This window comes from Numida meleagris, chromosome 7 (assembly GCF_002078875.1).
Source record: "Numida meleagris isolate 19003 breed g44 Domestic line chromosome 7, NumMel1.0, whole genome shotgun sequence".
Lineage (NCBI taxonomy): Eukaryota > Metazoa > Chordata > Aves > Galliformes > Numididae > Numida > Numida meleagris.
Genome location: NC_034415.1, coordinates 5,387,419 through 5,458,268, shown reverse-complemented (window position 1 = coordinate 5,458,268; position 70,850 = coordinate 5,387,419). Strand labels below are relative to the sequence as shown.

General features: G+C 46.9%; 2 protein-coding genes and 1 long non-coding RNA gene across 12 annotated transcripts in view; all 3 read left to right on the top strand.

The window, feature by feature from the left end:
- Positions 1 to 3,004, top strand: part of METTL11B (methyltransferase like 11B) — a 31,771-nt gene extending 28,767 nt beyond the window's left edge. For all 7 annotated transcript variants that reach the window (XM_021404338.1, XM_021404336.1, XM_021404342.1 and 4 more), the window contains one exon: positions 1,586 to 3,004. In XM_021404338.1, the coding sequence (XP_021260013.1) occupies positions 1,586 to 1,860 (275 nt within the window). In that variant the 3' untranslated portion in view covers positions 1,861 to 3,004. The remainder of the gene's footprint in view (positions 1 to 1,585) is intronic.
- LOC110402823 lies at positions 25,569 to 63,434 on the top strand. Its single transcript, XR_002441329.1, has 3 exons — positions 25,569 to 25,725; positions 58,341 to 58,454; positions 60,665 to 63,434. It is a non-coding gene; the product is annotated as an uncharacterized LOC110402823 (long non-coding RNA).
- GORAB (golgin, RAB6 interacting) overlaps positions 67,352 to 70,850 on the top strand; it is an 8,934-nt gene continuing 5,435 nt past the window's right edge. The window contains exons 1-3 of one of the 4 annotated variants that reach the window (XM_021405108.1): positions 67,352 to 67,530; positions 68,085 to 68,434; positions 70,206 to 70,312. In XM_021405108.1, the coding sequence (XP_021260783.1) occupies positions 67,470 to 67,530; positions 68,085 to 68,434; positions 70,206 to 70,312 (518 nt within the window). In that variant the 5' untranslated portion in view covers positions 67,352 to 67,469. The remainder of the gene's footprint in view (positions 67,531 to 68,084; positions 68,435 to 70,205; positions 70,313 to 70,850) is intronic. The other 3 variants (XM_021405109.1, XM_021405106.1, XM_021405107.1) reach the window with 3 other exon arrangements.

The following is a 70,850-nucleotide window of genomic DNA, read 5'->3' as shown; positions in this document are numbered from 1 at the left end:
TACTTTTGTTCTTTTTGAATAGCCAGTCATTGCTCTCATCTCATGAACAAACCCATGTCAACGTGATACAGAGTAAGCAAAGACTTGTCTGGAGCTATGCTTATTAGCGGTGGTATTGATGAGAAAAGCAGCATATGCCTTTTGTTTAGCACATCTGAATCTCCTTCCGCCTTTCCTCCGCCATCAATTGCCATGACCTAGATAGTGATCTTAAGCATTAACCAAGCTTCTACCACTACTTTGAATTTGGATGAAAAATGCCAACAAGCTCAACGCTTTTCAGTGGAATGGCGCAGGACTAACTGGCAGTTAGCAGCACAAGGAAGATCTCATTTTTGGTGAGGGAAACTGGGCTAAAAACTGGGTTAAGGGCAGCCAAATGCTTCAAAGAATCTAGCCTATGCAATCTTGATTTGTCTTAAATATACATAATTAAATCAGCACAGGCTCTTTCTTTATGAAGAAGTAAAAATGAAAGTTTAAATTTCAAGCTGGAATTACAATTTTCCTACAGTTTGGAAGGTATTCAGTTTTGGGTTCTGAGTCTTTTTTTTTTCTTTTCTAGTGAGAGGGAAGTAGTTTTAAAAAAAAAAAAACTGACAAGCTATATCAAAATGTGGTTTTGAAATGACAGCTTGCATTTATAAAAGTTTAGATCTACCATGAAGAAAACTAAATATTTTGACTAGAAATTACAAGCAACTTTTTCAAGTTCTTCATTCAGTTTCTGACCACCTGCCCTTGTTGATTCATTTTAAATAGGTTTCACATGTGGGAGTTCTCATTTTGCTCTTCTCTGAGCCCCACTCTCCTGATGACAACAGAATTATTGATCTTTGAGAAGGAGGGATACAAAACACAATCTCAATAATATATTTAAAATTACTGTATTTAAATATATGTGGTATATAGAAATCAGAACAGTATGGAGTAATATAAAGTTTATTTGGCAGTCTGGTTGTAATCCAGAGCTGCTTTGCTGGATGCATATAGAAATTTGTAGCATAAAAAGCCAGAAGTGACTGTTAGATAGTCTAATTTGACCCACTCTGTATCACACGCTGATACATTCTATTGTTTTACCCTTGTACTGAGTGATGAGTGGCTTGTGTTCAAGGAAAAAGTATCTTGAGAAAGTCAGCCACGCTAGATTTGAGGACTTCAAGAGGTGGTAAATCCACCACTTCTGTTGGTAGTTTCCAATTGGTAATTGCTTACACTGTTAAAACAGTTGTTGCTTATTTCCAGTTTGAATTTGTTTGGCTACAGCTTCCTGCCAGTGATTCTTATTATGACTTTAACCACCAGATTAAAGAACCCTTCAGCACCCACTGGTTTCTCCACTATTCCTATTGACTTCTGTCCACGGCTGTTGCTGCTACTAATATGGATCATAAATATTGATTTGAGTTTGTAACTGTTGATCTTATTGATTTGCCCTGGTTTTCATACTGAAACCTGGCAGATCTAGAGCATTCAAGCAATAAGTAGGATATGGAGAATCAAATCAAGGCACCGTTATATGTTCAGAGAGAGTCTGTGTGAATGGTTAATAGTGATCTATTTTCCATCTTTTCATCTGTAGGATATCTGACAGATAAAGATCTCCTGAAGTTTCTCATCCGGTGCCAGAAAGGCTTGAAGGATAACGGTGTTATCATTCTCAAGGACAATGTAGCCAGGGAGGGCTGTATCCTGGATTGTCTGGACAGTAGCGTGATCCGAGACCTGAACATCCTCCGCAGCCTCATTGAAATGAGTGGACTCATCATCCTGCAAGAGGAGAGGCAGGAGGGATTCCCTGAGCAGTGCGTCCCTGTCTGGATGTTGGCCATGCAGAAAGGCCCTGCCCATTCCTGATTGTGTAATGTGGCGGCAGAGACTGGACTATGGATGAATGACAGGGCTGGGGAGGGCAAGGGGGAAGAAAAGCACCTGCTAGAATACTACTAGCTGTGTACTGCTACCGCTGTAATTCTAAGGCAGCAACTTTTGAAGGATCAAGAGAGAATTACAACTGAGCCAGCTTCTCCAGGCAATAGTCTGCTTCTATATCCTGCCTGCTTCACCATTTTTAAAAGGCTTTCTAACAGCTCCTTGTCAGATTTCTCTTTCATTCAAGAGCCGATACTACAGCAAAACTCAACTAGTAGAAAATAATTAGGACTGAAGTTTCTGTAGTGGCTAATACGTTTTAGAGCGGTTTGTATGAGGGGTTAACTAAGAAGACTGTTTTTTGTTGTTTTTACTGTGGCATCTAAATTTTCCTGGAAGTTGAGAAGAATCTGTCAGATCGCTGAAGCAGAACATTCAAATAACTTCTGGAAAACCTAACCTACCTTGCTTATATTTCTGCTGTATAACAGTAGTGGTGCATGAGGGTATTCACACTCCAGGGAAAAAATGATGTGACATATAAGCATGTTTGCACTGAAAATGTGTGAAAAGATTGCCCCACAATCCGCTTTCTGGAAAATGTTTTTTCAAAATGTTCACAGTGGAAACCACTTGAAAGCATCTCTTTATTATTCATACAACTGTAAATTTCTTGCTTTCCCACATTCAGAACCAGTCTGGCACCATATGCAGAGCTAACGGGATTTCATGGGGTGTTAATAGTAAGACTGCAAGAAGAACTAATACAGTATTGTATTAATTAACAACTGTACTAAATTGCAGAGGGTGCTGGTGTAACCCAAAAGCATCTATGATTTATATTGAAACAGCAGCTGTGTAAGCCTGGATTTGACAATACTAACACACGTACAGTCTCCTTCTGCTTCATTCTGAACGAGTACAAAAAGAGACAATTTTGAAATTCTCTGTAAACAAAAAACACCTGATCACAGTCCAAATGAGAAATATGGACAAAATCAAATGTTTCTTCTGAATTCAACTTCTAAAATAATTTGCATTGTAAGTATTTGTTATAATGCAGCAAAAAATGTAAATGAGATAAGGCTTGTCCAAAATATAAGAATGGGCTGTTCTGACTCTTTCTGAATTGATCTTGTTTTATTCGCCTCCGATCCTAGAACAACTTACCAGACTTCTTTGAAAGCTGCATTATTACAGACCTCCCTGTTCTGATGGAAAGGGTTCAGTAAAACATCCTCCACGTGGCTCTGTGCACAGCTGTCTTTGTCAAATATTGTCATCTGTGTTAAATTAACTCACGTAGAAGCCCAAAGACAACAAGATGAGGGAACTTCTCAGTTGGATTTCAGTACTCTTTGCCATCCTTTGATGACAAATCTCCAGTTTTGTTTTAATTGTGTAACTCCTCTAGCAATACGGTTGCATATGTTGAGAATTTCCAATTCATGGCATAGGGCTTCCTGCAGTCAAATCTTATCCGGTAATTGTTCTTTTAATGTGCCATTACTAATTGTAGCATTAAGGAAAACAGCTCTGATTTGGTGAGTATTCTGGCATGTCATGTAACATAGGAACCTATGGTTCCCATGACGCAGATGCGTCTGGAATGTCTTGGCTAATTCTTCCATTTGAATCAACTGGTAATGATTGCAAATTTAGCATACAACGCTGAAAACCCAGGTGATAATTCTTGTTCTGGAATTGTCCCTTGGACTAAGGGCTTTTAATTCCCATTAAACCTCTACGATTCTTACATTCCCCCACGACTGCTAAAAGCTGGTGCAGTGATTGGGTGAATATGTGCAGAAATCTGAAGGAAAGCCAGTCATTTGTTTTACAGGAAAGAAGCATCAGTCCTATAGTTAGCTACACTCATTAGCAATAACAGACAAATAGTTAAAAGATCAAGGTGTGCATTACAAATTAATTTGTTCTGCATCATTTTTTCTTCCAGCCAGAAACTTCTGCCACAGTGCAGAATACCTGAGGACTACTGGAAATCCTCATGTCTGTGCCAGGCATTTCTGAATGATGTTGGTCACTTCAATGACAAGAGAACAGCACTGTGGAAATAGGGAGGTAAATAATTTTATACGATTCTAAGTAGTTGCCAGCTGTTATTGTGTGGAATACATCAGCTGTTCACTTACACACCAGAGAGATGCAGTCCCAAGGTGGATACCAGATAAAAAGTGATTGGAATAAAAATGTCTGGTTTCATTATCAGTGAAATAGATTTTTCAAAGTATAAAAGTTCTTTCCGTATTTTATACATCTCTCCTATTTTAATTTCTAGACTGTATATGCATAAGCATTTAATGAGAATTGGTTCTTCTAACTGTGTTAATAGAGAACAGAGCCAAGTAAAGTCTTAATTTAGTAGAAAAAAGCATATTTCATGGTTTCCACATTCCTGAAAATTAATGTTTCATGGCTATGTTGCTTCCACAGTAAAATATTAAAGCTTTTCTTGTGACATAATGAACCTCAAGAGTAAAGAAACACAAGCCCCCCAGGGGCACAGATGCATGGGATTGCTTATGACAGAATAATATTTTGTTTTCCTCCTTTTCCAAGCATATTTTAATTCAAAAACTCACAGTTAACCACCGTAGGCCACTCTTAGAAGTTCATGAATTTGGGTAAGGCCATTCTTGGTTTAAAAGTTCTGGTCTCTCTGGACTTTGCTGTAGAATGTAATAATAATAATAATGAATCACAAATTTCAAACAGAAGAGCTTGCTTAGAAACCGTCCACGCATCAGTTGCTCTTTGGTGTTCAAAGACTGGATAATAATTCAGTTGCTCTGCCTCAACTTCCAGATTATTTAAAACATGCATTTAAATCTTCAGCTGATCAGTGGGAGTTTGAATCCCGTTTGTTTGGTGTTAAGTACTTGCTCCTGATCTTGACATGAAGAAGAATTTAATCCTATATCAGTACCCTAGCTGAAGCGAGTTTCACAGAACATTCAGGATCCTGCAAGCTCAAACCATCATTTGTCACTGACGGGTAATTAATGAATTAACAAATCAGTTTTTCAATCAGATACTACTCCCAGGCAAACAGTGCTTAAGCAGTCGCTTAGCCAAAGCACACTAAAGCTCACTTGTGCCATGTCACCACCAAAGCTCTTCATCATGTCTGTTCGTCCCATATCAGGTCTGATGCTTACTTTCTGCGTGACTGAAAGCCAGTGTCACTGAAGGTATGAATGAGGAATGTAATGTAAGGAATTAGAGACTGCTTGCCAAAGAGATCCTTTAGCCCTGGCAGTAGCCCCTGTGTGCTACCGGAACCAAAACAAAATGTACAGAATCAATTGTTACAGCAGTCTAAACAGCAATCCCAACTGTGCAGCTCCTGCAACCATTGCAGCTCAAGCTATTCATGTTCGGAAAGCAACTCAGACGTTACAAATGTTTTCATTTCTAATTGGAAGAGAGAGCCATCATTTTGAAACGTGTCACCGCATGGATATTCTAAAATACTTGGTTTCAGAAATATTGAAATGATCATATCAAAATTTTGAGTTTGACTTTCTCGTTTGGATATTTATGTAATTTAATCTAAACCTAGAGGTTATGTGAGATGATATTTTAAATAGTACATGATATAGTGTTATAATAGCTGAAGGAAAGCATTTGTTTCCTACAAAATAATAAATTCCATACATCCGCTGGCCCCAAATTTAGTGAAATGAGTCAGCAATTTTCAGAGGAAAGTAATTTCAAGAACCATCTCGTCAAGAGGCATTTGCCCAAGCTGTTTTTCTCCAGATGTATTGCATCAGTTCAGGCATCTTCCCTCTGCTTGGCCCAGGGAATAGCCACCTTGGCCTCTTTGACAGGCAGGAGGGAAAAATTGGCATCTCCAGAGCAATTCAGACCACCTCAGAGCTGAACTGGCTTGAAGTAAGAGAGCATCCTCTCCTCAGTGGCTGTAAGAATGCAAGCACACTCATCCTTATGATGGATTTAGTATCCTTGTTACTAATGGTAAATGGGAGTGCAGTGTGATCTGAGGAGCTGTGACTGCTGAAACCAGCAAAGGGCATGGACGTGGATATTGAAACACCCATTAAAAATCAAAGTTATGGTACTGGGGCACGACATTAATGTGAGGAATATTATCATAGTACTGTAATCAGTTGACACAGAGCCAACCGATAAAAGATTTATCAGTTACGCCTCTAAGTGCCCTGAGCACCTTTATACCATTCTCTTGTTTGTTTTCTATTCTCTTAATCCAGGTCCCTAATGTATTTACGATGGTCTATCAGACAGTAGGCCTCTCTAGAGGAACTTGACTGTTACACCTGATTAAATTCAGTTGTGTTGCGTCCCATTCTTCTCTTCCTTTGATGCTTCTTCTGACTGGCCAAGACATCCCACTTGCCAGAAGTGATTTGTTCTCCATGGTCGTCACTGAAATAAAATGGATTACCTTAGATTTTACGGAGAAGTAATTCTGTTTATCTGAGAGCAATAACAGCACGCCGTATTTCAGACATGGGAGTTAATACCCATCTTTTTCAGTTGATGTCAAATAGGCAATTGCAGACCTTTGTACCAAACAAAGCTCACATTCTCATCGTCACCCTAAATAATAATATTTGAATGACACTGTACATCCCTAGACCTTGAAACGTGTGTTATTATTGTGTCTTGGATGAGGAAACTGAGGCACAGAAGAGTGATCTGGGCTGCATTACAGTTTTCTGTAACTGGGAGCTGTGAGTGATTAACACCTCCATGAATTAGGCCACTACAGAAACTACAGAGTGTTAGGCAGGCAGACATAAACTTATTCTGCTTGCAATCAGACTAGATTGAAGCAGTGTGGCTGTGGTTAGCCTGCTTACTAGACCAACCTGATACGTCCTGCAAAAAGAGGACTCAGGCTGAACATTGTGCTCCTGAACATATACAGCTTCTCTTTGTGTTGAAGCATTAGTACAACCTGGTGTACATTGGCAGCAAAAATAAAGACGGAAAATTGGTGGAACGTCTCTCTTCCATGCCTCTCCTTTCAAAAAATGTTGAATTTACAGGCATTTTAACCTGGTCTATTTTCAAGCTCCTTAGACAAAGGTTTTTAGTGACATTTGAAGAAATCCTACAAGTGCACTTAATGGACACTTGTTGGTCGGTGGATTCCTATATGTCTCTGGAGATCTGGCTTCTAGGAACCTAAACTTCACACAAGACCAAGCTTACAGAATTATCTGGGAGATCAGATTTGAAAGCCCTTAAGTACTTGTGGGTGGAGTTAGGAAGATATGTATGTGTTCACACACAGTGAACAGTTTTACAGATGTGTTGCGTATACGTTGAATAGACACAGCTTGTATTTGCCAAGGTGACCTGTGGTCCTTGAAATATATGTGGCTTGTCAGCTTTTAATGGATCATCAGCTGCAGAGGAATGATGACTGTTGTGTAATCTGGATCCTCCACCACACAAATAAATAGTCCGGCAGGGTTTGCCAAGAACATTTCCAGATCAGCATTGGATGTCATCTGCTGAACTTGGCTCTGTCCCAGCACTCTGTGGCAGGATCTTCTGAGGGACACCTGGCAAGTCTTACTTCCATGCAGAGCTACCCTAGTCTCTGTGAAGTACACTGCATGTATCTTATGCCTCTCAGTCTTAGGGATTTTGTGATGTGGTACATAGGATCAGCTAAAATGGCCTAATGGTCTTGTGACTCCCTTCTCCATGGCTGCAAGTAATCACAGGCAAGGGCGAGAGGCTTCCCACCTAATTTGGACATCTAAGAGACAGTTTAAGGTAATTGTCAAAACTTCCCATTATAGTCACTGAGGAGAGATCAGCTCTTGCCAGAAACCTCTTACATGGTTATCCCATGTATTCATCTTTACTAGGAGCCTGCAGGCTCCTTAGGTTCAGACAAGTCGATCTTAGATGCTTAAATGAAGTTAGATAAATTCTAGCTCAAGTGCAAATCTGTCAGTCCACTGTGAGACCAGTTGTCAGCACATTCTGGTCTGCCCTTTCTGTAGCCTCAGCAGTATAAATCTTAAAAATCTCCACTGAGGACCAAAGCAAAGATTCTAGATAGCACATTGGTTTTATGTATGGATCAGTGAATGTGCGCATTGCTAAATAAATGAGTGGCTTCTCCTAAAATTAGGGTACCATTGCCAAACTCTTAAAAACAGAACCCATAAAATAAACAGACTCCAGGAGTTACCTGTGATTCTTGCCACTGCAGTAACTTCAAGGTAACAAGAAGTCAATAAACCCCCATCAACAAAATCCCCACTGGGATCCGGTAGCAGAGAGTCTGAAGCAGCAGTCATCAAGAGGAACTAAGTGATTCAGTAAAACATTAATGTTCCCAGAGGAACCATTTTGGGGCTGCCTTGATTTGGTGAGAGAGGCAGCTCCAACCAGTTACCAAAGGCAAAACATAGGCCATTGAAGGGGTTTCTGTTGGGTGCTATCAAACTTGCTCCCTACCCTGGGATTATGCTATAGAACCTCCCTACCTTGCTGGATGCCAAGGCAGAGGGACTCTGAAGCACTTTCGCACCCTCCAATAAGTTTTTTCATTGCTCAGGTAGGATTCGGTCGCTGTCTTTCTGCTCTTCTTAATCTTTGCAGATCCCCCAAATGATGTCTGATACAACCTTCAGTTTGCAGCGTGCAATAATTATGATGCAGTGGGCAGAGCAAACCCTGCCTGTTCCCTAATGTAATTGAGATTAGTAATTAATTCTCTCTTCTGGACTCTTTCTACACATACAGCTTTGTCGTGTCTTCCCCAGCAGACTTCATTCTCTACACAAAAGAGAAATACTGTCTCACAAAAGATGCGTGTACGCATCATTTTGGTGATCGGAACCAGCCGTGTCACTGAGAGGACAGGTACATGTACCAAACCATAAGGGTGTAGGAGTCAGTGGACTCATTTCCTTGGTTGCCTTCTCGAGTAGACGGAGCTGCTAACAGTCAGGATTGTATGGCCTTCAGCATCAGAGCATGCTAATAATTAGCACATGAATCCTTCCAACCCCCACGGACAGATAGGGAAGGACTAGTTAGCTTCATTGCATGTAAAGGAAGTCCAGAAAGCAGACTTACATTCATCTCGTTTTACTTCAGCTGCTAAGTCCAACTGGTTCTTTACAGCTGCCTAGCATTCAGGGAAGCAAGGCCAGAACTTCTTGCAAGGTTTTTCAGTCTATCTGATGATGATGGACAAATCTGGCATTCTGTTAACTAGTGATTTGGCATACATCTTATGTTAACAAGTCGAATCTCACATTGAGGGGAGGGGAGCCCTGGAGAGTTCTGCACTTTAGAGTGGAGAACAGAACCCAGCTCTTCTTAGTCACAGCCATGTGCTCATACCACTAAGCCATTTTCTCTCTTATTTATGTAAACTGAGGGAGTTTTGGTTTCCAGCGTGGTAAACAAGGATTTAACTACTTCCTCTCTCCTCCCATATAACTTTCCCCAAATGAACATGGTAAATAGAACCCTGCTTTAGAAAAGCCTTTTTGCTCGGTGTTGTTTTTGTAACCGATTCTCTTCTGGAAAACAAACACATTTCTACTAAAAGCAACCCAAGGGAACCTCTTAACAAAAACATTACAAGCTGTCTCACATACCCCTCTCCACTAGGTCTTGTGCCAGACAAGAATACAACCACCTGAGGATGGGTTAATTATCCTGTGTGATACAGAAAACAGCTGGCAACATTGAGAGAGTGTGGAGTACCTACTTGGCTCCAGCTTCATGCCATTTGTCAGACAAAAGCAGGCAGTGCAGTGCTTAGCGCCCAGCACTGGGAACTAGAAAGAAACTGTGACCTTATGGTGGGCACGTGTGAATTGCAAAGGTGGTAGCTGGAGAGGAGAGAGATGTTTGGCATAGAAAGCGGGAAAGCTGGCAGGCTGGAGTGTTTTCATCTTCAATGTCCCCACTGGGAGAATGACTTTCAGATAATGACATTTTAGGGAAAAAAAATCTTGTGTTTGTAGTTAACACCCATTAAGACTTCTCTCACTGAGTCGTGAGAGGTTAGAAAGTTGTTTTTTCAAAATGAAAATTTTCACATCAATAGAGTATATAGAAGTGGGTTTAACCTGGCTTTGCAGATTGTGTCTTTCATCTCTGTCCCATAATGAGTGCGCACAAACACTCTGATGTAATTGCTGTTACCTTCAATCCATGGAATCACAGTGGCAGAAATGTGAGATCAGGACAGAGATGAGGACTAAGGAGGCACTGTAATAGAAAGGAGAAAAAAGAGAGAATGTGCTGCCACTCCTTTTGAATGGGGAACGGCAAGAAACTTGCTGCTTAGTGCATAGTCTAGCAGGATGTGTTGGGACTGCTCCTTCTAAATGCCTTTACTCACGATTAGGCCTAAATGTAGAAACCAGTTTACAGCACTTTCATTCCTAGATCACAAAGGATTTGCTGTTCAGAGGGAAGCATATGATAATCCCTGCTGTAGAAGGGAAGCAGCGGCCCAGAGCGTTGTACCACTGAGTAGCCAAGTTGGGAAGCACACTTGTATCAGTCCTGTTTCTGGACAAAGTTGTCACTTCCCTGCAAGTACAACAGGTACATTCTTTGCAGGCTGGATCTTGATTTTCTTTGGCACGCCATATACCTTTGTTAGCAAGGGAGCTGGGAATTACAGTGCAACCAGTCCTCAGCCAGGGCCTCACTGCTAGAGGCAGAGCAGGGTCTGCAAGTGGAGTGTCTCAGTACGGTAGGACAGAAGTTCCAGCCAGGACAGCTGAGGTGAAAATCCAGCCACAAATCCGTATGAGACACCCTTGCAGCTCAAGACATCCATCAGCTAATCCTGCCTTTGGCAATTTCCCCACTTACTCCTTCCATCAAAGGAGCTTGGATTACAACGGCTGCTGACTTAATGAGCGAGACTTCGAAGGAAGCTGGTTTTTACACTACAAAAATAAAGTACTTTGCACTCTCTGGATCACCTTGCCTCTTAGGAGAACCAGGCATTTAACAAACTGTTACTGAGCCTCAGGAGGGAGACAAGAACTAACCCAGAGAGCTGTGCACACAGAGGAGTTGGGGCTGAGGGAAGCTAAGTGCTGTGCTCCATGCTACAAAGCAGTCCTGACCAGAACTGGGCACAGAATCTGCATGTCCCACCTTGCAATTTTTTGGAGCAGATTGCGATGCCAAGGCCCTGGCCATTAGTTGTCATTACTGGCCAAGAGGTGTTTTTTGGCAGAGGAAAGGTGTTAACTCTCCTTTCCTGGCCGCACTACAATTTGGCTGACTATATTGTTGCTTGCTTAAACTCCTGTCCAACCCAACCAACCACGTTTGACTTTTTCTGATTCCCAGAACCACTTGTTGCCGTTGGTTATGACATGGCCCCTTTTTCATGCTGGAGCGCCGTGTGTTGCGTTGCTTAAATGATCTCAGGTTGTAAGGTTATCTACCATGGCGTGTGCTGTTGTGGAGAAGCACGTTTGCAAGATGGGCTTTTCTCCCCCTTCCTTTCCAACCCAGGGAAGTGTGGCTGTCACGGGAGAGGTGGTGGAATAGGGTGGTCCTTTGTGCAGTTGCAGAGCTGTTGTGCTTAGAGAGGGTTTTCCAGTTTCTCAGTTCCTCTGACTGCTGTTTCCCCTGTAACTATCGGAACAAACTGACTGTGCCCCTCTAATCAAAGAAATGTGAAGTTAGCAAGGGGCCCCAAATACATTTCCTGGCAACAAGACAAAAGTAAGTCTACTGAGAAGTTTATGCAAAGAGAATATTTCTAGCATATACAGTTCTGTCTTGTACTCAGATGCCCATACCAAAGCAATTACTGTATGGGAGATGCCGACTGGCTGGAAGAACCTGTTCATTTTGGATCTGTAATAGAGTCTGTGAGGAGCTCAGCTTCCTAGTGTGGAAGAAGGTAAGTGTGTGTAAGGAAGGGAGGCTGGGACATGTTTTCTTGGGAGGGTAACCTTCCTGGGCTGAAAGCCTGCTTTTTAATTTATTTGGTGGTCCAGGGAAATTCGTCACATCACATTCTCCAGCTCCTATTTCCAGAGGCGATTACATCACCCCAGAGTCTTAGCTAGCCAACAGGGAGGCAGCTGTGTATGAAGCGCGGGCTGGCCGTTTCGTGATGGCAGTAATGCAGATTGTCCCTAAGACAAACAAAGATCCACAGGAGAGGTAGAAGTCTGGGTCCAGCCAAAGAAATGCAAATCCGTGGCCAACTTGGAACTTTGAGCCAGCTCACGGATCCTTTTTTCCATGTCTGCTCCTACCCCACCCTTGAGCTCCTCGCATCAGATCCAGAGACACACGTGGCCTGTGTGTTCCCCTAAGCACAAGGGCTGCTGTTTCTGGGTTCCTCGGAGAAATGCCCAGGGCTGGTGCCGGGGCTTTCTGAGGGATAAATGGTCTGAGCAGCATTTTAATGGGCTGGAGTTGCAGGGCATCTCAGCCACTTGACAACAATAAGTTTTGCAGAACAGGGATAAGAGGTCAAGGGCTGGAGGAGATGAGGCAAGGACTGGGACTCAGGGTTGTGGCAAAGCGAAGTGCTGAGAGCTAAGGAGGGTGGAAGAGCAGAGTCCTAGAGTGCGAGGCTTCGACGGTAGAAAATCCATGGCTCTGCTACTCACATACTCATTTTTGGTGTCATCTCCCACCCAGGCATGAATGGAGAGGAAAGCTCAGCATCTGCTGGGTCACAGCAACTTGCTATGGATAGCCTGGGTTTAAACTCAGCATTCAAAGTGTCGTGGGGGTATTTACTCATAGAGTCTCACAGCACCTCTGAGAGGTGTCCAGGTACACCAACGCTCCTTCACTGGCAGCAGCATTAATGCAGTGAGGGGCACTGCCTTTCACAGCCAGACAGTGAGACAGCGTCAAAGCCAGCAGACAGCTGGGGACTGCCTGGTGCTCAATGCATTGTATTTTCCTCCAGAAGCCTCTGCCTCCTCTGGAGAATTCTGGGTTGACTTCTGAGCCCCATGTCTCATGTTTCCAGTCCATCTTTGCATCAAAATCTTAACAGTAATTTAAAACTGGCATGATTTATTTTGGTCAAACACATCTCTAAGCTCTTGTGGGCAGGGATTCTGTTTTCAAGAGCTGAACTGTTCCTCCTGCAACGCAACGCAGCCACACTCTCAGGGAGTTAATAAATCCATGCGTGCCCTTTAAAAGAAGAAATCAGGAGGATTTTTTAGACATTTTTAGGCAAAGGTTCTTTTTTTCTTCTTTTTTTTTTTTTCTCTTTTTATGAAGCCTCCTTGGTAACCATTTAAAACAAATTCCTCCAGACTGTAAACTAGAGATAATGGAGTTCGCCTTTAATCTCGGTCTGCTGCAGATCAAGTTACCTCTTAGAAATTACTTATCCTGGCCAAGCAAATGAATTGGAATTGATGTTCTTAATTGTTTTCTAAATTGCTGTTCCCCACTCCCTTCCTCCCCTTCTCTGCACACAGCTGTTTTGCATCAGAGTCTTGTCTAATGGGTACTGTCACTCACACGAGGGGGTGAAGTCATGTGGTCATAAAAGAGAAAGATTGGGGGAAGAGAGGGAAATACCACCCAGTGCATTATCTGGCTGTGACACACAAATTGAATAGAAATAATTCCTCCTAGGGGGCTAGTCCCAACAATGGACACAGTTCTGTCTCGGGCTAGAAAAATGTGGAGGCTCACTTCGTTCTCTGATAGTCGTTTCTCCCTTACAGAGAAAGAAGATGATTAAAGCGCTAGTTTGGGACACAAGAAACCTGGGTTGAAACTGACTCTGCTGCAGCCTCCTTTGTCTGCTTTTGTGCAAGCTGCTTTGTTTATGCCGCTTTAATGCCTCATTTGTAATGCATAAATAATGCAACTCCCCTCCTTTCTCCTTGGGGCACCAATGGCATTTCATAGGAGTTGGACTAGGTGGCCTTCAGAGGTCCTTTCCAACACTAAGGATTCTATGATCAACTGTATCTTGAAAAAAGCTTAGCCTGCTCTCCATCTCCAAGAAAGTGCTTCAGCACTGCCTGTTTATATATATTAGTCTCTAGCTCACATGGAACTTGAGTTCCAGAGCCTTTGGGCTTTGGGAACATCAGGCCAGGCTGTAACACCATAATCTCTTCCCTCTGCGTCTTCTTCAGTAGAGGTGGATCTCAAGTCTTAAGCAGGAACCATCTCCTGAGGATATTTTGCCCGTATAAAAATCATTTCTGCGTGTGAAACGTAGACAAACAATTGCACCAATGTCTGTGTCCTGCTTCTATGTTCCCTCCTACCCTATAAATGATCCATAATCCCAATTTCGCTGCCAGCAGTTTTCTGGATCTCAGCTACTCCCGTTCAGACCCTATACTTTCACGGACTGGCAACAGCTTTCTGCTTGTCTGTCCATTCAGGGTAACTGAAAAGAGCAGAGGTTATCCTCATCCTAACCTCGCCCAGAAGGTCTTTCTTGACAAACGACAGTCTGTGCCACTTACTCTCGTTTCACTGCTGTGAGAGACGAGGGAAACAGAGAATTTGCTACCCACATAAAATCCTGAAGTGCCTGCTGGAAAAGCAGCAGACTCTTTGATACCTGTTTGTAATATCTGAGAATGCCATAAAGAACTGAGTCCAAGAAAGAATGGGAGGAAAGAAGGAACATTATGCAAAACGAGGTAAAAAATCGTGCTAGCTGCTGGAAGTGGTGAGGGAAGCCAACAATATCATAAGAGCGGAGACTTTTTTTCTCCTTTTCAGTAAGGAGAAAATGGACTGTTTGGGCTTACTGCAGCACGGCACGCAACTGTCATGTACCAGATCATCGCTGGCACTAGCAAAATCATGTGCACGTATTCTGCAATCATCCGTCCTGGGGGAGCTACACAGTTGGTGTTCTTCAAAACTGGAAGGAGGCTGACGTTGGCCGGCCTGTCCTTGCAGACGCAGCTATTCTGGTTAAGCAGCCTTGTTTATTAGGAAGCGTAGTGCAAATAGTTCTGATGGTTAATAAAAACATCGCAGTGCAAATATCCTTGTCTTCCTGGATAAAGGAGAAGGAAAAGAAAATCTACCTGAGAAATATAGTTATGTGGCAGAGTGGTGGTTGTGATGTAGTTACGACTTCCAAGTCGTGTCAGTCAGGTACTCCTACTTATCCAAATTTGGGATTCATTTTGCTGTGTTTCTGCTGATAGACAGCAAAGTTTCAGATAGTTTTCAGAGATCTCTCACAAGTCATTGTGGCAAGATAGGCAGTTCGTGAGTATGACAGCCTGCCCATCACAGGCACTGCGTTAGGAGGCTTGTTGCCTCCTAATCAATCACAGGAGCAGTCCTTTATCTCAGTGAAACTGATTCAGAACAGCAAATAGTTAGTATTTCAGTGACTAAGTGTGACAGTGGCTCACAGGAGGATGACTTCTAGGACATGGCTACAAAAAGGTGCGGTAGGCAGTAACGCCTTTCTTCTGCTTTCACATGTGGGCACTATTTTTTGGTCTGGGAGGGAAAGCAGACAGAAAGTGATTAAAACAGCGCTCAGGAAGGAGCTCTGACTTTCTCACCGTAGCTTTCTTTTATCACCGAAGGATTTTTCTAGCTGTCAGGGCTATAAGCTGAGCTCCTGCTCTTTTTGCTTCTTACCTTGTTACCAGTAAGGATCTGCAACCAACATTTTGCTGAAGAGATGCCAGGAAGAAGGGAACCCAATGTGCTTTTGCTGTATCTGTGTGTACTAATAGCAGAAAGGAGAAAAAAATAATTTGTGTCAATGAAGCAAACAGATGTGACCCTTAGATGGTGCTACCCTTGCTGACATGAGGCTGACTCCCTGAATAGCCCCATTCAAATCAGTGTAACTGCTCTTGGAGCAGGTTCTGCTCAGTGTTAATGAAGATGTCAGAATCTGGTCCACGGGGAATAAATGTGTTGAGCAAGAAGGGGCTCTTTTATAACCTCTTTCCTAGAACATGTTTGGAGGCCTGCATTTGCAGCTGGTTCCTATCTCATAGCTGGGCCAAACCAATCTCCCCTCACCAGAAGATGCAAACGTGCCCAGACTTTTGGAAGCTCAGCTCCAGATCCAAACTTTAGGTCTGATCTGAAGCTGATAGACCCCCACTGACCTAAACAGAAATTTGGATCAAGCCTTTGTGACTTGGACGAGTCCTGACACAAAGCAAAACCAATACTTCTGGGATGTCTGGGCCCATGCTTGTCAGAATATGGTTGCTTTTCTTTTTCTTCTTTTTTTTTTTTTCCCCCTCTTGTTTTTTAAAGTTTTTTAGGGGAGGGATTGGTCTCAAGGAGGCATAAACTCCCTTCTTTTCCATCCCTGATTGAGTATCAAACTCCTCCGCTGAGATTTCTCCATGGAGACATTGGGTTTTCCTGGCAGGCAGGGTTGCAAACTACTCAGCGGAATGTCTACAGCTCTGCAGCTCCGGAGGAGCCAGGAGGCTGGGCATCCCAGCCAAGGGAAATACTGCTCTCGTCCCAAGAACACTTTCATGGAGACTGAGGTGCATACTGGATTAGCGACGGCTACGCTGGGTTCTTGGGGTTTTTTGGTTGGTTTCTTTTTCCCTCCGAAAATCTAAAGCACGGGGAAGAGAAATCCACAGACGAGAAATCTGGGGATCCTTATGGCTGTTGCAAAATGTGGTTTGTTAATGGATCTTTTTACTTCTGGTACTTCTGGCTTGTTCAACACACGCGCACATACACACATACAGAAAATAACTTGGCAAGCTCATGTTTTCGTGGCACAGCACCAGGAAATGGGAGTTCCCCTCCCAACAGAGAAGATCAGGGCAATGAGGCAAAGGTGGGGAATCAGACCCAGCCTGAGTCTCAGTGGAGCGCTGGCCCGAACAACTGTTACACAAATAATCTCCGGGAGCTCTGAACCCGTACTTCATTGTGGACACAGACAGTGCTATAGAAAAAACAGACTGAAATTGCTTCTCTTTCATGGCATCTGTAGTGTAAAAACGGTTTTCGTCCAAGACATTTGTGGTCGGAAAATCCTGACACCTCATAAATTATCTTAGAGGCGCAACAAAGCTTCAAAAAGATGAAACTCAATGCTGAGGTCAGCAGGAATTTTTTTGCATCTTCTGCAGTGGAGGAACGTTTTCAGTCTCAGGAAACCACCACAAAAAGAGGCAGCAAGAAGAGAGAATATTTCTTGGCATGAGAACCTCAGTGCTCAGGGCAGCGAGGAGTCTTATGTATTTATTTTTGACCACCTCTGTGTTCGCACATCATCAGAACGCGATCCAAATGACCAGAGGCAGCCTGATGGTGAGGTGGCTGCTGCAGTTGGGTGACACTTCAGGTCCACCCAAACACTCAGGGCAATTGCTCCTGCATAGCGCTGGGGGCTACATGGGCTGCGAACTTCCCAGGATTGGTCTGACAGTACTTTATAGGGAAGCCGGGCTTGGGGTAGGGGTGAAGTTTGCAAAACCATAGCAACCCTTGCTCTCTTCTTGGACATTTCTTCTTTACTGTATAGAAGGCAGTTTCCCTTCTTCTAGACAAGAAGAAAGTGGGGAAGAGGACCCTAAGGTGGATCCCACGCAGAGGTTGTTATAACACAAGAACCTCTGCAGGTGCCCAGTCATGGTCCTATGCAGCAGATTAAGTCCTGTGTTGGTCAAACCAGAGAGACACTGAGATGATGCTTGAAAGGAGAAGAGACACCTGGTATCCAGGATGACCTGCAGTCCCTGTGTTGTGATGTGGGGCAGGAAGGACCCAGCCAGGGCTGGTTAGTTCAGGAAGGGAGTTTTTTTCAGGGGATGAAAAGTCAAAGAGATGTTTCTGAGAAGGCAGAGACAGAACTCATCCGCCCCGTATCAGGCCCCGTTGCTAATCCTGGCAGCCTGCAGCCATAGGTAAGCCCTGCCATCCTGAGCTGTGCCGGCCCTTGCCCTGCAGCACTGGTAGCAGGAGGGCTCCGTGCCGTATGTGTGCTGGAGCTGTGCCTGCAGCCTGGCGAGGGCTGCCTGGGGAGGTGATGGCCGTGCTGCGGCAGCCAGCCCGGCTGCAGGCTCCTCGTGCAAGCAGGGTGCTCTCGAAGCCAATTTCGCAGAGACCCTTGGGACAGGCTGTGGGTTTCAGGGTTGTTATTTATTCTCTTTACTGAGCGATCACCAAAAGGGTTCTGTTTTAATCTGTAGCGTTGCCCGTTGCTTTTATGCGTCTTTCTTTGGAGAGTGAAGTTACAGGGTAAGATGTGAGCTGCTTTCTGTTCCTGGGGGTGGACAAAACTTTCAGGTTTGAAACTTCTCTCCATATGTTCAGCCCTCTCAGTCCCTAGCAGGATCTGACCTCCCTGCCCACTTAGTAAATCAATGGCTTCTAAGGCATGTAGAACTGATTTTATGGCAGCAAGATGCATTTCACTAGATTTATGTTATTAAACTGGAGGGGGGGAAGCCTCCTTTTATTTGGGGCAGTCCTTGAGTTTTACAGGCTTGTTTAAGTAAGTAATTATTTTGGTAATGCTTAGGCCTCCTTTATTGAATCGTAAATGCATCCTGAACAGCTCTCTGAATAACAAGAAGACCTTTCCCCTAAGTCTACGCGTTGCTCTGATTAGCAAATCTGAACATTAGCAGTTTACTCTGCAATTAGCTTTGCTGCTGAGAGCTGCCTTGGTTCACTTGTCTGGGGCTACTCATAAGATTAAGCCTGTATGTAAATGTTTGCAGGATCAGTGCCACAAAGGGAAAAAAACAACTCCAAAGCCCTGTCTTTGGAAACATCCTCTCTGACCATGTTAGGGAAAAGGATCAGATAATTGGGATCTTTATGATGCTTATTATAAAAAATGTTCTGGAACTAGTTCAAGCACCAATCAGAAACCACATTGTTCCACTAAATCACTTTCAGATGCCATTTCAGATACAGAATACAATTACTCCTCGTTTAAAAATATAAATGTTCCCTTCATAAAACACACACACACACAAAACTATTTTAATTTATTTTATTTTTATCTGTCTTGGCTGGAGTTCAGGCCTTCCACAGATAATCTATCATCAGATTTTGTACTGTTTCTTTCTGTCCGGTGTTGTGCAGAGCCCACAGTACGGTGCAAAAGAGCTCTAGGACACGGACGCTGGGACTTCACATGCAAAAGAGCTCTTGCACAAGCCAAGAGGCTGGAGGCCCCGGCTCGGATGTGTGTGTGCTTAAGAAATCAGCTCAAAGCAAAACCTGGAACAAAGATTCTGCCCGCGTGTTGCGTTAAAAAGCCACCCGAAATGCCTGGAGGGGTTCTTGGCCTGTCTTTTTTTGTTGTTGGACAGCTATGGGTTTGGGGAAGCAAGCTCCCTTCCCTGTGTGCCGCCCGCGTGCTCCCCTTGTTGTTAGGAGGGAGAACATGGAGACCATCTGCGAGCTCAAGCTGCGAGCCTGGCCCTGCTGGTAGTGGGGGACCCTCCTCTTCGGGGAGGCCCCTCTTAGCTCCACAGGCACAGGCCCACTGGTTGAGGCACTTGGCGCTGGGAGAACCTTCTTGTACAGTTTTGAGTGCCACAATACAAAAAGGACATAAAACTATTAGAGGGTGTCCAAAGAAGGGCTGCAAAGATGGGGAAGGGTCTGGAGGGGAAGGCCGTTAGGGGCGGCTGAGCGACGTGGGTTTGATCAGCCCAGAGCAGAAGCTGAGGGGAGGCCTCATGGCGGCTGAAGCTCCTCACAGTGAGCGCAGGGACAGCGCGGAGCTCTGCTCTCTGGTCTGATTTTTGGGTGGTCTTGTGAGGAGCCAAGAGTTGATCCTCATCGGTCCCTTCCAACTCAGGATATACTATGATTCTATGATAGCTAACCCCTGGGCTTCAGGGGGCAGTCGGATGGTTGGAAGGGGTCCCAGTGTGCCCCATGGACAGGCTGAGGGCTGATTCCCAAGCCTTGTGCTTTCACCGTATCACCGCTGGACTTTTCCACCTCGCTGGAGAACCATGCTGCCTCCAGGTTGGGACTTTCTGGGACATTTCTAATGGAAAGCTTTCCTCATCGTCAGGAAATCATCCTTCGTCATTGCTGAGATCCTTCTCAGAGTGGTTCTGTTTTGATGAGCTGCCGCCCGGCCCCAGCCACAAGTCTGCGGGAGCGCAGCCTGCTCTCCTGCCAGCGACTGCCTTGTTTGGGGCCTCTGTGCTCTGCTCAGTCCTGCTGCGGGACGGGAAGCCCACAGACACCCAGAGTGTTGCCCCAGAATCCGTACAACCCCCCCGGAGATGCCAGACCCCCGACAAGCTGGCACAAAGCCCTGGGAACCTGGATCAGAACAGGGCTAACAAGAATTAGCTTTCTGCCCCAAGGCTAGGGATGCTTGAGGATGCTGCCATCTTTCAGGCGCTCTGTGGGTCGTCTTTTTTTTTCTTCTTTTTCTGGGGCGAGCAGAGGGATTTCTCAGCATCAGGGCAACGTGAGAATTCTGAGGGCTGCATTTTGGAAAAAAATTATATGGAAACATTTTCATGTTTTCCAAAACAAAAGATGCTAAGGGGTTTGTTACTAAGGGAACATTCCTGCACCAGTTTCGCAAAGGCTGGGATTTCTGAGTTTCCTTAGCGCAGCTCATGGCTTCTTTAGGAGGGCTGTAGTCATGACACTGAGAAGAATGGCCTTTGAACTCAGTGGTAGCTTAAAAATTTGTGAAATCCTGGCCCCAAGGAAAGCAGTGGGCTCCCAATGGCTTGTTCCAGCAACCTTGGTGAAATCAGGAACTTGGACATGGTCTGTTAGCTGGCATTGCTTGGGCCTCATGGTGAAGTAAGGAATCTGCTCTGATCCAAGCTCTTGGCTGGATGGGCAAAACTCGCTTTGCTCTTCTGTCTCAGATTGCTAGGGATCAAAGTTTGAATGGAGAACAGGGCCATTTCTGAAGAATTGTCAGAATAATTGTTCTTTATTCTGAAGAATAAATGTTGAGGCTGATGTGCAAATTGAAGCGTTTTATAGCAGTCCGAACTAAATCCGAGACAGGGGATTATCAGAAGCACAGGATGTTCTTCGCACCACCAGTGACTGATCGTGCTGTGGGAGCAAAGTCAGGCTGATGCAAGGTGTCTTGTGGAAACTGGACCCTCGGCGCTCAGGATTTTTAGTGTTTCTGGCCAGAAGACTGGAGCCCTCGCTGAGCGTGATTACTTCTGTGATGTTTTGTTGTTACAATACAGTCACAGAGACTTGGTCAAAGGCCAGGACCCCCTGTGCTTTGCCGCATCCCTAAAGATCGTCCCAGGGATTTCCAGTCCAACTGGGCAATGCTCAACCGAAGTCAAGAACGATTCACAATCACCAGCAATGAGTATTTTTTAACTATTTTGTATTGATGTCATTAATCACTTTGGTTTCAAGCCAGATGGCCATGGCCTTTGTTACAACATGCTGATTCCTATTTAGAAGAGAAGTTGCTAACAAATATTTTGCTGCCCTTTCATTACAGTGTGCTTCCTACCTTAGAGATGCAAGTTTGCTTGCAAACAGGAAACATGTTTCACTGATGAGGTGGGGAAATGTTACAGATCTTGGTGTTGCTAACTGGAGGTTCATTATCAGGTTTGGGGCTATTCCTGAGGCACTAGTCATTGGTGGTATCTGATTTTTCAAACCTCTCAGGTTTTCTGTTTTTCAAGATTATGTTTTTAGCCGTTATGATTATAGAAAAAATTCTAGCTCAATAAGACAACTCCACCTGAAAGCCTAAAGAAACTTAGAAAACCGTTAGAATTGTGTTGCATTTCTTGTCTATTTCTCTTTCTTTCTTCTCTTCATCTTTGTGCCTGCCTCCTGACTTTTCATACTGAGATTTGGCAGCATAGAAAACTACAGTGAGAAGAGATCCAAGATCGTTTGTGCAGATGGATTTAAGCTGCAATATCAAAGGTGCAGCTCCAGCGTCAGACCTAAATTTCATCAGAATCTGTTTTCCGTTCACTCTGCTGGTTGGGTTTGAGCTCTGCACAACAAAGAAAGCTTAATTTACCTATATGGAGGTGTGGAAAACCAAGTGTCAGTCGTTATTAGCAGCAGCAGGACAAGTGTCATGTTTATAGGTATGCACCTCTTCTGGGGCTCACTCCTCATTCCATGGTAACATTGAAAATGGCAGAGGAAGCAGAAGCAGCAGGAGCAGAGGTAATGGGCTCAGGATGGTGCCAGAATGCCACGGGTGAGTTTCCTTGCAAGCTGCCCATGGAGAGGGCCTGTCAGCATGCACGAACAGAGCCATATTTCATCTGTGCATAAGAACCCAGGATTGTCCTGGGAGGCTGCGTAAGAAATGAGGCTCCATGGTTGGTGCTAAACCAATAACAAATACTGCGTTCCCCCCTGCCAAGAGATCAGAGCACAGCGGGCTGCCTGCGACAGAGGAAAGCTGGGACAAGCGCAGAACAGCAAGGATGTTTGTTAGTTCTTCACTGTATCTCTTACCAAGCGTAACTAATCTCACCACCATCAATAGGGATTGTGACCATGGAATGAACCCAACTCTGGGACCTACTGGACATTTTTCATCAGAGCATTTTTAAACAAGACACGGTATTTTTCAGGCAAACGTTAGAAATTACCTGTCTTGAATGTTTTTTGGAGAAAAGAAAAGCGAAGAAAACCCAGCTTTTTACAAAGTGAAAGATTTTTGTAGCGCCAAAATGTTCTGTTTCTACAGTTGCTGAGTGTTCTGCAACTTTGTATTTTCCTATATGAAATGTACATGGTTTATTTATTTATTTTTTTGGAATGTTTCAGAAAATCAGCGTCCAAATAGAAGGCATGTGTGCTCGTGTATCAGAATAGTTTGGCTGACTGTTAGGAGCTTATTTTCAAAGTATTGCCTTATCACCAACATCAAATGTTTTTATCCACATTGCAAGAGCGTGACATGGAGAGGAAGAATGTGGCTGGCAGGTGACAGTGAAGAGAACACAAGGAAAAGACCTTTGCAAGAAAACAGGAGGATTTCAGTGAAGAACCACCAAGGTTAAAAGTGAGGAAAATGCAGAATGAAGCAGCTTGCAGGGTACATTGCTAGGTAGGGGGATGGCCTGCACAGGGGGAATGGAGCATGGATTATCCACTGGACGTGACCCAAGCTCGAGAAATTGTGCAGCAGTGGTGACAGAAAGGAGGACAGTGGTGCACTGAATGTTGCGTGGCTTTGTTTGGATCCATCTGTAAGTTTTACACAGCCTACCAAAATCTTACCGTAAAAAGTATCGATGCTAAATCACTTTGCAAAGCCCTCACGTCAGGGGCTTTGAGTGTCAGGTGGCACTGAGGAGATGACCCCTAACTTTGAGCTCTGTGGCTGCAGAGTGGAGACGTGTGCTTTGATTACTGGGGTGAACGGAGCAGAGAGGCCTGGAGGCCTGGTTTCTGCAGGGTGGTGACAGGATGTGCGGGGAAGGCCACCAAAGGCGGCAGTGCTGTAGGCTTAGGAAACCTAAAGAGCACTGTGTCTGCGTGCTGCTGGGAGCCTGGAGATGATCCAGAAGATGGGCAGAGCCTGGCTCGCAGTGCAGCTTCTTCTCCACGGTCAAAAAGGAGCAGGATGAAGATGGAGGTGCCTTACTCCCAGCACCTCTCTGGCTAACAGGCAAACCTGTCCCCAAGGGCAAGTTCTGCCGGGCCAGCTGCAGCCATCCCCTCAGCAAAACAAGCACACAGTGTGGGGGTTCAGAGGCTTTCAGGGGCCTTCAGGACCACCTCTTGGGTGTGCTCCATTCCTGAGTAAACACTCCAAGGACACCACCAAGGTCCCCTGCCTCTCAGGCAGCACAAACCAAAGCGATAAAAATTGAAAGAAAACCCCGAAACAAAGACAGAGGAAAGAGGGAGAAGACGCTGTGAGGCCCAACGGGCGAAGGATGTGGGTACTGCTGGGCTTAATTGTCTTCTTCCTTGCTCTGTGCGGAGGAATGCTGCTGGGACTGTTGCTGCCTTTTGGATTGTTATTGACTTTTTATTTTTAATATATTTTTTTTTTCCCCAAAGCAAACAGGCAAGTGACGTAAAGCGAGTGGAATTGTGGTTCTCGAGCCGGGAAACTCAGAGATGATCCCAGGCTGCAAAATCCAGACCTGGATGTTGAGCTCCCTGTTGCACAAGGCCTGCAGGTCTTCAGCTAGTTTAGGTCTGCAGCCTGGAAGGGGGGCAAGGTGCCAACTTCAGCATCAGCTTCAGGCTTGAGTTCTGAAACAAACCTCCCTCACTGAAAGTTCAGGGTTGTTCATGGAGGCTCAGAGGGGGGAAGCACTGATTCCAGCTCTTCTCCTCTAACAAGGTCTGGAACTTACTGTAACAATTCATCTGGGCCTCTAATGAGGAAAGCTGTCTTTTTTTGTGATGACAGTTGAACATGTGCTCAGGCTCTATTCTCAATCAAAGGTTTGTATTATAGAGTAAGTTACAATTATTTCTGTGCCGTGGGAGGACCGTTGAGTTAAAGCAGGTAGATGTCCTCTCACAACCTGCGACCTTGTTTCTATTATCAGCCTCAAGTCTATTGCCCTTGATTTGCTCTACGGGCCTGTGAGGTGCTGGAAACATCTGGGAATGAAACATAAAACAAAGGCTTTGAGCTCCAATAATCACTGCAAATCTGTGATTGCTCCTTGAATTGGAAGCTGTAATTCTCCCCGGATTCATGGGCTGATGGTGCTGTCCATTGGACGGGAGAGCAAATGGCTTCAATTTGATAAATATTTCAAACAAACAAGTTAATTAAAAGTGAAGTCTGATTGCATACTCACATTGCGGGGCAGGTTAGCCACAAAACAGTTTGCTTTGAGCTCTTAAGCCAGGAAAAAGCTTGACAAGTCAATCATGCCTGCTCGTCCTCGTGGCCTTTGTGGGCAAGAAGTTGAAGGGCAATTCAGGGAGATGGAGCTGGCACTCACAAAGCAACCCCAGAGTTCGTGATTGACTCAGGATGGTGAAAGAGGACTAAAGGGAGTGCAGTTACTGCATAGGAAATAGGGTCTGTGAAGCTTGCAGGGATTTCAGACACCAGGATTTTTTGCAACATTGATTGGAACAGACAGGCTAAGAGCGCTAAGGGATAAAGGATCCCAAATCAAACAGCCTAATTGGTCTCAAATGGAGTGACTAAGGAACTCTCTCCCTTCCAAAATGGGTCAAATTGCATTTTAGAAGGGGATCTCTGAAATTTGAGTGGGAGGCCTGGATAGAAAAACGAATGGATGAACTCATAATTGACATGGATTCCATTATGGCTAATACCAGTGTCAGAGCTGCCACCGAATATGTCCTGCAAATCCAGTCTGGGGGAATTCCCTTCAGAGATGTGACCCAGGTGAAGCAAACTATTTGCCATGAGCCTGTGAGGAACTGAGACTTTAATTGCAAACATATGGCTGCGTAGCTTTCCAGCAAGTGAAAACTAGGGGATAGATAGAGACCTGCTCTGAAACTGATGATCCAGAGGAGCTTTCACTACCTCTGATCCTCACAGTCCTGAAAAGGGAATAGGTTGCTGTGCTCTCATATCACTCTATGCTAACCATAAAACAGCAAAGAAAGGTAAGATGATGTCAAAATATAATGTTGGCATAGAGAGACCACTGATTTTAGGAAAGATGAGGGTGAAATGAAGTTCCCTATAACTTTATTTGGAGATGGTTGATGCCTTGTTTGTGTTTTTTTAAAGGCAGTGGTCTGATCTTCAGCATCCTCCTGTCCTGCTGGATTATGTCATGAACAGCTCTGCCTGGGGTCATTTCTGAGGAGATGTCTTGGGGGATAGGATCATCACCTGTTGTGGACCAGCGTGGCTGCTTCAGTTGTCTATCCTCGTGTTTGTCAAGAAGGGTAAGTGCATTGCAGAAAGGAGAGCTTGGGTACCAGCTCCCCGATCTGATTGCTGAGGCAAAGACCAAAGGCAAGGGCCTGAGTTTAAAGGCAGCTCCCAAGTGAAGTGGGTGAAGAATCCTGCAGAAGCTTCTCATAGCTTTTTCACACCGTTTCTCACTGCAATCTGTTTCTGGCTTTCAGTTGTACCAGCTGGTCTCTATGACAGGCAGCTAAACACCAAGGAAGGGGCCCTGACAATTCCAGCCCCTTGTTTTATCTTGTCTGTCATGGTCTCTTCTAACTCTCCTGAAGATTGATGGAGAAGAGTTTTCCATGAACTGCAGAATACCTTGAATACTAGGAGGTCAATATGCATTTGTGCTTTCCTCTGGGACCTGGAAACACATCCCTGTGCGTAATGAGGAGTTACAGCTATTGTCCTGGGTGACTGGGAAAGAGGAAAGGGGAATGTGGAGTGGCAACATGATGTGGTGAGCTCAGGGGAATTTTCTTCTCAGATGGAAAGTATTTTTATTTGTCGGGTGGCCTTGACGGGACAAGAACTTAACATTTCTAGGCAGGAATGTATCTGAGTCAGTTGAGTTTTGTTAGGGTGCACAGCAGCTTCTAGGTACTGGTGTGTGTGCGAGAGGCCACTGGCTGGTCCGTGGGGAACCTGGGCTTTCCCAGCACTGGAGTTGTGGTGACTCCTGAATGTGAGAGGCTCAAGATCTGGAGTGAATTGACCAAGGTCTGTACTTAAGGCGGAGAAAAAAATTTCCCTTTCTTGAGCAGTCATGCAGGTAAGGCAAACAGCACATCAAATGTCAGCTGGGTATTTTGCTTTTGGAGAACCAAAGATGAGCTGGAACAAATGTGAGAGCCTGTGGGTACCACTTTTGTGTCCTACACTCATCCACGTGACCTAAATATTAAGGTTTCAAGAGGCGAAGATTGTAAGGAACTTACAGCATAATTGCTGCTTTGTGATGATATTTAGCAGTTCACACAGGCCAAAGCACCAATTTTGGTCTGGATTATTTCTTCAAGAGCAGTGTCTGGGACATCTGCGGCAAAGGCTCTTGTTATACTGAGTAGTCTTGAGAACGAAACCAAGAAAAGTTGGGTCTGCAAAAACTGAGGCATTTAACAGTAAATATTCCCTAAACCAGTGACCACATGTCTGAAAAGGGAGATTTATGTGAAATGGGAAGTTTCATAACAGCACTCTTTCATAAAATAACAACAGTGACGTATGCACACATGTACGCACACACTCGTTCCAGATAAGATCAAATATCTGACACTCCAGAGATGAAACACTTCTCTATTTACTTTTCTCCTTCTGATTTTGAAATATAATTTCTCTGGGACTGACAGTTACAGGTGGAAATGCTGCAGAGAAGTTTTTCAGCCACTGTTGGAAGTGAACTCTCTCCCTTGCATGTAACGGGGCATGTACGCCAGGCCACTGCTGCCCATAATACTTCTTGTGTATTCCAGTACTCCAGCCCCTCCAGTCCTGCTCTCTTTGCTCCATACATCCCTTTCCATGACTCTGTAATGCATCTCTGCTAGATGTTCTGTTGTTGGTGATTTTAGCAGATAAGGTAGCGGTAGGGATGGGAGCAGAGCCTTCAGAAAAATAGTGGGATCTGTTGGAAGGGATGAGATGCAGAAAAGAGAGAGAAAATGAGGTAAAAAGATAGAAGGGTGGAAGATGGAAGATGCAGGAATGAAGAGGTGGAGGTGGAAGAGAAAGAAAGAATAGAAAAAGCAAAGATCCCAGAGGACAGATTCTTCTGCTGAAGAACATTATATACTGCATAAATTACAGTAAATTGAAATATTGTTAATCTATAAAGGCTGTATTGTTCTCTTTTTCTCTTGGCCAACTACTGCTGACGTAAGCAGGAGCTCTTCTCTAGGCTGAAGAAGCCTAGAGCCTAGCAAGCAAGCCTGGCACCCAGACTGGGGCTGGAAGTGGGATTTGGCCTCTGCTATACAGAAAGGCTTTGAGGATTCAGACTTAGAGGAACGCAGTCAATGTGAGGCTGCTGGGCAAGCTTCAGATAGGAGCATTTAGTCAGTGTTTCTTCTACAAAAACTAATAAAAATACATCTTTCAGTCGTTTCCAGGAAGATGCCAGAGCTCTTCTGCGGAGTTAGCATGCTCGACACGGACACCAGCTTAGTCATTAGAGAATAAGACAAAGGGGTTTAAGTCCTGCTAGAAATTCATATATCCTGCAAGGCTTCTAGGGAGACACCACTGACTCCATGATATGTATAAATGTATGTGCGTATCACTGTGTATAAGCACATGCCGCTATCTGTTTTCTCCTAATAATTCTGTAATTCTGCCTTCAGCTTTTCAGACTCCAGGATCTTGGCTAGCTGGAGCTGGAGAGGCTGCCAAGTCCGTCAGGTTGATGGAGCCAGCAGGCTGTTCCACCTGACTGTCTGGAAGCATTCTTTTGCTCTCTTGAGAGTTTCCCAGCGCGTCTCCATTTCCTCCGAAAGAAGGTTCACCCATTATTGCCAGCGTCTGTGTCAGATCTTCTTTGCATGGGTGCTGAGACTGCAAAACCCAGAGACCCATGGCCTCTCTCAGCACTGTTTTAGCTATCTTCCAGCTGCACAAGCACTGAAAAGCTCCAGAAAATATCTAATGAGGCAGATGAAAAGACACAGGCTCAGGCTCTTGGCTAGCACTATAGCTGCTTTATAGGGATAGCGAGGATGATCTCAAGAATTCTTCGTATCTCACAACCTGATGAGGTCAGTAACAACCCTGATTTTTCTGCAGTCCTAAAGCAGAAGAACTTCTTTGTCGACAGCTGAGAAGACCCTGCAGAATCCAAGGTGCGTGCAGAGGTAACAAGGTGACAGCTGAAATTTATGTTTTTTAAGTTTTTATGCTTATCTCAAGAATGATATGCTGGGAAAGTAAATCCTTTGCAAACGCTCATGAATCTCTGGTATTCAGGTGCCCTGCAGGAGAGATGCAGAGACACAGAAAAGATTTTCACTAGTTGATCTCCCCATGTGGCTCTCATCTGGTGCTCTGTTCTGCCTGCTTCTTGCTTAGGATAGTGTTCAAAACAAATGGGGTTTTCAGAAGTGCTCCATATAGAGGAGAATGAGAAAATTCGCGTTTCTGCCCTCTGCTCAGTTTAAACAGCTTGGTCCAACTGCGCCTCCCCCTTCTGGGTCCTCTTCCCGAGTACAGGTGAAGGTTGGTTCTTCACAAAACTTGGAAACAGAGACAGAGACTTTCATGTCACCTATTCTGACAGTTCTGATACCCATCTGTAGTCGTGGTGAGTCGTTGGGCTGCCTAATGGATAGTGTGGTCCCTTCCTATGTTTCAGTCTGGTTTTACTGCTGTAAGTCCTATCCTCTGTGTGTACACAGCAGTGAGGTGCAGCCCAAGAAGTGGGGAGAGGGAGAGTGGAGTTAAAGGAGAGATGGCAAAAAGCACCACCAGCAGGCCTGGGAGGTTCAGTAAATGCCTATAGCAATACCACTAGGGTGTGCTTCTGAAATGAGGTGAAATGTGCAAGACATCGCAAAGAGCAGCCTTACTGGTCCTGGCTGACTTGCACGGTAGGTCTCTTTTATGTGTTTTTAATGTGCGACCCGTTCTCCTTGGTGGGGAATTGTCGCTTTTTGTTCAGCTCACTGTAGCTTTTCGTACATAGAAAAGACATGCAAGTCTATACGCTTTCTCTCTTCTTTAATGCAGAGGTTCCCAAACCATGGCAGAGATCCTTGCCAACCTTCTTTATGTCTTTTGGAGCACTTACACTTTTATTGTTCAACTTTGAATAGAGAGTCTTTGAGAAGAGTTAGTTATCCAGACCAGCTATAGACATTTATAACCTCACCAGCCATAATGTTGTCATGGGTAAGAAGTACTGTTTTAGCCAAGAAAGTGCCATTTCCAAGGATCTCATTCTTTTCCCTTTGATTTTTGAAAATCAGCAAGTTCTGGTGAAAAGCTCCATGTAAAATGGAGCTGAGTATTAACAAAGAAGCAAAGAGGAGGTCTTTTTTTTTGTTGCTTACGTGGAAAGGAAGAAAAAATCTAATGGCTGCTTGTGGAAACATGGAAGATCTCCAGTGTAATGAATAATAAGAATAATTTCAACTATATTTTCAGAGATTTGAACAGTATTTATATGCAAATGCTATCTCAGAAGGTAGTGGAAAAAATCAGTTTTCCTAACATTGGCTGGAAAACAGAATTTGCAGTTCTGGAAGACTTGAGATTTCCATAGGAACCAAGCGAGATGAAGTAGAAAGACTTAACAGAGGTGATTAAAAAGTATTTTGCACTGAAAACAAACTTTCTAGCTGAATGACATAAATTGCATTTAAAGGAGCAAATGGCCTTTCTGGCAGGTTTAAAAAAACATGTCAGTATCTACCCCATAGTGACTCGGTGTAAGAAGGTCTTAAGAGCTGAGAGCTAGAGTGCAGAGCACAACCTTGGGGGAACCATGCGCACATCTTTGGGGTGGCACGCTGAGCTAGTGTAAATCAAGCTTAAGATCCCTGAATTTTGGGATCATGCTAATGTTGGTATGCACACAAAAGAAGCCTAACTTCATAAATCGAGAGAAGGCCTGCACTATTTTACCTTGTTATGAATAAAGGTTGGAGGTCAGTGATGTGGGCAGAACGCTTCCTCCGCGCTATCTGATGTTTGGGAATTTTAATGACAGAAAGAATTATGGATGATATCCTGCATTAAGGACTTGCTTCATTTTGTGCTTTGTTTTGGTTATTTTAGCAGTAATAATTCTGTTGTTTCTGTACTCACCTTCCCAAAGAACAGAGACATCGCAAACAAGCAGGCTATTTCCTCTGCAGGGCTATTTCCGTTTTCTTTTATTAGTGAGCTAAGGAAAGCTTTGATCTACACTCCAGTTTGATATCTAATGAGATATTCTCATCAAACTCTGCTCCTTTTTGAACTCATGTTAATCCCAGCAAGATTCATGTAGACAGATGTTCTCATGTTTGTGGGCAGTGGAATGGGATCTTGCAGTTAGACCTTGCTGGTACGAGCTCCGTGGACACCACTGCAGGGACGAAGATCTCTCTATAGAAAATTGGGGCGTAAGAGCCAATGCATTTGGCCTGAAGCATGATTAATTAATGCGTGGTTCAAGGTTGCTTATATGTGTTGGTCCTTCTCCCACTGAAGTTGATGGCAAAACTCCCATGAAGTTCAGCAAAGCGGGTTGGAATCTATACAGAAAGTATTTTTCCCAGAACAACTTTGCAATAACCAGTGGATTTGCAAACTCCTCACTCTGACACATTGAAACAATTTGGGACTTTCATTCCATTTTGCTTTAATTGGACTTACGCTACATCTGAGTCTTCCTAAGTGGGTTGCTCTGCCTAAAATATGTGCAGGCATGTTTGCATTCTCTGAGGGAACGTGGAGGTTAAACTAGAAGGCGAGGTTATGTTAGCAAGGATATTTTCTTTTTATTCTGCTTCCAAAGGCAACCCTGTTCTGGGCTCACCACTCTGGCTTGACCGCTCTGTGCCTCTCCATACCAAATCATGCTGGGATTTGATGATAAAGCACATCCTCTTTCCAGGAGCCAAGCCAACCCCTACATCCTAACTCACTGGTGTTCTGGTACCTTAGGCACTTTGTGGTCAGCAGGCAGACTGCGAATGCGGGTATGAGCCGTGGTAATGCTGGAATGTCCAAACCCTTTGTAGGAAGTTTTGTTACAGAGCCGCCGTTGCCCGTTTGATTGCCAGTTCCTTTGTTTTTATGTTTCTCCAATGGTGCCAGCTGAGACAGCACTGAGCTGGATCCCAGCGCTTGCAGGACTTGATTTGGTTCACATCTTCCATAAAAGTTTTCCATCTCTGACCAAGGAATTTCAGATCAGGGTAAAAATGTGAGTAAATCAGAGCTGGCATCTATCCCAGACATATCAATTCCCTTAAATTCCCTTTTTCCTGTGGCTTTGGGACAATCAAAATAGGGAATGTTTCCATTGCTATACCTTTATGAAAGTACAAGATGTGAATGCTATATCCTGAGTGCATCTAGTGTGTTTCCTTACCTTGGTCGTTACCAACTGCACAGCTTTCTCTGGCAATTATGTGAAATGGAGCACTGCAGTAGAGTAAATCTTTTGGCAGGGCTTGGCTCCAGGGAAGATCAAACCCTCCAACGTGACAGTTAATGAAACAAGGAGAAAGAAGAGGGAAACTATCAGTCCCAGCCAGCCAACACTAACAGAGTCCGAAGGCAGATGGAGGTGCCAAGGTGTCTGCTTGTAAGATAGGGAGAGAGCTGTGGGGGTCAGACAGGGGGCCGCACCGAGGCTGGGTTTCCTTTGCTTTAGGTGACCAGGGAGCAGTGGAGACAAGCCATCCTCTCCATGACTTGTTATGACTGCTGTGTGCTAAAGGATGTTGAATGCATACTGTCCTTTTTTTAGGGTACGGAACAAGCTGGCATTATTCTGCATCCCTTAGGCAGTGGTACTTTGCCCTGGAGCTGACCTGGGTGGAATACCTGGGACGGATCCGGGGGTACAAACTAAATGCACAGTAATTGCAAGGACAGGACAGCACGAAGTGAATGATGTGCAGCACCTGGTTCCCAGGAGATGCAATCAGTGTCCTTCGGTGGACATCACAAAGGAGTTAATGTGGCAGCCTGCTGCAACATGAGCCGCAAAGCAGAGCAGGGAGAAGGGCCTCCAGTAAGGAGCCCGTTTATCTCTGAAGCAGCGTTTCCCAAAGCGTGATGCATGGCCCTTTGGTGGTCTATAAAACATCCAGTGGTGGCTCATGAAACAATAGTAAGCCCTCTCTCCTCCCCTCCAATGGCCGCAGAAGCAAGCACACAAGTTAAATGGGAGAAAAGAAAAGCTACTATAGATTAACTTTCAAATTTTAGCCTTTTGTTTATTTGAATTAATGTATGAAAAATATACAAGTTGGTCTTTGGATTTTTATTTTATTTTTTTTTCTGAAAAAGGTTAATCCTTGGACTTGAGAAGATTAAGAAATGTGGCTCTGAGGGTGCTATTTTGGAGCCAATTACAACAGCATTGAAATGTTGAAAGATTCCTTTTGTTTGTTGAAAGATTAGGCTGAAGCCCTTCAGTCTATAAAAGAATAATAAACCCTAGTGGGATAAAATACTTAGTTGCAATGGAGATACAAAAGCCACCTCCGAGCAGTATGTGGTCGGGATGGAGGCACGGTGCTGGCAATGCGAATTTCTGGAGTTATCCATGCCCCGAAAAGAAAGGCTGTGAGCTCTTGCTTTATTTGAGTTATATAACGTCACCCTCTACCTCCTGCCATCATCTCGAGCTGGGTAGGGTGTGTGAGAAGTGCTGCCATCTGATTTGGCAGCACGTACAAAACAATATGTGTGCGCAAAGCGTGCCCAGTCCCTCCCAGCTTCCTTCGCTCTTCTATAATTTACTCTGAAAGCAGTCTTGTTAGAATCGAAGGATTGGCACGTTCACATCTCATGAAATCTTGGAGCGAAAATGAGCTCTGAGTGACCTTTTCTTCCTGCCAGTATTGTCATCTGGGGCGTCTCTCTTTGGAGGACCAGGCAGCGTGCTTCTTGTGACTGTGCGCTGTTGGGTTTTCAGAGGATCCCATTTTGAAGAGCAGAGTTTCTGGGTTACTTGTGAACTGCCTTGCGGTCTGCTAGGAGTGAGGATTACATAGCCATGTCCTGCCTCTGGTTTTGTGCTGTCTGCAGGTACAGCTCACTGGGCGCATGGCTGAGCTGAGGACTTTTCTCAAGGAAAGCTCTGAAGAAGCTGCAGCAATGAGCCGTGCCCCACATCCCCACCCAACCTGCTGCTTCTGGAGGTTCTGCCCGGCTCTTCCCCCTGCACCGAGCCCTGATTGCGCCGCGCAGCCCCTTCTCATGGGGTACCTTCACACCGGGCTCTGAGCGGAGAGTTCTCAGAGCCTGATGGAAATCACATGGCGCCTTTCCCCATTGTCTTCGCCAAGTTTCAGTGTGATTAATCACACTATTCCTGCCTAAACGTCCCCTCGTTCACCGCGGTTTTAATTCCTTTCATTTCTTTCCTGGCCGGTGCGTTATGTTGAGCAGCACTGTTCTCATCTGTTAAAAGCTCTGTTCCACCCCAGAAGGTGCCCCCTCTCCATAGCAATTGAGGGGATTCCCCTGTGTCTCTTATTTCTTCCGAGGGCCGTGGTGAGGATTAATAAGCAAACTTCTGCAAAGCACTGTGTGATCCTCTGATTAAGGGGTTTACACAAGGGTGAAATGTTGCCCTTAATGCACCTTGTGCAGTGGACCAGAAGGTCAGACCACAGCTGTGAGTGCCTTTCGGGCTGCAAACGGGTACAACGTGCCGCAAGAACAAAAGGGGAAGCTGTCTTCATTCCCCAGCCTGACCCGAGCCCAAATTATCTCATATGTCCTTGAATGGAAAGCCGAGCCTGTGGCATATTTGGTCATGGCAAACCCGTCTCACGTGGGATGCAGGGTGGAAGGAAGTCTGCCTGCCCTCAGTTGGACAGCAGAGCAGAGCTGGGCCTCTGGGAGTGGCTGAGAAAAGAGAAGAACTCTAAAAGACTGATTTCTACCCCGTGCATCAATTCCAGCAGAAATGAAAAAAGAGCCTAATCAGAAAGAGCCCTGAAGCAGACAAACCTCATGTGCTACAGGCATAACGCTCCAGCTCACACGATGCTGTGCCTTCGGTTGGGTGTAGGTGTGTGTGACCCAGGCAGCTCTTGGCAGACTCTGAGTCCTGTCTTGAGGAGCTTAGGGCAGGAGTAAGAGTGATACAGCAAGGCCTAATCCGCACCTCTTGAGTTGGTTTTGAAACTTGGCCTCCTCTCCACACTGAAACAGAGCTATAAAAGCAAGTGGGTCTGTGAAATCAATGAAACCAGCTTTGCTGCGTCTACCTCCTGGTGTCTAATAAAAGTGAGGTTATTTGTCTTCCCTTTGCTCGGGCCCCTGGGTTGGATCTGTCTCCCCTGCAAGGGTATTTTATTTTCATTAACTTGCTGCTGAGGTGCCTGCCATTGTGACCGAATCAAAAGTGGGCAACCAGTTCAAAACCGGTAAGGGAGCAGATAGAGCGTTGTTTCCTTGGCGTTGTTTCCTTGAGTTGTTTCCGTGGTGTTGTCTCCTTAGGAAACTGGCTTGAAAACTGCCCCATCCAGCCCTTCCCATTTTCCCTGTTTTGGCTTTGTTTCGGCTTCCTGGTACTGAAGCCCCTTCCCTACCATGCACAGCCACAGCAAAGCGGAAGGCGGAGGCTTCCAAATTAATTGCAGGAAGGGGGCTTTCATTCAAGCCGGAGAGGGCAGTTACACTGGATAATGCTTTGGCTTCAGCTTTTCTAGGAAGCTGCAGCCCGGAAGACTTCTTTTCCCTGCCAAATGAGAGCCAGCACAGTGACACCCTTCCCTCAGGCCTCTACCCTGTGTAATGTAATGATGGAGAAGAACGATAATGCTGTCGTGTGCCACGCGCTAATGCTGCAGCTGCTGGAGCAGCCTTCCCGTGCTGGATCCCTGCCACCCCAACAGCAACTCTCCTGCAGCCATGGCTCTGCCCACCACCCCAGCGATGCGGGGTCAAGTGTTGAGCTCAGATCAAGCCTTGGCTCCCAAAACCCACGGCCATGCTCAAGGCAGCAGCAGAGAGTGGGACGTGCGTCTCCACAGCTCACGTCTGTCCCCCAAGCTCATGGCTGCTGAGCTCTGAGCTTGCACAGAAAGGCCCCTGCCTTTCCCAGCGCTCTCTTTCCTCCCCTGTTGCCTGCCACGTCCTTTTTATCACTGCAGTGGGTCTGGGCTGTGCAGATCAAACTGGGAGTCTGCTCGGAATTAAAACCACCCCGTGGAGGTTGCAGCTCGACCCCCGGCACACACGGGCTTGCGTGGCAGCGGAGGTTGAATTTATACCTCACGGGCCTTCCTGGGGTGTGAGCTGAGCCCCGTTCCTAACAACCAGCCAGGTGTTCCTGCCAAAAGGTGGGAGATCCACCCACCAGCACTGTTGTCCTCACAGCTCCTGCCCAGGGGCTGCGAGGAGCTGGGGATGGAGGTGCCTCTCTGGCACAGGGAAGCATCGCTTGATGCCACATGTCTTGAATTTCCTTACTCTGCCTCCTTAGGGAGCCGAGGAGTGGCCTGGGAGCTGTTATTCTGCTTTCCCCAAAGGGCTGCTTTGCTTGCTGATCATCCTGCTTCATTTTAAAAGAAGCCCCTCTCCAGGGCACTCTGGGCATATGAAAATAATGTAGAGCCCACGGCAGTGGCTGAGCACTTCATGACTACTGTGCAAGCCCGGCACAAACAAATCGGAGTCATTCGTGACCGCTGCCCCATGGAGAGCTCCACAAAGCACCACGGCGAGCTGGCTGCCGCCGCTCACCCCGCACACTGCTCGGGAGGAGCCGGCTGACATTCATCGTGTGCCATCCATCACGCCGGAGGACAGGCGGCAGTGTCATTGTGGGCATTCCTGGCGTGTCACCGCCGCTGGGACTCATTCCGTGCGGCTTCTCGGGTATAGCTTGGAGCCCACTGCAGGGAGCGGTGAGGGTGGGAGCTGGCCCCAGCAGTGCTTGTGACGAGTGAAGTAGGACTAGATGATCTTAGCAGTATCTCCAACCTTAACGATTCTATGATTCTAAGTGCTGCACCCAAGCGGGACCTCTGGCAGCCCTCCAGACGTGAGTGGGGATTAGCATCAGCTTAGAGCAGAAGCTTTGAGACCTTGTATCTCCATCAGACCCCCTTTGTGCCCTATGCCATGGTTGTCTAAACCGAGCTGCCCTTCTTGCTCGCCAGTGGTTGCAGCCAAGAAGTGAAATGCAGGCTCTGAGCAGGGGCCTTCCGCAGCACGAAAGGGTTAAGCCGTGTTGTTCATTGTCACATGGTGCTGGGAATGCAGAGGCAGCGAGAGGCTGGGGAGCACATCTTGACTGCACATGTGGCCACAAACACTTCAAAGTGCTTCCCTCAGACTGACGGAACAGCCTGACGCCGACTGTAAATGCCCTTGACACGCAGAGTGGAAAATATCAAACGCTTCGGCAGTCCCCCCGAAACGCAGCCTGTTTTCACTGGGGAAGGCCTTAATGAACCTGTGCGGGAGAGGAGGAGGAGGAGGGCCAGGCAGACGGCGATGGGACGAGTGGTTCTCATTTAGCCCGTGTACGGGTACACGCCAGCCTGGGCAACTGGACTTAATTGGAGGTGAAGCCGAGTGCTCTAGGATATTTTGAGAGGGGCCGGGACATCGACTGCAGGCAGTTCCGTGTCAGGACCCTGCCGTACTTACCCCTCCCTGCCCCATCGCCTGAGCACCACTGCACAATTAGGAACAAAGGGGCATCCAGGCTGGAGGATTTTCCCTTTCCTTCAGAAATCTTCACCTCCTTCACCTTCAGCTGTGAAATGTCTGCCCCAGCCAGGTGCTCTGTGACACCAGCATCAACTCCAGCCCCAGAGGAAGCCAGACTGGCAAGGGACATCCCCACCTCAGGGGAAGGTGTGTGGTGGCCCCATCCTCCTTGGGCTGTGGAATGGTAGCATTGGACAGGGAAGATTTAGATTGGATAAAAGGAAGAAGATTTTACAATAGGGGTGGTGAGGCACTGGCACAGGCCGCCCAGAGAGGTGGTGGTGCCCTGTCCCTGGAGACATCCAAGGTCAGGCTGGATGGGGCTCTGAGCACATAACGGAGCTGTGGGTGTCCCTGTTCAGTGCAGGGGGTTGGACCAGATGGCCTTTAAGGGTCCCTTCCAACTCAATTTTGTGATTCTGTGATTCTGTGATTCTGTGATTCTGTGATTCTGTGATTCTGTGATTCTGTGATTGGGGACACAGTGTGTGAGGAAAGCATCCCACCTTCGTCACCCAGAACATGTGTCTCATGTGTCTGGCTGCTGGTTTTGAGTAGATGTTGCCCTTGCTGCGTGGAAACCTAAGTTATGGGCAGAAGGCGTGGGCCTGTGCTGGTGGAAGAGGTGTCAGGCAGCAACATGTGGCTCTTGACCACCTCTTGACCCTGAATTAGCATCAAAACCACTGAAACCCTCCCCCATGGCCTATGTTGAGCTGGATCCTCATGAATGGTGGCTGATGGGGCCTGGCCTGTGGCAGAGGAGGGGACAGCAAGGCAGCAGGCCTACATGCGGTCTGCCTAGCTCTGGCACAGCTCACATCGCCGCACGGCTGAATGGTGCTCGGCTGGCTGCAGGCAGGGATCCATCACTTATGACACATTTGGCATGAGTGAAATTGCCTCATAAAATGCTTCTCAGATCCGCAACAACTTGAGGGACCTCGGGAGGGAAGAGAAAGAGTGGAAAGTTCAGATGTTCAGCTGCAAAGTCCCGTTTTTGGAAGCAAAAGCAGACAGGGAGGGAGACCACCAAGGGGCAAGAGGTGTAATGAAGGGGTAAAGCTGAGGTGTTGCAGCTCACGGAGCTTCATCTACGCTTTCAGAGGGAGCATACAACTTGGACCACCTCCATCTCCTTGGGAGAGCAACCAGTATTCCAGATAACGACGAGGTAGAACAGTTAAGAGGGCTTTAATGGAGCATCTTTGGGGAACAATAATAAGAGGGTAAACAGAAGACGTAGGCGCCACCATAAACTGCTAACTGCTGGCAGCGCGGATGTGAAAAAGCAAACCTGGGAGCCTGGGCAGTAAACAACAGGAGGTAGGAATAGCCACCAATGGAGAAAAAATAATAATAAAAGAGAGCTGGTATTTCAGAAACTACGTGGGAAGGTTCAGCCATGGCTGGATTTCCCAGCAGTGCTCTGTTCAGAGGAGATGCTGCTGCCTTCTTTAGGGTTACAGCTTCGGTGCTGGGGGCAGGGTCGGGGCGCGGGGTCCTGGCGCGCTGACGGCTGAAGATGGATGGATGGCCGAGCTGCAGATGGATGGCTGCTGTCAGCTGGTGGCCGGCCTCGCCAGCCCGGGAAAGGAAGCAGACTCCATGCCCAGTCCTTTTAAAGGCTTTTGCCTCGGGTTATGATTTATTGTTAGAAAACAAAGGATGTTTAAGGAAAAAAAAAAAAAGGCAACACAAAATAAAACATCTCAATTGATGAAAGCTGTCTTTGGTCCCTAGTGGCTTTTCCCCCGCTCGTTGAGCCTGGGAGCCAAGGAGGGATGCATCCCCCCACAAATCACAGCTCCTTCTGCCTTTTGGGCTTGCATCTCTCCAGCCTGGTGATGGGCAGGGACTGCGTAACCTATCCCCAGGCTGTCATCGTGCCAGCGAGCATGACACCATGCATGAGCTCTGACCACTACTATTTATATGCAGTGAGGGACCAGATTTTTAAAAGCACAGAGGTGCCCAGATCTAGACCCTAGCTCTGGAAAAAGAACAACTTCCCTAGGCTGGAAATAGTTAGGAGCAAAATTAGGAGTGGGAGAAATTGTTTAAACAAACAAAAAAATGTAGAACAGCTGATAATGGGGAAGCGTTTAAGGCTGTTTTGTGAGATGCTCTCAGATAACTGCTATTCTGGGAGCCTCAGCGCTGCTTTACATAAACAAGTCCCAGCTAAGTGAGAAGGTGGAACAGCATTACCGTAGGTGTAACGAACACGTATGCTTAGATAAGTACAGTCATATGTGGCACCGATGTGCCTGCATGTTAATGGTTTAATGATAATGGTAAATAAAACGTGAGAAATCTGATAGCAGCGGGCAGAAGTCAATGCGTGTGTGCAGGCACCTGGGATGAGGACCCAAAGGCAGGAGTGGAAAATCTGTTGCTGCTGGGGTTAGTGATAATAAGAAATTGTTTCGATGTACCAAGAGAAGCCAAATCCTATAATGAGGTCCCAGACAATATTAGGAAAATATTCAGCCTGCGTGTAGAAGAGAAAAGTGATTTGTTCAACATTTATTTTCTCTTTGGAAAGAAGTAGGATGACACACTCATGCTTTACGGAGATAATGAAATACTATGTACTCTGTCGGTGACGAAGCCATGTGTTAAACGGCAGTGATTAAAGTTAGACATTCTGCAGGATCAGATATCTTGCATCAAAGGGTAAACAAATTGGCCCGAGAGCTCTCTGAACCATTAGTGTTGAGTTTTAAACAAATCTGGGAACTCTGGGGAAGTTCCAGGGAACTGGAAAAAAAATCTACCACTGAGCTAATGCAGCAGTAAACAAGGTGACCCAGGGAAACAAGCTGTGTTTGGCAGGACCTGGGTCCAGAAAGGCTGATTGTAAGGAAAGCGCTTACGGAACAGTCCATATAGACTCACAGTAAGGGAGTCAATCAGCTGCAGCTTGCAGAAAATGGATGCTTTTAGAGTTTGTGATGGGACAGCCACCTTAAGTGACATACAAAGCATGCCTCCAGACCTAAGATTTGGAGAGCGTTCTGGGATAACCTCATCAAAACACAGCTTGGGTCCCTTGGCCAGGAGGACTCTCTTCAACAGGGCATGCTTTGACCCAGCTGCATGCAGGGTATTCAGCAGCTCGAAGGTTTGGCTGCCACGCATGGCTGGAAGCCTCAGAGCAACGCAGCTCCTCAGCTCCACAGCTCTTCTGGGCTTGTGAGAAACGGGATCCATCAGCCAGCAGAAAGGTACCTGTTGTGCATCCTTCCCAGAGCTGCCCCACATACATATCAATTCAAATGCAGCTGTTCCCAGTCACGCCCATTTATTCTTTCAAGTCGTGATAACGATCATCTCAGCTTTGGTGTGTGTGACAGTCTGTCTATTCTCTCCAGCCAAGTTTCCACAACAGTGGTATTTACAGTCAGATGCTTGCATGGGCTGAAATGCCAGGATGAACGCCTATGGAAGCTGAGACCCCAACTATCGTAGGTATGCTGTTTTCAACCTAGTATTCTTTTTGGAGTCCAAAATACGTTCCTTGAGCATTGGAAACCATCCTCACCCCCCTCCCCCCCCAGTTAGAAAACCTTAATCTGTAAATAAATGCTGAGCACGTATGAAAGTTCTGTCCTTATTCACTGCAGGAGTACCTTGCAGCATCTTGACAAGCTGGTGGGGCACAGCCTGCAGTTCCCTGGTTTATAAAAGAGAATTCCTGATCCTGCAGAGCATGGAGGACCCAAAAGCAGGCAGTAGCAGCCTGAGAGCTTTCAAATGTTTGACTTTGCAGAAGGTCTACTCCAGGCTTTGCCGGGACGCATCGGCCCAAGATGAGAAACAAAGACATGTGGAATGTTGGGTAGGCAGATGGGGACCAACGCAGCTCTCCAGCATCTCCCCAGGGGCAGCCCCTTCCCCCGAGCAACGGTTTGACCCACAGCAGTTTCATTAGTGAGGGTTGGTGGGATGGCCATGAACGTATGTGTGGTGCATTGGTGGGGTCAGCAGGATATGGCACGAAATTCCCTTTCCCTCGCAAGCTGCGTGCTCCATCACTCAGGAATGCAAACGGCCACATGTTTGGCTGAAAAATGATCGTCTTCAGGAAGGGAACAGGTCTATCAGGCTAAAGGAAGGGAACAACTCAAAGCAGGAATGACATGCAGGAATGACACCTCAGGGCTTCAAATTTGTTCCCCATCAATGAGGAGGAAGAAAATTGACCTCGACGCTGTTGGGGTTGACAGATCTTAAATTTAATCTCCTCTAAAGGCAAGACATGACCCTGTTGCTGGGTGTTGTACGGCTGCAGCTGTTTTACCCATTGGCTTTTCCTACTCTCTGGCCACCTTGCAACATCTCCAGCAGAGCAGAGTCGTATTCCTGCCTGCACACTGGCTGTCAAACACCAACTTCAGCGGGATTTTCTGCGTACAGTTGCAGCCAGGACTGTTCAGATCAACATTGGCACTGGGGAGGTGAGCTCGGCCCCCAACCCCTTTTCCTCAAGGCAGGTATTTTTCTTCCTGCTCAATTTTCCTGGAGTCCTAAGCCAGGGTTTTTGGGGGGTTGCTTTCTCTGCCATTGCTGTTTTTGCCTGTTTCTTCCTCTTTGTTTTGCATCATCAGGCATTTCTAATTTGGGGCCCTGGAAAGGCTGGCAACCCAAACTAATTGGAGCCTGGGTGGTCTGTAGGACACAGGAGCTGGCTGGGTCTCCCCCCCAGATGCTGCAGGAGCTGAGGCTACCTGGATCGCACGTCTGAATAACCGCGAGTTTTTTGTTCTACCAGTGGAGCCAAAGCTCTGAAAGAAGAAAAGGTCCTGCCAAGTCAGCAGAACCCATCCATCTTCCCAGTGAGACAAACAAAAAAGGATTTCAGGTTAATCGATCTGCCCCAAACAAAGTGTTTTGGTTTGGCCTTCCTCACTTCCCTGTCTCTTCCTCTGTTCTCCTGTTCCGACTGTTTGGATTTAGGATCTGCTGAATTCAACCCAAAGCCACAGATGGGTCCAGTCCACTTGAATTAGTGCTTCCCAGCAGACAAAATCCATATCTGAGAACTCGTGCGCAGTTTTTAGGTTCAATAATTTTCTCGATCACAAATTCCCTCCGTTGACCTTGGTCCAAATGCTTGGGCTCTGCGGGACCCTTGTTTATTTGTGTAAGATGCTCTTCTCTTTCAGCACTGGTTGTTCCTCAAGGCGAGCACTATATTTAAGCTGCACTCTTGTGTTTACGCAGTTGGCTGGTGCGGTGTTGTGAAACCGTTGCCTGAAGCCTGCTCGAAGATGGAGGGCACTCAGTGCAGATGGGCTTTTTGCTCCATCAATCTGCCAAACTCCAGCCAACCCCTGCTATTTCGGAGGCTCGTGATCTGACCAACTTCGGCGGCTGTCACAAGGATGGAGAAAGGCCCATCTCCTCACTCAGGGGACACTTCTTGCCAAGCCTCCAGGCAGCGCTGCTTCTCTGTAAAATGGTTGTAATAATGTTTTAACATGGGCATAAGAAAAAAAAAAAAAAAAAGGCAAGACCTCCCTAAACCTTGTTCAAAGGGCTGGTGGAAATGGAGTCATGGAAATTTTTGACGAATACAAAACAAAACACGGCCAGAGGCAGAAACCCAGCATGGAAAATTGGAGCCCGGTTAAAGTCTGGCAAAATTGTAAGTGGAGAAACATTTAGTCTGTTCTCTTCTGTTCTGATCCTAAAAAGCTGCCTGATGTTTCTTCTCCTCTGGGAGGAGAGCTCCGAGGTGAATACTCAGCTCAGTGCACAACTGGGAGGTGTTTGCGTTGGCCATGGGGATGGTGGTGCGAGAGCTGTGATGGATAGTAGAACATGACATAGTCAGAGGGGGTCAAAGGCCTCCTGGGAAAAGGAACCAAGGAAATGGCATCCAGGCTCTCGTTCAGCCACTGGTCCCATGGTAGCGAGGGAAATGTCAGAGTTGACATGCCCTGTCCCTCGGTGCCTCAGAAAGGGGGTGTGGGGACAGAGCACTGAGTAAGGGAGGTGGCAGAGGGGCAGTGCTTAGTGAGGCAGGGGGAAATGTGTTCACGCAGAGATGGAGGGACCAAGCCACTTTTCCTGTCGGGATCTCCATTCCTGCGCCCTGTCCTCCCAACATTGGAGCCAGCAGGAAGGGACGTGATCGTGGCAGCTATGACAATGCCTGCCCAGGGCCAGTCTGACCACGTCCAGCTTTCTCCATCTGGGAGATCCCCAGCTGATGACTCAGCCTGAGGAATGCGCGTCGGAGCCGCTTCCCCTCGGCCATCTGCGGAACGGCCTCTCCCAAGAATTGTCCCGCTGCTGCCTCCAGCGAGGCCATGCACATGGCATCTGCCTGGGTTCTGTCCTTGCACCTGGACCTGGTAGCTCCTGGGCTGCTCCTCCATCCTTCTGCAAAGAGGCTTCACTCACTGTCCCAAAGCTGGGCACAGGGGTCCATCACAATGGTGTGTCACTAAGGGGCACACGGCCATGGCGTGTCCCAGACCTCAGTGCTTAAAGATGAGAAGCAATGGGACTCCCAGAAGTGTCTTGGCACCAGTCTGTGCTGAGGAAGGTGGGGCAGCAGGGAGTGGGTCGCTTCTGCTGATGGACACACAGATGTGTCAGCAGGACAAGCTATTGCTGTAAGGGGCCAAAATGAATCCACTTGGGGTTCAGATAAAATCTGGTGGATGCCTTTTCATGCACCACTTGTGTTCAGGTCTGATAGAGTGGTTGGATTGGAAGGAACCTCGGAGACCATCTAGTCCCAGCCCCCTGCTGCGGGTTGGTTGCCACCCACCAGATCAGGCACCAGATGTTCACGTTCACACAACCTTGTGCTGGAGCCAGCACACTGCCACTTGAGCTGTGGCGTAAGAAGGTGGAAATGAACTCCACCTCCTGACTGTTCAAGCCTTTGCCACAACAGAAATGAAATAAGGAGCCCCTACCTGCAGCCTTGCCCTGTTTTTAGGTACCCAAGCCCAGATCCACAAAGTTATGTTGGAATCCTGTCATCCATGGGAACCTTCATAGACTCCCTTGGTTGAGGAATGACCCCCTGCTTCTTCATTTGCTTGTTTGGGACATTTATTTAGTGCGGTTCCAAACAGCCAAGCCAGTCTCTTTCTTGGTATTTTCTTGACAAAAACTAGGATTTAGGCTGAGGTCCTCACTGGATGCTGCCTGCCTGCAGACATACCACAAAGCGCTGTACCTGGTCTGGGTGGAAAGGGGACAGACCGCCAGCTCCAGCGCCGGGACGGCCGCGCCGCGCTGCGTGCGGTTAGAGCCGGCTCGATGCTGAGACGGCAGCGGTATTGAATGTGCGTACAGCAGACAGACTGGTGCTAAAGCACTTACTGGGAACATTAATAAACCGTGGACCACCCTTCCTCATCATGTGATGTGGTTCTGTCTATAGGCAAGATATGTAAAAACAATTTAAAATTAATTTAGCTTTTAAACCTTTTAAAAACACATGAAAAACTCAACCTTTTGATATAGGATTGGGCTGTTTTTCCAAGTGGGAAAATGTTCACATCAGGATTGATTTAATTTTTTTTTTCCCCTTTTAAATCATAAACAGTCCCGGTACAAGAAACAGTAGCTGTTATTGATTAAAAGTTCATTTGCCTTGTCTTTGCTGATGATTGATATTTGGGAAGGAGGGATAGAAGAAGGGAAGGGTGTTGTACTTTGGAGAGAAAAAGAAAACGTGTCACATGTTACCTGCATCTTAGAATAATGTTAGTCTTGGAAGGAGCGTGGCTTGCAAAAAATAATAATTGTTTTAAGGTTCAGCAGATCCCGGTCCCTTTCGCGCGTGCTTTAATGCGCTAGACGGGCCCCCTAGAAATAGCGGCGTGATGCAGGAGGGGAGCAAGGCAATTGCATTTCCAAATGGGATTTTTATGGCCCGTTGAAGGAAAGCAGCTACCCACTGGATAGCGCCGCGCGGTTCCCAGCAGTGGTTTTTAAATGCTTCCTTTTGCCAGCACGTGTGCCGTGCTGCCGAACCGGAGCTGCTTGCAGGGTTGCACTACAGACCCAAAGCCTCTGGAATTATCTGGGGTTCTCAACCCCTGTAACGAGCTGGGGTTCCCGGATACAGCCGGGGATGGGATGGGCAGTGGTTGTATTTTGTCTTCGGTGGGACATGCCCGTGGGCACCCATTGCCTACTCTGCCTTTAAGTTGGCAGCCTTGAAGCTCTGCAAAATCTCTGACCTCCTGGAGGGCTCTGTTTTCAGCTGATTGACATGGAAACCACACTGGGATGCTGGAGGTGGGGGTCCCACTGGCTCCACGACGTTCAAAGGAGCCAGGCTCAATGGGGCATGAAGGGTATTTCTCAGCCAGAACATTTTAGTGGGCATGGTGGGGACGGGTCGGTGGTGGGACAGGATGATCTTAGTGGTCTTTTCCAACCTTAATGACTCTATGGTTCTGTGATTTTCTGAGTGAACAGGACAGATTCAGGGAAGGTGAAATTCTGTGAATTTTTCCCCATTCCCCAAATTGTTGAAATGGAGAACATGGTGAATAGGGAAACATTTTGCTTAGATGTTTTCAAAGCCTTTGTCTTGGCCCCGTCTTTGGTTTCAAGACCTCCTTTAGTTTCAATAAGAAATAAAAATCTTTTAAAAAAATACTTAAAACATCTGTCAAAACAGAAACTTCTCAGTAGAACCGAAATCTGCTTTTTCCAAGACTTCATAATTTGCTGAAAATATTTGTGGCAAAATTTCTTCCCAGCTCATTCCTGGTGCAAAACTCTTCTGAAGCGCTGGGGAAGGAGCACGCTGGGATCTGTAGAACTCGTGGGCGCCTCGTCCCAGCTCTGCTCCGAAGGTCCCTCAACACCATGGGAAACTGTGGCAAAAAAAAAAAATCCAACAAATTTCCCAAGGGAAGGAGTTAGGATTGCACTGCATGCACCTTTAGACTGCTTTAATAAAAGTGCGTGGCACTGGTTTATATATTGGTGTGATGGAAACTAACCTTATACTGGCCCAGAGGGAGGCATCAAGTTCCCACCTTGAAGGGCAGAGTTAAGGGTATCTCAGCCTTGGGCTGGTAAACTTGACTTGAGCTGATTCATTACACATTATCCAAAAATGGTTATGTCCATAAGGCAGAGGCATCTGGCATTTTATTGCATTTTCCGATGTTTCAAATTGATCTGAAAGGAGGAGAGAGGAAGGGAAAGGCATCAGTGTCTGACACGTGTGGCTGTTCTCCTGTTCTGCTACCTGTGTAAGGGCAGGCGTCTTTATATCCTCCTGACTTTATTGCTGGCTTTCCCACAAACTACCATTCCCTGGTACCTGCACTGCCTACCATTCCCTTACATGGGGATCACATCCTGCTCCTCTGAAGCACTTTATCCTTGGGAGAAGCAGAATCCACAAAAGCCACAGATCCAGAGCGGGGTCCCCCTGCCCTGCTCAAAGGTTCTGGACTCGCAGGGAATGGGCTCAACCCATAACCCCTCCAGCTCATTAATGCCTTGTGTTAATTAACATTAACCGTTTGCTTGACTTGGTGTCATCCCCGCTGCCTCCCACATCACGGCACCAGGGTTGCATCCACATTGCAACACCCCACCAGTGGAGCAAGGCATAGAGGTGAGATCCCAGCCAGCAGTATGTCTGGGTCTGTACAGGAGCAGGGGACAAATGACACAGAAGGGCCACCTCCCTGCCAAGGGTCACCCCAGGGAGCTGGCACAAGCCCTGACCCGACAGGACCTCCCCTGCTCCAGAGAGGATGGAGTTTCAGGGCTTTGCAGCGCACGCACCCGTGCCAAATCCCCTCTCCAATGCAGGCGTTCCTAATCATGCATAAATATGGCAGTGGATATAGCCGTCTGTGTTGCTCCAGAGAGAGCCTTTGATCCTGGATTGAGAGCTCATGTTTCAGGTGTTTGGGCAAATCAAAAGTACAAAATAGAAACTCCAAATTGCCTTGTAATTTTTAAGAGGCAGATCAGGAAGACACTGCTGGCTGGATGGGGAACAGATGTCTCCCCATCGGCTGCAACGCTGTCCAGAGCTGAGAGGCAATGTGGATGTTGATGGTTCGGAGAACACGTCTCAGACCGTATGGATCCTCTGTGGGGAGGATGGCAACCCCCATCATCTGTCTGTTCAGACAACAGCCCAGAGCTAGCCCTGTCCCTCCTGCTCCTTGTCACCTGTGGAGAACCACCTCTGCATGGGGAGTGAAGGAAGTCCTGGCCACAGGTGGGCCAGCAGCAGAACCTCCCTGGGCTGATGGAGCCACCTGGGGAACACTGGGCCCTATAAAACGGGAGGCAGGAGGGTTTACCCTTCCCTCAGTACTGCCAGCGGCAGGGTAGGGAGGAGGATGAGGAGAAGACAGGATGAAGGGGAGCCCCTAGCTTGGGGAGTATGGAGGTTATTTTATGTCACCTTGCTTGGAGAAGTTTTGGGAAGCTCTTGCTGTGGAGCAGGTATGTAAAAGGAGTGTGATGCTTACGGTTGTCCATGAGGGGAGCCCAAAGGAGGACGGTTTGTGCTGGCTTGGTGCATGTGATACCCAGCTCCCCTTGGGTGGATGCCTTGGCTGAAGCTCCAAACCACTTGAAAAGGGCTGGGGCTTGTTGCTGCCTCTGAGTCAGCGGAGCCTTGAGGTTAGGGCAGGGCTCTGAGTCATGGATGCTGGAGCTGCTGGGTGCCAAGATGGTTTCTGATGGAACAGAGCAGAAGTTGCCCTTGGCATTGAGAGAACCTGAGAAAGGACAGGCCAAGAGTCTGATTCAGGGATGGAGGGAGCAGCTATGTTGTTCCACCTAAAGCTGGTGGCCCAGAGTGGTCTTGGTGCCTGGCTGGTCCTCACTGTCTTGATGCTGGCTTGAGGAAGGGCTGCATCCTCTTCCTCTTCCCCACTGAGCTGTTGCCTTGGGCAGGTGGGTGAACTGGAGCTGTGATGTGTCAATCCCACGCCTGTGCATGTCTCTCCTCGGCAGAGAGGGGCTCTCAAGCTTGACCTGCCCAGGGAGGAGCTGCCAGGCATGGGGTGCTTCTCCCTGAGGGCCTGGACCAGCTGCCATGGAGCAATGTGGAGGGAATAGCTTTGGGACCGCCATTGCTCCTCAGTTGAAGACCCTGGATGGGCCATAACATGGTGCTGGGAAGCTCACTCAGAAGGCTTTACCCCAAAATATCCCTAATCAGAGGATTCCAGATGGAGGCTCCTGGGCTAGGTTGGAGGAGCACCTTGTCCCCAGCATGGTGCTCTCTGCTAGCCATGTTGTGTCCATCTTACTGGGCCACGGCACAGCTCCTCCTCACCCTGTGCCTACCCACAGCCCCTGACCTGAGCAGTGTGTCATCTCCGTGGCCCCATGGCAGGGGATGGAGCTGCTCATGCTTTGGCCCACACCGCCAGTGATTGATGCTGTGGCAGGAGGCTGTCACTGAGCGTGGCTTGGCCACCAGCCCCAGGCTGGGAGCAGAGCCTTAGCATGCTGGGCCCAGCGGGTGCCAGCTCCAGCGCCTCTGGTCCTCAGTGCTGCGTTCCCCTAAATCTCCCCGAGCCTAGGGAGGGGTGTGGGGTGTGATGGGACAGCTGCTGTGAATTAGTCCTCACTGCTAAATTGCCTCTGTGCCCTCCCCCCTCCCTGAAAAGCAAGCTGCAAACCCCTCTGAGTTTATGATCTGCGAGTTCATGCAGCCTCCATTAATTTTATGAGTAGATTTTCCTATATCTGATCTCATATATCAGCTGTGGGAGCAGGAGGTGGGGGGGGAATGTGATGTAAGCCTAGGCTAACATGCAGTGCCGCTGGCAGGGCAGGTATGCGAGTGGTTGGCCTTGGGGCCATTGCTCCTTCTGCTTATGGGAGTGCTTTGGGGCTCCCCGGGCAGGAGGGGCTTCTGAAGCCCCCAGATTTGCTGCTCTGTGGCATGGGATTATAACTGGAGAATGACAGCGATTCAGGTTGGAGAAGGCCTTAAGATCACGCGGGTGAACCATCAGCTTAACTGCGAGTCCGTGACTAAACAGTGTCCCTCAGTGCCACATCCACATCTCTCGAAGTACCTCCAGGGAGGGGGATTCCACTTTCTTCTCGGAAGGAGCGACTGGGAGTTGGCACAGGCTGCCAGGGGAGGTGGCGGTTACTGTTCCCAGAGGTGTTCAAGGACTGTGGGGATGTGGCTCTGAGGGACGTGGTCAGTGGGCGCGGTGCGGATGGGCTGGGGTTGGACCTGATGTTCCTAGAGATCTTTCCAATCTCTGTGATTCTGTTCCATTTCTCCTTCTCAGCCCATGGGAGTCTGTGGGGCTCCAGCCCAGGTGTGACTCGTCCCCAAGGGATGTGGGCAGTGTTACAGAGATCCTGCCTGGAGCAGGCCCTGTTCCCTCCCCTAAGACTTCCCTGAAGCTCTCTCCTAGGCTTTATTTATTTTTCCAGCAGTGCTTTGTTTCCACTGATTACCAGGGTCCTTTTCAGCGACGTTTTTTTGATGATCTGGTCATTCCTTTTGAATTAAACCTGACGATTTTTATTTGCCTTGCCAGCACTTTGTATTTGTTTCCCAACTGGCAGCACTTAGGAATTTTTAGCAGCTTTATGTTGAAAGACTTTGGGGATTTTTTTTTCTCTCCCCAGGATCAATTTTGCAGTGGAAAAATCCCATTTTTCAGCTATCTCTGTGCATTGGTTCTGACAGAGCACCCTGTCCCAAACCAACAGTAACCAAACCACAGAAATTGTTCTCAAAGAAGCGATCAAAAAGGAGAGAAAAAGGAACCAACTAGAATTTCTTTTTCTTTCTATATTCTGAGAAAGCATGTGAATTGTCCTGCTTTCAATTCTTCCCAGAACATCGTAGTGATGTTACAAATTTAGTCATAAAGCTGCGGTTGAGTTATAGTTATCATTGTAAAACAATAATAACTATGCAGATACTTATTATGGTGAATTAAGTTACAATGATAGTAAATCTGTCATAATAACCATGGCAACTCTCTTAGCCACGCAGTAGGAATCCTGCGATGTTATTGATAAAATCTGCTGAACTCTGCTGTCTTACCCTCCGCAGAGCCGCTGCAGCGTTTTATTGTAAATGGTGATTAAATGATGCAAACCATATCTCCCCCAGCAGTCATTTGTTCTCTTCCTTTGCATGAAGCCCTGAGTCGGACCCATTAAATGCTCTGTGATTTAGCAGGCGGGACTGGGGACTACAGGTGGGATGTCCTGGGGGAACTGGGCTCAGAACTAAAGGAAGGGTTTGGTTGGTGTTATTGGGATGGCCGGTGTTGGGTTGGACTGGAATGGGGAGTCCTGGGTTTGGCTGATGTATTGGGATGGCTGGTGTTGGGTTGGACTGGAATGGGGAGTCCTGGGTTTGGTTGATGTATTGCAGTGGCCGGCATTAGGTTGGACTGGGAATGAAGAGTACCCCCATAACACGTGGTGTTGAGGATGCTGAGCCCTCCTTAGGGCTGGAGGTGGTTGGTGATCATGGTGTGGTGATGCTCTGATGTCCTTTATGGCCCCACATCACTCATCCTTGCCCCTGGCCAGCCCCACTAGCACCAGAATAACCCACAAGAAAAGCTGTTCCCATGAATTTCCCCAACTTGTTTTCAGGGTGAGGGAAGATCACACCTCTCCAAATGCCTCCGGGAGCCAAACCACAGCAGCTCCTTCCTAGTTTCCACCACCCTCATGGATGTGCGACCTTACACATGGATGGAGCAATGCTGGGCAGGGTGTCACGTTGCCCAGGCAGCGATGCACATAGCGGCATCCTGTCCCATCTCCATGGCATGTGACAGCTTGGGGACCCCCACCTTTGGCCTCCATCCCATTACAGAGTAGGGCAGTCTGTCATCCCAAGCCGGCCTCAACCTTAGCCGGGGGGATGCTGAGCAGTGATAGCAGCCAGTTGAGAAGCCCCAGGGCTTTGTGACTGAGGCAGGCTCCGGCTCCATCATACCCGTCCTCCCTGCCAGCGTTGCCAAAAATGGGTATGTTTCTCCTTTTGTCATTTTTCCATTGTAACGCTTTCACGCTGCTTCAGGAAAAAAGGCTAATAATTTATCACCATAATGAGGTTTTTCTGGCTGAAGAAAAGCCCGTTAATGTCTCGCTGAGTATAGGAACCAAAGTTCTGTTGTGAGTGTTTATATTTTCTAATTACTCACAGATGACTCCAATTGTGTCAGTGTGCAGCTGGATATTAGACTGTGAGCACTCACTGTTTTATGCCCCATTTGTTTACTGGCTACGCCGCTCCAGCCTGCCAAGCTCAGGAAGGAAGTACAAGATTTTGGAAAGTGGAGGTGCTGGGAAGTGCCAGGCTGCCCAGGTACCATCTCGCTGAGTGTGCTGCTCCTGCAGGATGCTTTGGTGCTGGCCCTGGAAGGGGCTGTGTAGGTCAGCTGCTGCCCCCAGAGCACACCTGGTGTAGGTTGGAGAGGTTGTGATGGAGCCAATGGAGAATCTCAGCTCTCACCATGAGGTCTCACCCATTTGAGTGCCACTTCTTTAAAATATAGCTTTTTTTTTTTATTAAAGAGTAAAGATTCTGTGTATTTTGCACATTTGGGGGTGCTTTGGAATCTAATGAGGTTCAGCAAGGCCAAGTGCAAGGAGCTGTGCTTGGCTCAGGGCAATCACAGGTATATGTACAGACTGGGAGAAAGACTTGGGAGTCCTGGTGGGTGAAATGCTGGACATGAGCCAGCAGTGTGCTCTTGCAGCCTGGAAGGCCAACAGCATCCTGGGCTCCATCAACAGAAAGGGGTGGCAGCAGGGTGAGGGCTGGGGAAGGATGGAGCCCCTTTGGCTCTGCCCATCAGTGCTGTGCTCTCCTCGCTCCCAAAGATGCTCTGCAAATTGTTCTCTCAGTTACTGACTCAAATTTTGTGTAACGCTTTGCGGACAGACTTTCTTTATTCACTGCTGATTGGAAACTTATCGGTATAATTACACAAACATGTTTTATAGGTTAGTATTAGCACTATTAAATGGCAATCTGGTATTTACTTTAAGTTATATTAACTGTTACTGATTACTGTTACGACAAATGCTGACAATTATTGAATGAAGCCCATTTTCAACCGTGAGCTCCCTATATAAGCCACTGTGCAGTGCTTTTCTCTCTGGCTCTACCGAGCAAAAGGTCTCCAAGTACCCAGATGCCTTGATGCATTGATGTGGCTAAGAGCACCGTGGGTTTCATATGGAGTCACTGTCCTTGGGGGTGTTCAAGAGCCACGGAGATGTGGCACTGAGCGACATGGTCAGTGAGGATGGATTGGGGTTGGTTTTAGAGGTTTTTTCCAACCTTAATGACTCCATGATTCTATACTGCAAAATGTGAGCTCTTATTTAAAAACTGGATTCTCCAGATTGCTTGTTCTGTTCAGTGCCTTTCTTCCTACTTACCTTGGGCACCAGGAAACTCCAATATCCAGCACATCATTCACAGTGCCTGAACTCACCCAGTGCTTTTTTGGTTGGGGGCTTTTATTTTTTCCAAGGCTACGGATGCTGAAAGCCTCTGCGCAGGGAAATGGCCTCATCCTGCTGGCCCCGTGGTGTTGTCTAGATGGTGGGACTTGGTTTGCCCCTAAGGGGGAAGCTGTGGGGCTTCTGGGTTCAATGTCTCTTCTGCTGCTCTGCTGGGGGCTGGTGGGGAATTGGACATTTGGGAGCTTGTTGAATCAGGAAAGAAAGTTGGCTTTATGAAAAGGAGCTCTAAAGGACTCAGGATGCAATATAAGTTCTGTTTCCAGTTGAGTAGATTGGGTTAGACTTCAGGTTGCAGAGAGAGTAAAATAACCTTGTGCCATTGGTCTAGATGTATGTCCATGTAGGGGATGGCCTGCCTCCTGCCTGGGGATGAGCTGTGGTGCTGGAGCCCTCTGGTCTCTGCTCCATCCATGCACGGGATGGCAGTGGTGCAGCCTCTGAGGGCTGCTTGGGGAGCAATGTGCTTTGGATACAGAGCACCTGGGAGCACTAAATGATGACTTACATGGGGCTGTATAAAAGTAAGGACTCATTTTGTCTTGGATATGGCTCAACAAATGGAAGTGATCATCTCCCAGTTCTCTGGAGGGGTGGGAAGTGGGGGCTTCACCCCACCGCGTGCTTCCAGGTCTGACCTATGTGTGTCAGGGGAGCAGCAGAGGGGCATGGGGCAGCCCAAACCTCCCCTGTGCTTGTTTTGGTGGGGATGCACATCCAGGATCAGGGGAGAAACCAGGAGGGTCAGCAGGGCTGGGGCTTGCTTGGTGACACCAGGAAGGAGATGGGCCCCAAGCAAAGCACAACCTGTGGCCAGGAGGGTGGCAAGATGCTGAGCTCTGTTTCCAGCATCCCTCTGGGTGGATTCATTTTCAGCGTGGGGCAGTGCCTGCTGACAGTGGGGTGCAGGGCTGTCCCGTACCTGTTTGATCTCCTGGCGCAAAGATGTGTGTGCTGTGAGCGTGCGATGAAGTTGCTGTGATAACACAGTGACAGTGCAACAGCTCCCAGCCCCGCTCTGGGTTGCAGATGTCGGCTGTGCAAGGGATGCTCCTGGCAGATACTGTGGGAATACTGGGGGATTTGGTACCTTTCCAATGGGAAATGGCATTGGTGATAATCTCTCTGAAGGGGATTGGGGCATGGGAGCTGGATTGTCCCAGCACAGCACCCATGGTCCTGCATTCATCCCATCCATAGGAGCTGAGATGACAGCGGGCAGGTTCCCACTGCTGTTCACTTGCTGGAGAAGCAGAACCTTTGCTAAAGGTTTGGATCCCTCTGAGCAGGCTGAAGGCTTTCCTGCAAGCATTGTCTCCATACCACTGTGTCAGGCAGTGCTGCCAGGCAGCTGGAGCTGTCCTTGCTCATCGCTGGCCTGATGGCAGTTCTACTCCTAATAAGTTAATCTGATGGGTTTTGTCATGAGCGAAACAAGAAATCACGTTTTTAATAATAATAATAAAAAGGGTCCTGCATCTTGTTAACATCTGGAGTTCAATCATTTCTGTGCTCAAAACTGTGGAATGCTTCAGCACGACATAAATCTTACCACTCGCCGTACATGGGCTCCAGATGGGGAGGCAGCGGCTGTGCTCGCCTGCAGCCTGCGCGGTGCCACTGGGCAGGGCAGCTGGCACCCCCAGGGCTGCTGCTTTCACCTGAGTTGCTGGAAAATCCCTTAAATCCTGGAGGGGAGCTGGGGATGCTTGGCTGTTGGGCTCCAGTCCCCGCTGTTTCTGCCTGTCCTCACACCTGCTGCTCAGTTCCCTTTGTGGTATCTAGAGCTGGACTTGCTGGAAGTCTGAGTGTGGCCATCATGGGTGTTGTTAGCAAAAGTAAGAGTTGATTCTCTAATTTTTCTTTAATCTTTGTCTTACACCTGAAAATCAAGTTTTTATTTAAACCTGAGTTTTTGCAGCTGGAGACAGAAAGTTGAGCATTTTTCCTTTTTGACAGTTGACACAAGCCAGGCAGATTTTCTTAAACAGGCTTTGTGATTTTATTTTTTTTATTAATTATTAAAAGTTGCCTTCAACTGAGAGATTATTGGCTCCAAACTGCTTGGGTGGAGGCTTCAGTCCTCTGAAGGCAGGGCATTGCTGTGAGACACCCCATAGCTGACATGTGTGGGAATGGGAGACTTTGGGAGCTGTTTGTTGGTATTGTAGGCTTGGCTTCTACAGATTTTAGGCACTTTTGGTCAAATATCTCTGGCAGATCCTAGGTGGGAGGCTGGGGGTGCTCAAGGAGCATCTTTCCCATTCATTCTGTCGTGGGCATAAGCATGAGCTTTGGGCTTTATCATCTGGTGGCTAGAGCTTATCTCCAGGTATTTAGATGGCTTTAAACCAAGGAGCAAATGTTCCGTTCCCAGGGCATTCAAAGAGAGCTATGGATGTGCCTGCCCGTGCTCCTCAATAGCGATGCTGGAATGATGCTCTCAGTATACCTGTTACTGTTGATGGGCTGCCCCAGTGCTCCATCCCCAGCTCCCAGAGCTGCCGTGTTTATGGGGAAATGCAGGCTTGAGGCATATGAAAATCACTTCTGACTGCGATGGGTTCAGCTGGAGAAATGAGCCTGCTGCTGTGGGAGTTGAGTACTGCTTGCAGCACTGCATGGACAGCAGCAGCGGCACCAAGCAAGGACTCACAAATTCCTTTTTCCTCCCCAGAATGCTTGGCTTGTGCTGAGTAAATTCCCATATAAGTGTTGATCGTCTTCTTAACTGATTTTTAACTGGAAAGCAAAAATGAGTCTAACTGGAAATTAAAAGATTTGGGCTGGAAAGCATCAGGTTCCCAGAAGTTAAACAAAAAGCAGGGAAAACTGTTTTGTTCACCATTCCCATCTTTTTTTTTTTCCCTATGGAATCCAATCTACCCATTGCTCTACAGGGCGAGGAAGAGACAGAAAAAATAAACCCAATGTAAACTGATCTTGGGGGAATATTCCTTCCTGGCCCTAAAATCTGAGGTGTGCCCAACCTCAAATATCAGTGGGTGCTGGAGCCCTCCCAGGATGGAGCAGGGTGAGGACGGTTGGAAGCCGTCCTGTGGTTGAGTACCCACTGGGGCTAAGCAGGCGTTAAGGTTTGCCCGTGGCTCCCCCAGTCTGGGTTTGCAGTCACAGACCGGCGATGGGGAGGAGAGCTCCTGTCCTCTTCCTTGCCTCTTGCAGCTGAGATGCTGGAGGTGACACTCGGCGCTTTCCCCTTGCCTATGGCTGAATGTCAGCCGATGCTGTTTGCTAAACAAGAGCGCCGGTGGCAGAGGAATTAGAAGAAATCCCTTCTTAATTGGAAACAGTGAGTTTGTGTATTTTTTCAGTTGTCTATTTTGGGCCTTGTAAAATTAAAGTTATTAACTGTAATGCAGTGGTTTCCAGATTCCCACAGCCCTTTACAATAGCAGGGAAATTCATCCCAGGTCACTGGGAGCCTTTAATGAATACATTAAGGCTTATTATTAAAATAAAGTACTTGCAGCTTTATGAGAGACATCTGGCGAGGATGAACATCTCCTGCAGGCAGCGCAGCTCCGGGTGTCTCCTCCCAGCATGCCCCATGGTGCCATGGGCTCACCGCCGCTGCGCCCGCGTGTGGGTTGGGGACAATGAGGGGACCTCAGGAGGTGATGGAATGCATCAGGACTGGGTCATGGAATTATTAAGGCTGGAAAAAGACCACTGAGATAATCTAGTCCAACCATCATGCCCACTAACTGTGTCCATTAGATTCTATGCCTGCAGGATGCTTGGCATAGGGGATGCCATTGACCAGCATCTTCGTGGGGTGGGCTTGGGCTGAGCGCGGGATCTGCCCTGGGTGCAGGCAGGTGGGTGTTCAGCCAGATGTTGGCTAATTGGTGCTGAGGTTTTGTGGAGCTCAGGGCAGGAGCGACCCTGCAGTCCCAGCTTGTGTCTCCAAGGGCAGCGTGGTCGGCAGCAGCAGGCGGTCTTATCACTGCTTTATCTCTATCCAGGCTTGATCTGTGCAGAAAGCAGGGCCACGTGGCAGTAATTGCACTAGGAAAACAAACTAATCTCTGAAGGGACAGAGAACAGCTGTTGGACTATCGGGGGAGATGGAAGAGGCCTGCCAGCCTGCAGAGCTGAGGGAATAAAGTGGGTTTTGGGCACAGGATTGATAGAATGGGGAAGAGGCGGGCTTGTCACGCTTGGCTGAGTTTCTTTGGTTGTACTGATTCGGGGCACAAAGCACCAGGAGGTGGACACCGTGAAATGGGGACTGCCAAGCCCTGGCTGTGAGCACGCTTGGCCAGTGGAAATGGACAGGTTGGGGCTGCACCAGGCACGAAGGCTGAATCCAGAGTTGAGTGCCTGGCCCAGCCCCAAGGCAAACATCGCTGTTGTTTCTGGATTATGTAGTTTAACAGAAAAGAAAATCCAATCGCTAAGTAGTGCCACAAGATCCATGTTTGTGTCTTGTATTTACTCTGTCCTATGTACTTTATTAAGTCTTATATAGAGATTTTAAAAAAGAAATAAGGCCAGAATTATGCAGTTTTCCTAAAAATAAATTTTTGCCATGTTCTTCCACAGCAGTTAATTACAGCGTCTATTAAATGCTGACAGGCACTTGATAATGTTATATATTACAGCAGGCTCTGTTCGTAGCGTTAAAATTGTGGCAGTAAAACAGTTTCCATTAGAGCTGTTTTCATAAGCTAATAATTTTTGCAAACATTCATGTCTCAGGTTGAAGGTTTTTGCATGCCTGGTCCTTGCCTGGTGGCAAACTTCTTGGAAACGTTCAGAAACGTCCATCTCATTCTTTGAGTTATGGAACTGGGGAGGGGGGGGGGGGGGGAAGAATTGAGAATTTTATTTTCAGTGGTAGATGGATGGGAGAGGCATGTGACATCAGAAACTGGCTACAGAAACCAGCAGGACAGTCGTAGATTCACCAAGGTTGGAAAAGATCTGCAAGACCATCCAGTCCAACTGTTTGTCTATCACCAATATTCCCCACTAAACCATGTCCCTCAGTACAACACCTAGACGTTTCTTGAACACAAACTCTTCAGAGATGCTCTCAGCTCTTACCAATCTGTAACAACTGCTGTTCTGACTCTGTTAGCACAGAGCTGGAGGATGCCCCACCCACAAAAATCCCCTCTGGCTTCAAAGCGTTGATAAACTCAATGGCAGAGCCTCAAGGGGATCCAGCTGCCATCTATGAGATGTGACTGATGGTCCCAGGTTAAAAATAGATGTTAGTAATGAATAACTTTTTCCTCCTTTTGGCATTTTTGAGATACTGACAGTGGTTCTCTTCTCTCATGGAGATGAAGAGTCAGTCCTGAAACCAAAAAACCAAAGGGTAAGAAATTTCTAGGTCAATGAAAATATTTTTCTTTGATAATTTCAAGCTTCCTGTTTTGATAGTTGTTTTTTTTTTCTACAAGCAGCCTAATCGTGGAGAGAAAAGACCTTTTCAATTAGAAACCCTGGGATGTGTCACTGATGGAAAAACAGAAGCCAAATGTTTGGACAACTTGGAATAAATTGGCATGCATTTCCAAGATGAAGCAAGTGTTTGAGCTCCTCTTGCCTGCAAGAAGCTTCACGAGCATTTTCCCTCCAGCCCACTGCACTGGCAGCTCCTCAGCTGGATCCCATTGGGCAAGCTGTGGCCAGGGGGCAAATGAACCATGCTGACCCCTCACTGCGTTTTTCTTTGTTGTTCCAGGGACAAATCCAGGCAAACAGGTGCTGAGACAGTAACAGCATGAACCAGCTCCCCTTCCTTGGATATCATCAAAACTCAGCATCCTTCATGGCCTCCAACATCGAGGTTCTACAGGTATGACTTTGCTGCGTGTGGGTCTCCAAAGGTGTTAAAGATGCTATTGAACCTCCACTGCAAAGTCCAGTAATCATCCAGGATGACAGCAGATCATTCCCAAAGGCTGCCCAGACCAGGAAGGGGGGAACTGCAGAGGCGAAGCAGGATGAAGCAAGAGGGATGCTTGTCCCATGCTCTGCCCAACTACCTTCTCTGGCGTGGCTTTGAGGGGCCCTAGAGGTGGAAGGAATGGAAATCTGGCTCCAGGTGGCAGTCCTGATGTGCATGTCCACTCTAAGGAGCTCCCTAGCACCTCCTTAGGCACTTGACTTTACCACAGGTAGTGGGGCACTGAGGCATGCCAGAGCCTTGCTTGCTATTGTTGCTGCAGCATGCACTGGGGAGAAAAATAGGGAAGGGGGAGGCTCATCCCCTTGGAAAAAGCCAGGGTGTGCATTCAGCTTTCTCCACTGAGTATTCTTGTGTTCTGCCTCTGAGCTGCCTCCTCCCCGTGCATTCCTGCACAAACCCCCTTTGTTTGCTGCCCTCAGCCAGCATCCAGGCAGCAACAGCAGCCCAGATGTTCCCTATCAAACTCAGAGCCATGCCAACAAACTTTGGCACACATGAAAGTGTGCTGAGGAATGGGCCTCCGCAAATACCTTTTTTTTTTCCCCTCCCATTCCTGCAAGTATTTTTAAATGTTAATGGCTTCCATGCTGCAGCAGCCCATTGGGGGGGGCTATGAATTAGTGGTGAGGGGCAAATCTGTCCTGACTTCGAAGTCCTGCCCCTCATTCCTGCGATGTGGTTTTCCCATGGGTGATGATGCTTGGAGGGAGCAGACACAGCTCAGCCTGCAGAGGGGAAATCCCAGTAAAACTGGATTATTGCATGAGTCCAATGGGTGTTCTCTGCCCATTGGTGCTGATGTTCCTTTTCCCACCTCCCCACAGAGAAAGGCTCTCAGGAGGTGATGAGTGAGGGGTGATGAACCCCTTTCCCTTGATCAGATGATCTTAAGGAATGCATCCAGGTTTTCATCCTGGGACAGGACCCTTCTCTTTTTGCACGTGAAGGGATTGCGCAAGCCATAGGTCCTTGTCCTGGATATGGGCTTGGAAATAAATGGAACCTTAGAGAAAAGGTGAGGGTAAAGAGGCAAGAAAAGAAAAACAGTTTGAGCTGATGAAAGCTGCTCTATCTGGAGGGGGGGGGGGATGGAGAATGGGGAGGTGAGATTATGGTTATTCACAACAGGTTTCTAGGGACTGCTTCTAGAAAGCAGAAGCTGAGCACTAGCCCTTGGTTCCCTTCATTAAGGAGGGAAAAGGCAGCACACTAAATTTGCCAGTAAAATAGTAATAATAATAAAAAACCATAGCTCTTAAACTGTCCTGTTTAAAAATAATAAAAATTAAGAGGTACTTGCCATTTCACATGTTGTCTGGTTTAGCTGCAGGGAGCAATATGGCCCCTGAGAGCTAACCTGCTGGAGCAGATCCCCACTGTGTTCAAAGGCAGTGGGGAGACCTGAGCTTGCTTTCAGGCTCGGGCTGGGGCTGCTGAGGGTTTTGAAGCCCTGAGGAAGTTTTCAAAGATCTTTTTTTCATAGCCAAGCAGTCTGTGGGGGAAAAAAATACATTGCTGGATTGGCATGAAGGGAAGGGTTCGGGACATGAGGCAAGTCTCTCCAGATGCTCCATGGGTCGTGCTATGGCTTCTGCAGAAAGGCTGCAGTCCTGGGGACTCTCTATAAAACCTGGAGGATGAAGGTCCTGTCTGTGAGCACAGACAGTCCACTTCCCTAAATGAGGCCGGTTCCAACAGTTGATCTTCATTTAATGCTCCCAAGCCAGATGCAGAAATGCAGACTGAGTCTCAGCATGTGTATGTAAGAGGGTTTCTAGTTGCTGGTGCACAGGTGTTGCTGCAGGGATGATGAGGATGTACCCTGATGCACGCTGGCTAAATAATCCTGTTTTTTCCAAGCTGATTGTGTTGAATTAAAAGGTAATGCTGGCTTGGTCTCAGCTGCAAAGCTCAGGGTATCAGTTAGTCCTCTTCAACCCATCTTCAGTCTGTTTGGGAGTGCATTGCTACACTGAGCACGTGGACAGGAATTGCGGGGCCTTTCCTCCTGCTAGGAGAGGAATCTGGAAACAATTACAAGCTGCTCATGCTTAATCATTGGGTGAATCTTGAATGCCTGCCTTAATATTTTGCAGGACTGAAGATGGCATCTGAATTTTTGTGGTGTGCAGGTTACATGGCAGAGCATGTGGGCTTGGATGGTTTTGCTGTGTGTGTTTGAGGGGCAGCTGGTCCTGAGGACCCCATGCTTCCTCAGGTACAATTTCAAAGGAAACCCAAAATGCAAAGGAGGGGAAAAAAATGGAACTGTTCTGCCTGGCATTTGTGCAAACTGGCAGCTCAGCCATGTTCTCTTGAGCCTTACTGAGTCTGATCATTTGTACTTCAAAATGAATTAGAGGAGAGTGTTTCGCGAGTTAAAGAAAATGGAATCTCCAGGGAAAAGGAAGGCAACCAAAATAACTCCCAGCTCTGGGCTGGAGTCAGTCAATGACAAGGCAAAACAATGGACGTCCTTCTTTCCTTCCTTAAATATCAAAATGCTTCATATCAGCATTCTCAGACTAAAGCAGTTTGCTTTACTGAAGATCACTGAGTTTAAAGACAGGTTTTCTTCATTTTTCAGATGGACTTTAATTTAAAAGAAGGAAAAGCTGTGGGTTTGAGTTTGACATTTTAAAGATTAGATAGTCTTCAAGCAAACTAGAATACTTTGTTACTGGTCAGGCAGAATACTTCTCCTTGACCCAAAATGAAATGAGTTTTTCTGGTTGTACTAAAAATACTTCATCTTCACCTTGGCTCCAAAACTAGGATTTTCCACCAATGCTTTTACTTTAGTGACCAGAAGAAACCCATCACCCTTGTCTTCACCTTACTGCTGCAGTAGTAAAGGGTCTAATTTTGGTTGCCCCTACTTTAATTGGAGCATTCCTTACTGAACCGCTAATTTATTGCTAGCTGAGATCTTCGACATCCATGTTCACAGCCAGGGCGTGGTACAGATCTCTCTCCAGCGATCTTGGATTCCTCATCAAAGAGCTGCTAAGCCTCCCTGGCCTTCAGCCTGCTTATTTACAGTCTTTATAGCTCAGGCTCAGAACTTGCAGTTGATGCTAGCTAATGAAGATTTGGAAATCTTCATTAACACATGTGGCCCTTGTAAACCTTGGGGGTGTCAGTCGGGCCTGCAGTTGTGCCAGGACTTTGCTAAAGAAAATGCTTCGCTAAAGAAATGGAGAAACTGCTGTAAAGCAGCTTCTACTAGAACATTTTGGAAGGCAGCTCCTGCCTTGGAGGGGTGATTTTCCGAAGTCATAAAAGGAAGTTACCTTCGAGAGCCTTGGTAAGAACTGAGGTCTCTGCACTTCAGCAATCCTTTGAAGACCTCCTCCAAAACCCAGTCTCAGTAAATGGCAGCTTGCTGCAGAGAGAAAGCATCAAGGTTTTGTGGAATTCTTTGCTGGTAGCATGCCAAGGCTGCATGAGAACTATAGAAGCATTAAGATTGGAAGACACCTCTAAGATCATCAAGTCCAACCATCAATCCATCTCCATCATGCCCACTGACCACATCCCTCAGTGCCACATCTTCAAGGTTCTTGAACACCTCTAGGGATGGTGTCTCCGCCACTTTCCTGGGCAGCCCATTCCTGTGCCTGACTACTCTTTCTGAGAAGTGTTTCCTAATATCCAGTCTGAACCTCCCCTGGCACAAGTGGAGGCCACCACCTCTCCTCTTACTCTTGCAAGTAGTCAGAGGGCACTGAGGGGTATTTGGCATGATTTTCACATCATATGATGGTCTGCTGCTGGCTCTGGGCTTGGCAAACATCCATCCTTCTGTCTTGCCATTAGAAGAGGATGATTTCCCACGTTGACTGCTGCAAAGCTGGCTGCCACCAGGGATGGCACAGCCGTGTCTCTGAGTGGAGTGATGGGGCCGTGACAGCTGCAGGAGGAGGTGGGAATGGTGTGGGAAGCATCCTGGTCATGGGAACAAGACTGATTTCCAGTGGGCTGGCAACAATCATTCAGCACAGAGAGGTCGAAGTTTTTGTACAGCAGCCTGGACCCATGGGGCATCTATGGATCTGCATCTCCTCGAGAACTTGTGTGGGGATCCACACATCTGAAACCACTGAAAACCACATCTCATTATCCCAGGACTGCACTGACCTCTGCTCTGCCTTGCCTGACAGCTGTTTATTCTTAAAAATGTCTGGTGGTGGAGACCCTTGGCTCTTCTGAAGCCATTTCTCTCAACGTTTTGCTGCCTGAAGTGCTGGGAAGTGCTTCCTCACATCCAGCTTTCTTCTCCACTTGCCCACCCCAGACTTCTTTACAGCTGCATTTTATATATGTAAAAACTACTATCGTGTTGTCTTCCCTGTAATTCTCTCCCACTGAGACTAAACAACCTCAGTTCGTTCACTTGAGCATGCAACAACAAGAAGTTTGTTTGTTTGAAATTGAGTTTTTCTAGTATAGTGATTCTAATAACTCATTCTATGCCAAAACTAACAAACATTTCACAATTTTCTTTTCAAATCTCTAGTTTTATCGATTGTTTTGACAATTAAGTTGACATTTTTTAGCACAGTGGTGAAAATTAAAGCAATTGCTTTCTGATTTCTCTATATATAGTGTTTGAATTACAACTCAGCCATTGAGCTAATTCAGGAAAATTAAATGTCATGAAATATTTAACATGGTTTTTAAAAAGTATTCATTTAGAGATGTCAAAAAGATGCTTTCTAGATACTTCGAAAATATTAGTTGCAAAAATATTTCTTCAGCTATATGAAAATATATAGGAATAATTCGTCTCTCACACTTGTTTCATTCCTCAGTTCTGGCTTTGCAATCCGAAGGGGTAAATTTATAGTATTTGGTAAATGTATGTTCAGGATGAATTTTATTTTAATTTACCAAAAAGTATATGTAAGAATATGTATTAAAAAATAAAAAATAAAAAAAATCATATTGCATACTAAGCTTTCTTTCAGTTCAGATTTTATTTTTTGAAAATAGAACTCTACTGAAGGAGAAAAACCAAAGGTTGGAACTAGAATGTGCTGGCCACTTCTACAGCCCCACACCATCTTCACATCCCATGCTCCTGGCTGCACCAGGACTTCACTTCGGTCTAGAGCTGCTCTCCCCTCAGCGCAGCACTGGCTATGCAGAAAGCCTTGTGGCATTCTGCAAGGAGAGGAGAAACCTGCTGGGAGTACGTGCCCCCTCTTCACTGAGATTTGAGAAGTAAAACTTGGCCCTTGTAAAGGAAAATAGCTGTGGTTTCAGACCTTAGGGGTCACAAGATAGCCCCTGAGGGCTCTGTGAGTGCTGGCTCAGAGGAGACGAGGTCACAGCCTTAAACTTTCTCTGTAAGACTGTACCTCTTTGCTACAAAATGCATAAAGATCCACAAATCAAAAGATGTTGAAAACCATTGGTTTCTATGGTTTAAGGAGCAGTTTTCCATTGTAGTTTTTTCACCTGTTAGCTCTTCAGATAAGTGGGTTTCTGTTTGCCTCTAAGAAATTCCAAAAAAACATGACTGCTGCAGTGCCAGAGATGATGGTGATTGTTTGATTCCAGCTTAGGAGAGCAAAAGCTGGGAAGATGGGGCCAAGGCAGAACAGGGCACGCAGCACCTCTGTTAAGCCTATCCCGGAGCTGAGATCCTGTAATACAGAGATTATCTTATGTGATTATCTCATGGCACATGGAGCCTCATCCTGCCATGGGCTGAGCTCCAGGTTCCCAGTGCTGGATTAGGGGTGTGTTGGTACTGAGCCAGGTGTCTTGGCACTGCCCTGGTGAGGCTTGGTTAAAGGTTGTGGCTCTAGCACATGGCTGAGGTTAAGCATGGGCTTGCATGCGGGTTTGGATCAGGGCCTGGGGCTCAGCAGGACTAACTTCCACCTTGGTTTCTGTGTCTGGTGTTGCCTAATGGAGGGTCTCTATGGCTATTTAGCCAGTAAAAAAAAAAAAAAAAAAAAAAGCTGAATGCTCTCAGCAACCTAATCTACAGCCTGCTGGACCATGGGAAAATCCCAGTTGCCTTCAGTGGGCTGCAGAGGAGGAGGGCCTCAAGTGTGCTCCTGTTTTCAGTGCCATGCTAAGAAATTGATTACCCAAATTAATTACTCATGTTCAGAACCTTCCTGGATAGCTGAGAATCAGCAAAGAGAAACTTCCATAGCATGAATGTCAAAAGCATCCTTTAAAGGATAAATTAATTCTCAAAAGGCGGGGCTTGCTCCTTGCTCATGCAGTAACCTGGCTTGGCTGGACGTGATTTGGCTCCGAAAAACAAAAATGCGGTCTGAGCTTAACCAGTGTCAATTAGGTCCTGGTACAAATTATGTCCATCCTGGGTTAAAATGTCAGCTGAGGTCTGACCCTGAGGTCTACCGTGGAGAGTCAAATTTGCCGGTCTGTGATGACAAGTCCATAATGATATGGGAATCTCAGAAGGAAAAAAAAATTGTGATCTCATGCTATTTGCTGCTTCAGGAGACAGCAAGTTAAACAGACCAACAGAAAACAGATGCAGAAGGCACAGGCTTTGCCAGGTCTGCTCAGGAGGTAGCAGCTCTTGAATCACAAAATGATACAGAATTCTAATCTGGACCCAGATGTAAAAGGAAGGTTTGCGTTATTGCTTTTTTCAGCATGGTTTGGGTTGTCTGTCATTTCTGTCCCAAAGTGAGGACGGAAAATAAGGTTTCTAGTTTCTCTTCATTGTCCAACCTGTGTTTGCTCAGAAAATACTTTTTCCTAGGTGTCAAACATTAGTTTCATGTTAAGCTCACAGGCCTTTAATCAGCCAGTGAACATGAACAGCCTCCATTTTCTGAATCTGCTGCTGGTAAATGCCCTGTGAAATGACTTCACTGGCTTATAATTGTTCCTGGAGAAGGCTGGCCCAACTGCTGGTAATTAAACCTTTGGCTGATGGAAACTGTTAAAGCAGATTGCTGCTTTGCCTATAGCATTGTAGTTAACAACTCAAAAGTCTTTATACTTTTTCTATAAAACACATGGGAGTTTTATGCCTGGAATATCTGCTGCAATAAAGAGAATATGGTGCTTCATTTTTGTTTGCAGCATTAAAACTTGGAAGAGAAGAAAGAACTAAGGTTCAGGAATGAGGTCTGGAGTTTGTACTTCATGAGGCTCGTTCAGTTGGTACCTGTGGTTTCGGCACAGCCCATTGCAGTGATTTAGGTATCAAGACAGATTTAGATTCCTCATTCCAATACAGGCATCTACAAGGGAATTAAGTGTCCTGTATGGCTGGCCAGCGCTGATGCATCGTAGAAATCCCAGTTGACACCTGGTTCTGCTATCTGGGCTTCCTGGATTTTGAGAGCATGTGAGTCAAGGCAAGAATATGGTTCTCATTCAATCTCTTCTGTGCTTGGTAAAGTTTCCCAGAGCAAGCCATAATCCAGCCCGAGGGGCCATCCTGCACCTTCAAGCCCCTGGTTCGTGATGACCATGAGCAGACCCAGTGATGTCTATGACAGAATGGAGATAAACATGCTCTGCTTCTTCTCCACCGGATGTCTGCCATGTATCTGTTTCGCCTTGGCCCACAACCAAGCTACTGCTGAAAAATAGTGATGTGTCTGCTCCCCAAGGGCCAAATCCCAGCAGAAACGTTTGAAAGCTGCCTGCAAGTGGCAGTTCAGGAGCGCATCTCCTCTGAGTTGGGCTGGCATTTATGGGATGTGCTTGTCATGCAGGAGCAGTTAGAAGTGCTGCTGCAATAAATTGTGAACTCGTACGTGGTCATCAAATAATGAGCTTGTTCTGGGAGATAGCATTTCTTTAGAGCTTGACTAATCCCTTGAAGATTGGAAACAACAAGGGATGTTGTTAGGCACTGAAGAACATCCCCCTTTTATTGCTGATGATGTATTTAAGCCTCCAGCCCACTGGACTGCTTCAGCTAAGCGTGAGGCTTGTGTGTTCCACCTGACATTTTCCCAAAGGGAGGTAAGCTCATCTGCAAGACCTGGGATAGGCTTCAAGCAGTTGCTAGAGTTTGGGCTGGCTGGAAAACATACATGCTTTCATGGCTAGAGAGAGAATATTGCTGAATGTGGCAAGACTTTCAGTTTCCACATGGAGTGGACGTATGCATGTGCATCACTGCGTCTGGTGCTATAGTTAAGATCGGAGAAGTTTGGCTGAGAAGATCATCCTGACTAAAAGAGCGTTCAGCTCAAAGCTAGCAGTCCATATTTCCAACTCCCCATTTTGGAGATAGCGCTTCGTGTGCCACTCCTACTCCTCCATGTCACCCCATCATTCACTGCTTGGTTCCTTCTTAGAAGTGTGGCTGTAACAGGGTACATCAGGAGCCCATCCCTCCCAGAAAGGGATACCTGACTTTGTTAGCACTGAAATAATCATTTCTCACATTTAATCTCACATTACTTTGTTATTTTGTGTAGGCTGGGTCTCTGTAATTATTTGGCAGGGAAAACAGGCCCTAGGCTCATATCTCCCTTACTATCCGGGTCCCAAAGATGTGCTTTCTGTGCCCCTACAAACACAGTTCTGAGATGCTGTGGAGAAAATATCTTACTGGTTCTTGTAAACCTCCTAACTACAATCTATACGTGGCCAGGGAGTCGTGGTGTTGCTTCTTTTACACTGCTTTGTTACGGAGCCCCGCAGACGGGGCCCCGGGCCTGCCCTCCGCGGCCTGCTTCTCCCAACCCTTCAGGCCGCCATCTTGTCCCACCGTGTCGCCATGGAAACGCGAAGCCCCACCGCGTTGCCATGGTAGCCCGAAGGCCCCCGCGCTGCCTGCGGGAGCTGTTCGTGGCGTTCGCCTGATGCGGACGGTGTGGCGGCGGCGGGGCAGCCTCGGGGCCTGCGTGGCACGGTGCCCCGTCAGCGGAAGGAGGAAGCGCCATGGCCGGTGCTGAGGCCTGGGTTGGTTTCACGCAGGAGGAGCTGCGGCGCCTGCAGCAAGGTACGGGGCGCGGCCGGGCTCGAGGCTGGGCGCTGGGGAGCGGCATAGCCGGGCCGGGCGCGGTGCGGTGCGGTGGAGCCAGCAGCCCCTCGGCACTCCTAGCCGTCCCCTCCGCCCGCTCTTCTGTGCCCGTCTGTCCTCTGTTCCACTCGTGCACCTCTCTGCCCGTCTTCGCCTTGTTCTTCCCCCGTTCTTCGCTTTATAAAGCCTGAGTTGCCCACCAGACAGCCTGTGGCCCTCCATCCGGCTGTCCTCCGGGCTCACCTCCACTCCTCCCCAAACTTCCTCCTTTGGTGCCCCGGTACAAACCCCTTATTCCTCCCTCCCTTCGTTTCTGATGCTCAAATCCCCTAAAACTCCCGGTTCGTAGACCAAAACACAGTTTCAGGCTCCTGAATTTTCCTCAGGATGCTTTCCCTTGACAGCCAGGCATGTCTTGTCCATACGTCGGTTTTGCCCAAGTTTGTTTGCTTACCCAGTAAAGCCAGTTTACAATCTGTCCTTGATCTTAAGACCTGCTTTTAATTCTGTTTCTCCCCCCCATCCATCGATAGATTTATCTGAATCCCCGGAGCAGCCGCGTCGTCCCCACTCTGCAAATAAGAATTGGAAGCAATTGCAGCGAGAAAAGGCCCTCCAGCAGCAATGCCAGAAGCTGGGACTGCAGGGTGGAGCGGCCTCTGTTCCTCCTGAGCAGTTGCTGTCTGTACCAAAACATAAACCTTGTAATCCTCAGCAGCCCGTGCCACCACCGCATCGTCCTTCAGCAGATCAAAGGCAACGTGACAGCAGAGATCAGCAGAAAGAACCAAAGCCAGCAGGTCCTTGTAATGGCAGCGACAATGCCCAGAGTCTCCCTCCAAAGCCGAGCACCAAAGTGGAGAAAAAGAAAGTGGAATTGTTAGTAAGTCAGTAAAATTGGGGGATTGGTTTTATTCTGTATGGATTTATTCTTTTGTTCTACAGTAAAGTGAAATTGAATGCTGAACTCTCCTTTATCTAGTAGGGAGGTTTGAGAGATGTTTTCTTCCTCTGCACTGAGCCTTTGCATTTTATCTCTAGTCAGTCAGGTTAGACCTGATTCAATACCAAATTCTGTCACGTAATCCATGCAGAAAAACACTGTAACTGTCTGATAATTTCCTGTAGCAGTGGAACTGTGAATCGAGGAGGTCTGTTTTAATGATTTATGAAGATCTAATCTCACCTGTGTCGTGTTGCATAGACAAGCCAGCATCTGCAACAGAAAGTAGCTGTATGTGGCAGTTACTTTGTTCATCATCCGGAATACAGACAGTAGCCTACAGAAGGAAGCTGTTGTCTAAATGCAACAGAGGGCAGGCATTTCCAGTATGAGATGACTTGTTTTTACCTCTTCGTGTTTTTCTTCCTGCCTGTATCCATGTGCTCGTTTTCTTTTTCTCCTGAGTGCATGCAGTTCTGCATGTGATTCTCTTGCTGGGATAAAACTGCCTGTAGGATCTTAGAGGGGACCAAAGGTGCTTCCCACTGGAGAGGCTTCTGTCCAGTTCCAAGAGCAGTGTCAGGATGTCCTGTTTCTCACAGCTACGTCATGAGGGGCAGCAGCTGCTGGCTGTGCAGCCAGCCAGTCGCCTGCCTGGGTCCTGCCTGGAATCACCCACCTGCAGAGAGCTGTCCCTTCTCCAGAATAGCTGCACTTCACAGAGCAGTACCAAATTATTCCTGTGTTAACTGGGAGTACTGGCTCTTCAGCTCCTTCCTGGTGGTGAACGATACATTTCTGACTGGGGTCAGAAGATACCTGAAGCAGAGCAGAGAAGCTTTTCGCTGTGTAGGGAGAGCAAATGACATCTAGGTGCCACAACCACCAGCGAATCTGCTGAAGTTATCCAAGTCTGTGCAGTCCAGTTTAAATCTTGTACAAAACTTTTCTCAGTTTGTGGTTTTAGGAATAGAATGGTGAGAAATCTGAAGAGAGATTCTTGTGCAGAAATGGTTTCTAAAATAAGCATTGCTGAGTTACTTTGGCATTGTTAAACTGAGCAAGACCTTGGAACAGAGACTTCTTGGGAGAAGGCATGAAGGATGGAAAAGCAGGATGGAAAAGCAACAACACAGATTTTGTTTCTCCTTAATCCTACCCATCTGTGTTCACACAGGTTGTCCCCTCTCACCAAGAACCTTGACTTCCATCGTCTGGGATCAGTTGTATCTCTTGGTAGGTGTGGCCTAGGAAATGGAAGCCACGTAACCCTTTCCGTGGTGATAAAAGGGAATTCTTGTTCTTCCTCATTAATCAGTTGTATTTTTTATTAGCTCTTGAGGCTACATTGGCAAACTGAACAGATAAATTAAAGCAGCTAGTAAGAAAACTGACACTGCTTCTACCCAGTGGTGAAGCACAACCTTTAAATGAAAAATCCCATCCAATTCTGAAGGAGTGTTGAATGCTCTTCCTTTCAGCAAACCTGGAACCAGCAGCCTGTTTGCATATGAAGATTTGTGTTCTGATCAGCACATTTCATCTGAAAATGTTTATTGATCTCAATGACTTCTTGCAGAAAATTGTATATTGTTCCTTCAGCCTATTTGGAGTTTGCTCCAGAAAACACGATGTTTAATATTAATGTTATGCGGAGGACTGGGAGCGAACTGAACTTGCTATCAATTTTCATCTTTTCTTTTTCTCAATGAGCAGGCAGGAAAAGTCACGGTGGGAGATCCTCCAGCAAGAGCAGCGGCTGATAGAAGAGAAGAATAAACGCAAGAAGGCACTTCTGGCCAAAGCTATTGCTGAGAGGTAAGGGGCTGTGCTGCAGTGCAGGCTGAGGCTGAGAAGGAGGTTACTTTTAACCTGCAACCACTTGCGTATCTGCTCTTAAAATCTGATTCTTTCCTCCTCTCTTTGCTCTCCACGTACTGCTCCACAAATTAGCAGCTGTGACAGATGATTCGCTGTGATTATGTACTTGCCACAAGTGATTGAGCATTTTGAATCTGACTTGTTAATATCTGAAAAGTGTTGAAAGGAGAAAACTATCGAACTTTAAGAAGTTTGTTACGCTTGGCTGATTAAAATACGTAGAAATTTGTGGTTCTCATGGTTGTTAGCTCTTGTTCTTCTGGTCACCAGACTTGAAGACAGCATTGTCCAGCAAGATAGGTAAGACTGCAAGTAAGGCAAGGTTTGTGAAGAAGAATATTGGAGCAGCTCATAGCACTGAGTCAAGGAAGGTGATGCACAGCTTCCTGGCTTACACTCCTCTCCCAGGCACGTGTCATGTTCTGCCCATTGAAGCTCTTGAGTAGCAAAGATGAATGAATATCAGTACCGTGCA